The sequence below is a fragment of the Pyrgilauda ruficollis genome, unplaced genomic scaffold (genome assembly GCF_017590135.1).
Source record: "Pyrgilauda ruficollis isolate IOZ18807 unplaced genomic scaffold, ASM1759013v1 scaffold24, whole genome shotgun sequence".
Taxonomy (NCBI): domain Eukaryota; kingdom Metazoa; phylum Chordata; class Aves; order Passeriformes; family Passeridae; genus Pyrgilauda; species Pyrgilauda ruficollis.
The window spans coordinates 12,186,545-12,255,995 of NW_024523648.1; the positions used below are offsets into that span (position 1 = coordinate 12,186,545).

Below are 69,451 nucleotides of genomic sequence, written 5' to 3' on the forward strand. Positions count from 1 at the left end.
TCCTTTTCCTATTTGCATGGCCACATGTACTCCTTTTTCTTCTTGGGTGAAAAATGGAGAGGATTATCTCTTCAGAAAAGCACCTTCTCACTCCCTGTGTGCACCTCACTTGCTGCTCTTCTGAATTCAGCTCTAAAAAGCAAAACTGCAGGACTTTCCTGTGATTTTTAAACTTGACAATTCAGTAAGGTAAACATTATCCAGTAAATGAACAATGAAATGAAACAAAACCCAAAACTCAAAACACAACTAAAATCATATATGAGGCATCTGTGCACATTGTGATGTCATGTTCTCTGTAATGTGTTCTGCTCTTCTGAAAATGGTTCTTGAGAGGACGTTTCACACCACAGATTTCTGAAGCCAGCATCGAAACCTTCAAGTTTCATCTCACCTTGAAGAACAAACAGTTCTTGAAGCAGTTAACTTTGATAAGGCAAGTGCAAAAAAGGACAAAGATAGGATATCAGCTACACTGAAAATGTGTCTTTCTTTTCATAGCCTGTTCCTCCTGAGAAGCAGTGACAAAATAAAGACCTCTAGATCTGTTAGGCTGGGAGAATGATCCTCTCCTTTAAGCCTGCCAGAAAGAGCCTTGAAGTCTCAGCACATCTGTAACAAAATGTGCTTGAATCAGATATTTAACATTGGGATTTAAGACTGGATTGTGAGTGTTGTAATTTTGACCTTCTGGAAGGCATTCCTGTAGAAAACCCCTTCATTAACATATTGAACTGTCAGCAACTCTGTGTTTCCACAGATACAGTCACATACCAAATTCAATAATTTGGCCCACTCGGTGGCATGCCCAGTCCCTTCTCATACCTGTGGAGCTGTCTGTGTGCAGTCTTGATGGAAAGGCAGCATTGCAGAAGCCCGTGTCATGGAATAGATGGGGTGACATCAGGAAATGTCACTGGAGGCTTCCCAACGCCTGTGGTTGTGCTGTGGGACTTTCAAAGCACTCCCAGTCAGCCCCCCCACCTACTGTTCCTGAAGACCAAAACACAGTGGTGGTCTCCATGTGCCCGACCTCACCCCCAGCGGCTGTGAAGGCTCCATGTCAGTGCCTGTCCCACAGCACTGTGACCGTGTTAGCTGAGGCACTGCAGCCTCTGCCCTCTTCCTATCCTCTTCATTTTATAGGGCTGCCACCAGCAGCCCTGGACAAAATGGAGTGACTGGCAAGGGTGTCTTCCCATCCTCACCAGTTAGAGGCTCCTTGAGAGTATTACAAAATATTCAGACACGTAGATTAAGCAGAACACTGTGAGCCAGAAATTCATGAACCCAGGGGACAGGAACATGGAGAGGGATAGGGACATCCTCTTCAGAAAGCCTATGTGCTGCCACCACTAAGTCCAAAATCAAAAAGTCATTCAGACCCTCAAGATGCTTTAGAAAAAGAGACAGTGATGATGTGATCCATCACCCCAGAGCTGAGGAGACACAGAAATGCAGGTAGGTGGTTGGATGTAGGTCTCGGCTTCCAGAGGGGCTGCAGCACATTGGCCAGGCACACAGCCCTGACTGCACGTGGGGCTGCACAGCCAGGCATGGATGCTGCAGGATGCGTGGCTGCTGCAGAAGTTGTCAGCTGCAGGTTCTTTTGAGCATTGAGGAAAATTGCACTCCTGGATATGTCAGCTGGAAGGAAATAGTTTGGACTTTGTGTTTGATAAGAAGTCTGCCTCCTCTGTGGATTTGATAAGAAGCCTTTCACTTTCTCACAGGGCTTCTCCTCCAGTTTGGCTCTGCACTCATCATGGCACAGGGGAGGCCACGGGGGTTTCCAGTTGCTGTTCCCGGCTCAGAGCCGCAGCATCCTCCACTGAGTGAGTGAGCGTGTGTGCGGGGGAGCGGAGAGAGGCCAGAGGATGCGGGCGCTGCAGGCACTAGAGGGCAGGACTGCCCACGGCAATCCGGCTGGAGAAACGCCGGGAAGGACACCGCTGGTGTCACCTTTTCACATTGCACACCCTGCACTGGTGACACTCCTCTGAACTTCCCTCCTTTGCTGAACCCCAGTGGTGTCGACCCTTTGCAAAGTCTGATCATACTTTAATGTGAGGAACCAAAACTTAGGGCCACCCTACACTGTCCACAGTACAAGCACAGACTCAGAATGCTTTGGATTGGAAGGGACCTTTAAAGATCATCAAGTCCAATGCCCCTGACAAGTTCACATGTCCTCTACTCAGTCCACACCACAGTTGTGAGTTTCAGGACTTTTTAACTGTAGCTGCCGGATGTTTCCACACCACACCTCAGCTTTCAAAAAGTTCAGCAGAGTTGTTTCAGTCTGTCCTTTGAGATTGGAAGAAAAACACATTATCCGACCTATATTCAAGCATCTTTTTGGGTGTCCCGGTAAGTAGCTCTTGTCACCTTCTTGCCAGATTTTGGTGTTTTAGCCTTCTGCCACCATTATAAGGTGACTCAGCTGAAGGTGGGAGAAGTTGTGCGCCACAGTTGCAGCACACTTTGTGAGGGTGAAGCAGAGGCTTCAGCACACAGATTGGCAGGATGCTGAATTTCTGGGTTTTTGTTTGTGGTTGTCACAGAAATCTTCCTGCAATATTCATGAAGAAAAAGGATGTGGCTAAATTAAACCACTGAAAACCAGAAGTTGTTCTCTGGAGCAAATCTTTCAAAAAGTTTATATCCCACATGGGCTGCAAAAAAAAAAAAACTGGGGAAATTTTCAGAAGAGCTCAAGCTGCTGGGTGCTTTGAAAATGTGTCCAGGAACATTGTCCATGTGGAAATCTAGTCCCACAGTCCAGTGGAAATGTCAGGACACCCCCTTCTTTCTACTGCTTAACTTCTGAAATCAAATACACAGACTCAAACCCCAATTACATGTACAGCACGCTGTATAAAACCAAATTAAACACTCAACAGCCCCCTGAAAAATGCATGCTGTACCTCAAAAAGCACAGATTATCATGGGCTTATTACCAAACCCTGTGCAGGGACCAGCCTTGTTCTGTTTGCACACTGCATTAAACTCATTTAGTCTGCAGTCCCAGAGCTGCCACTGGTGATTCATTTCCTCCAGCATCTCTGGCTGCTTTCCCAAGAGCAGAGCTCCTGGCACAGACCCTTGACACGACTCCTACCCCAGTCCCCAGCTGCCTGCACTAAACACCAACATTTTCTCCTCATGGCGACCTGGAGGGAGAGCTCAGCAAGCATTATGCAATGTACTTATAGCAGTGTTTCCAGAAAGAATGCATTCCTGCTGTGCTTAGGATTCACCAGCAACTCCTCTGGTGCTCTTTGGCCTCAAGGGACAAATTCTGCTTCCTCCCATGCTCCCTGATGCCAGATTCCCTCCAGACCATGGGATTGCCTTTGCAAGCAGCTCTTGCCAGTCAGGGCTGGAAATACGAAAAGGATGCAGATGTGCCTCTTTTCCAGTGCAGATGTGCCTCTTTTCCTTCGAGATACAGCTCCCAAGCAGTGTTGTGGAACATCCTGGCATATGCAGATCCAAATCATTTGCAGTGCCTGATCTATGTGCAGCAATCCTGGGTATGATCCATGACACACCTCCACCTAGTTAGCTGACCTGAACAGGAAAGTCCATCTGGGGATGACATGACCTCTGGATTTGGACATAAACACCAGAAGAGTCCTTCAAGAGCAACTGGAGAGCTGAACAAACCAACCCAGGCACAGAGGTTGCCTCACCCACGCTACAAGGTGCCAGCCGCCAGCTCTGCAGGGAACATTTCCCCAGGTGTAAAGTATTCATGTGACCCCGTGCAAGAGTCAGGTACCCTCTGTTGCTAAATCTCCTTCCAGCAGAGACCTTCTGGGCTGCAGAGGTACGCCCCTGCCCCCAGCACACCCATGAAGTAAGATACTCCTTCAGTGCATGGTCCCTGCCAAGGGCTCAGCAGATCACACCGATCATGCCAGCCCTCTGATCCAACCCTCAGAGCAAACAGCACACAAAGGAGGAGCTGCACATCTCTTTTAATAGAGGCTCAGGGCAAGCAGGATTATGGTGTTCGTCTTCCCAAGCTACAATTACACAAGCTGAGGCTCTCCTTCCTGGGGTGTAGTTGGACATCTGCCTGCTGATGGGAAGCAGGGAATTAATTCTTTTTTTTGCTTTGGTCGCATGCACAGCTTTTGCTTTTCTTATTAAACTGTCTTTGACCCTTGAGGTGTTTTTTAACCTTATTTTCTACCCCTATCCAATTGAGGAGGGGGGTGAGGAAGCATCCAGGTGGATGTCTGGGAACCAGCCAAGATCATCTCACCAGTCCTTTTACTTAGGCAAGAGATAAAGCCAGTTTTGATCTCTGTGTACTATAGCTGTCCTAGCTGATAACTGGCAGGCTTCTGCGCGCCTCACAGGGCTCGCTTGATTTACAGTGTAACAGAGCCTCGGGCTCGGCGGTGGCTGCTTTCAGCTCCCCTTGCGGCAATGCTTATCTCTGTGTTTCGCCGTGCCTGGAAGCGTTCTGATAAAAGCAGCAGCCCTGCCTTGGCCCTGGCACGGGCACTGCTCCTGTGCCAGGAGGGCTGTCCTGTGGAGAGCTGAGAGATCGCTCCTCTCGATTCCCCTCCGGGACTGATGTGCCTGCCTTCCTCTCCAGAGGTCCTCACCACATCATTATCTAAGCTGCTTGGCTAATGTCATCTTCTTGTCATTTGCATAGAAACTGCTTATGGTGTTACGAGGAACCAGTTTGCCAGTGAAGTGACCAGGCTTTAGGCCGTTATCCCTGGGTGCCTGCATGGTGTGTGGGAGGACTTGGTGGCTGCCTGGCAGGGTTATCACCTCCCATAGTCTGTGATCTTGCACCTCTACAGGCATGTTGAACTGGCACTTGATGGAAGGGTGCCTTGCCCACTCCAGTGAAACTCAGCAGCTCTTGACACTACCTTGGAGCTTTCCTTGTGCTTCTTGAGCCTCCCTTCACCACCATCAGGGAAACATGGTCGAAGCAGGGATCTAAACCACGTGTGGCAACACCGTGGATAAGACAGGGACCCATGCATCAACTACAGTAATTACCTTAGCAGTCAAAAAGAATCACTGGATGCAGAGGTCAATGTGTCTGTACCAGCAATTAGTAGAGAAGCAGGAGGAGGAAGGATCTGATCAGGCAGCTAGTCCTTCAGCAAGGGAAAAAGAGGAGGAAGTGAGAGAAATGACCAGCCCTGGAACCTGGCCAGACTTCAAAATATGCTGAAACATTTCAGCCACCAGTCTGGCAAGCAGATTGCTGTCACTGCCACTGAAGAGGGCCGCCAGTATGTGAGACTACTAGCAGTGCTGGAAAGTCTTGTGACAGTGACCTGGATGACAATCATGTCTCCAAAGATGCTGATGGCCACTATACATAAGCAAGTGCAGAAGTGTTGTCTGAAATTCACCAGCGTTATATTCCATCTGCCTGGAGATGATGGACTGACCAGGCTTGAATATATCAGCTGTGGATAGAGCATCCCACTGACTCTGACTTTTGCAGAAAACCTGTCTCTCTCCCTGTCCCCACAGGTCAGGGCCTTGGCCATCAGGGGCACTCAGACACACTCTGTGTGCCACTCTGGATCCTCCTGAGTGACCTCTCAAGGAAGTGGGATGGTGACCCTCCTCTGAGTTAGGAGCCCATGTACACACATTGCCTGGGAAGAGAGATGATAAGGAGGGCCATCCACGACTGCTGTCAGTTCAGCTGCTTTGAGATGGTGGAAGGCAACCAGCAGTCTCGCTACTGTAGAAGAGGATTAAGAATGCCTCTCTTGATTTTTATAAAGGGACTTTTGGTCTGACACTGCAAAGGTCTCCAGCCTCTAACAGAGGGTCACTGCCTTTGATCAGGAGGAGGAGAAGGGTGACCAGCTTTACTGGGCTGTGTGGATTTGCTGGCCTGGCACACTGGATCCATGGAAGTCTAAAGTATTGCTAGACACTTGTGAACAGCGTACCCTAATGCCAATATGGCACGTCAGAGAGGAACCCATCTGGAATTCTGGATTGACAGGGAGATCCCAAAAGCTGTACTGGGGGCTGAGGTGAGCTTAGCAGGAGACAAATGGCAAAAGTACACTGTTGTGACCATCTCAGAAGCCCTGTGTGTCCTTGGCATAGGCTGTCTCAGGAGAGGTTACTTCAAGGACCCAAAAAGGCAGTGATGGGCTTTTGATGCAGTTGCCATCGATTCAGAGAAGTTAAAACATTTGCTTGCCTTGCCCAGCCTCCTGGAGGATCCCTGTGTCGTGGGATTGCTGCACGTCAAAGAGCAGCAGGTGCCCACGGCTGCCACGACGGCACAACATTGGCAATACACATCCCTGCTTCCCATCCATGATTCACCAGCTCGACAGCCAAGGAGTGATCAGGAAGACTCACAAAGTTTTCTTTTAAATCTGCTTTTGTTCCCCTGTCCTGCTCAGGGGGGAAAATGAGAAAGCATCTGGGTGGGCATCTGGCAGCCAGCAAAGGTTAACCCACCACACTCGCGTGCACATGCAAACTCACAGGCTGGTACATATGCTCATATGCCTGAACATACATTTGTTCTCCTCTGAGCTGATTCCCTTAGTAACAGCAGGCAGAGGAGACTGAGTCAGCTTCAGATGGTGCAAATAAATGTGGAAGAAACTTCAGGCTGGAGAATTTACATAAATTATTTGAACTAATTATTATTGTTATTATTGTCAATAATAAAAACAACAACAACAACAACAACAATAATATTGCTGCTGTATTACATAAAGCTTCCAGGAGGAAGAAAAAGCTGTGTTGAACAAATGTCAGTGAAATGCCGTCCCAGTCCCAAGGAAAACCCGGGAGCTGGCACAGGTCCTGCACCGTTCAGGTGGTCGGAGCAGTGCTGCTGGGGACACCTGAGGGGAACTGTCAGCACGAGAGATGGTGGCAGAGCCTGGGTCTCAGTACGTACAAGACGTGGCAGATGGAGTGCAAAGGCAAGCGGGCTGGCGAGCAGCAGGCCCTTTGGTAATGAAGCTCACAGGAGCTCGCAGACTCCTCTCTGATTTTACTGGGCTGCGTTCCAGAGTGCGTCTTCACCTTTTTTTTTCCCTTAAGTATCCGCAAATGAAAACCTGCTAAGCTCTTGGATAAGTGTCTCTTTAACTTCTTGGTCTCTTTCGAATTTCAAATAGCAGTTTTTTATTATCTTAATTGGTGAGTGCCTGTTTTAATTAGACATCCCAGTTAGTCTTACTCTGCTAAAACATATGAAGCTTTGTGCAGATCAACACGGTTTCTTTTTTTAGCACAAGCATCAAAAGAAATATGACTTGTAAGAAATAAGATGACCATGTTTGCAATTCTGATTTCTCTCACTGTAGCCTTCAGTTGTCACCTTTAAATTAGCCAATATTTTACATGCTGAAGGGTCCTGCCCAAGATATTGTGTGACCTTAGAGAAAATTTCTTCTCTTTGCATCAATACAGAAAACATTTCTGATCTATACACCAAAGCAATGTTTTTCTTGCTTCTCTGGAGGCCTCTTATCTGTCCAATTTGAGCTAATGTAAAACAATAAACACATTTGTAAATGCAGAAATCAATCACTGCTGATCATGCTGTCCGGGAACATATTGCAACTTCCTGAAAATCTGGCCTGCATTCATGTCCTGGAGGGCTTCACTGAGCCTTCACAATAGTTGCAATGATGATGCCAAATCTCATGTAACTTCCCTGTTGATTTTTTGCAGGCTGCCAGAGGATGTCACAGAGCGGACCCAGCAGCTTGAAATGAAGTTTTGTTAATATTTGATACAAGTGATGTTCTCAGTAATAAAGCTGAAAAAATACAAGACGAAAAAACCCAAACAAACCAAGAAGCCCTCTAGAAATCCCTGAATCACAAAGAGCCAGGAAAGGGAGGAAAATGCTGGCAGAACTAGGTGGCTGATTGGCAGCAGCTGGCTGTACACAAGCAGAGGAAGAGCGGCTGTCATTCGAAGCAACTTAATGCGGGGATCCTTATCTACCTGTCCTTTCAAGGGGTCTGAGTGGTTTTGAAAGGTGCTGTATTTTGCTTTTTTTTTTTTTTTTTTTTTTTTTTTTTCCTAAGAAGTTCCTTGTGGGCAGTCAGGGACAAGATAATTCATCCCTCCCCCTCCTCAAGGACAAACTGGAGCTCTTATTAACCAGCCCAGATTTGACAGGACATTTGTCCTACTCATGGGAAAGAGCAGGTCCTATGCTTTTTTCCTAGTGAAAATACCATAATCCAGACTGCAAGAGCGAGTGTCCCATCTGGAGACAATTCATCATTACTTGAAACAAATCCTGCAAATTTAGCTGCCAAGCAGCACAACTCAGTGAGAAAAGGTCACTTGTAAAATAAGATGGTTAAGTACAGGCAAGTCTGTAGAAGAAATAATCCACTTTGAAATGATAAAGCTCCCCAGTACTTGGGTCTCTTAGATTTAAATAAGAATATGGAGAACGCTGGGTAGTAGAAAGCCAATCTCAGTTTCTTAAAAGCTTTGTGCCATTCTTACCAGAATTAAAAGGGTGATTCCCCAAACCTGTGACCAGGACAATGAGAATGTCCTAAGACCTATGGATGACGAGGGCATTACAGAGTCTTTACATCCAAGCCGGTGGTGACACAGACCCCTCTCCCTTATGCCGCTTGGTCCCATCGCTCATTCCTGCATTCCTGATGGACTCAAATTTCGACTGCAAGTTGCCCAGCCCTGGTGCTCGCTATGTCTGACACCCTGCGGTGTTACATTCATACCTGCCACGCTGCCTCAGTAATAATCCTGCCAGGGAGGGCTTGGCTGTGAAAGGTTGGCCGTGAAGAACCCGTGAAGGGTTTTCTCTTTGTAAGCCACTTTTCCCTCATTTTCTCCCCGCGCCTATTGATTTTTGCCTCCCCTTTTCTGGCAAGCCCTTCCCGCGGCCCGCTCGGCGTGCCGGCGGACCCCCGGGGTTTGCTGCGGAGGGAGCGGCTCCTCCCTCGGCGGGGAGGGCCGGGGGCGGCCGGCGCCGGGGTCTCCGCTCACTCGCTCCGGCTCCGCGCCCGAGGCGGACCCGGAGCGGGACCCGGAGCGGGACCCGGGGCAGCCGCACTCCTTCCCGGTGTGAGAAGGGGATGCGGCTGCTGCCGCCGCGGGTGACTGGGGCATAGAGATAGCTTGGGATCTGCCGGGGATCTGAGCCTGGTCCTGAATCTGGTGACAAGCAAAACCCAAGACTTCCCGCGCACCAGAGATGCGCTCCCAGGGCACTGGGCCGGTGCCGGACTGCTGGGCTCAGAGGGGTTCGTGGTCCCTGCCCTGCAGCGCAGAGCTCTCCTCATCCCGAGAAAGGGGTCACGGGAGCCGGGAGGAGTCAGGGTCAGAGGAGCAGAGGCCAGGTCGGTACGTGCAGTTCCGCCCTTCTTGCCAGAAATAGAATTTAAAGAGATTGCTTGATGATATCACTGCATCAGACGTGATGATATCACGCTGTCAGACTGCTCTGGCAGCGTGTTAGGGCAGCAGTCTTGAAGAACGGAACAAACAAAATAAACATTTACTCAGCCACGAGTAAATGGACATTGGTTAAGACAAAGTTGGTGGGTTTCTTGGCTACATCAATGTGAGGGGAAGAGTTTAAGATGTTTTTTTATTGTTGTTCTTCTGGAGAGGTTTAACATCGTTGTAAGATGTTTCACTTTAGTGCATGCTGTGGACGCTGTCCCATAGCACCTGGTAGTGTGGTGTAAGCCCAGGACCAAAGCCTGGTCCCCGGGGGGGTCTCAGCTGCAGCGAACGCTGCTGTCAGCAGGGAGAGAAGCCCCGGCCACCAGCCCATCGATTGCGGGGCCAGAAAGGAGCGTTACATCATTTAGTCTGACCTCAGACAGGAGCGAGGTGCTGGCTGGAAAACAAAAAGAATATTGCTGAAGACTGAATCTCTGCATAGGAAAGTGCCATTTCTTCGTGACATTTTCACCTCTGACATATATGGACTTTTCTGCAAAAAATGGGGGTCTCTCTGCATGGTTCCCTTACACAGAGATGTGTGGATCTTAAGTGGTAGCTCCAGTGCTTCCAAATATAAAATTTGTCATTTTACATGACAACTGATCTGGTTTTGCATTGTTCCCCCTGCTCTTCAGAACAAGGGCCACTAGCAGAAATGGACATTTTTCCAATAAGAAAGAGTTTACATTAAAAAACTAAACCAAACCAAAAACGAGTTAAGAGGAAAAAAGAGAAACAAATAATAGTTACATTTTCTTCAAAGTTGTCTGTAGAAACATTGTAAAACAAAGGAAGTTTCAGATATGCACATTTTCCTCTCTCTTCTTCCCATTTCTTTCTCTTTAACTACTCTGTATTTTTCTGTTTCTAGTGAGAAACTAGACAAAATAAAGAAATAAAAAGAAAAGAGTAGGTGATTGTTTAGCAGAGAATGTTGGGATGCTGGTGGCACCAAGACAAATTTTTACTTAGCTTTATTAGAAAGTAACCTTTCAATATACATTGAAAAAAATGCTATTTCCTTTAGACATAGCACAGCCCCAGTAATTGCACCCATAGCATGGGCATAGATCCATTTTGCTGCACTTCGACACTTCACTTTGAGTTTTGTGGATCTATTTTTCTTAAGCCTGATGCTATTTCAGAATAACAGTGGCCTCTGACAATAAATAAGACAGTACCAAAAAAAGCTCTTCACCTTACCTCCTACTTTTTTTGATATTAACAACATCCACAAATCCCTTGCAATGGCACGGGAATGGAGAATCACAAGGAGGGCCAGGCTGTGCTGGGGCGTGATCCCAAGGGGCAAGGAGGGTGACTAGCTTCCCTAGCCCTGTGCATCCATCAGCCCAGTGCACCATCTGCCACAGACCTGTGGGTCCTCCTGGGAGCTCGAGAAATGCATATCTGCTGCCGATAGTCATGGATGTCTGGCTTGCATGGTGTGGCAGGAAAAGGGACGGCAGTGTTTGCGATTAATGAGGTCCAGTGCAAAGCTGCTTCCCGCAGTAATTTATTACCTTGGAAGGCAGGGGTGTGATGCCAGACAAATAACTGGCCCCATGGGGGGTCAGGACACCAGGAAGGCAGGATCAAGAGGGTGGGAGGATGAGGGGGAGGAACAAGGTCCCAGAACCACAGCCGCTGTCTCCAGCAGCAGTGCCCAGCAGAACTTGTGGGTGGGATTTGTCACAGCTGGGTCTTGGAGAGCCTTCGGCAAGGCCCCTGTGGAGACTCTAAATCACACTGATTGCACAGTCAATAAAGGAAATCTCATCAGGCCCCATAACAAGGCTGTCAGCTTTTAAACCTATTTAGACAAAAATCTGTTTATTGCTGTGTTGTTAGAAGTCCAGAGTAACTGTGCTGATTCGAGTGATGACAGTGGCACAAAGCAGCTTTGGAAAAGAGTTTTGCTGTAGACCAAATCAAGGCAAATTCCAGTCTGGTTTATTCTATGTAAGCCTGGACCCACACCTTGGGATGATTAGTTTAAATTGAGTGCTGCTGCTTATTTCAGAGGGACCACTCTGCCCACGCTGATATAACAAAGACCAGAAATCCTCCTCTTGCATGTATTTGTAAGTTCCTTCCCAGCCTGCTTGACTGAGTCAAACAAATTCCTAAGGGAACATCCACAGGGCAGCTTTTGTGGGTACTGGTGGGAGCAGTGAGGCAGCAGAGCACGCAGCAGATCCCAGGGGAATACAGAGGTGCCCTGGTCCATGAAGGACAAAGGAGCCAGACAATGCCACCCATCTGTGTGCCACTGGGAAATACTCACGGAGGGCTGCTCATCTGAAATGTCAGCTAGTGGGACTGGCTGCAGAAATGGCCAGTGCGTGCCCCATTCAGGGTTTGTCTGCATTAATAGATTAAGAAGCACTGGAGAGTGCTGCCTGGCACTGCAGCATAATGATCTAAAATCAGTATAAATTATAATATCACACATAAACTGTTAAAGCCAGCCCTGAACCCTCTTTGACCCATGACAAATAGCACTGCCATGCTCTACCCCTGCCCTCTTCAAGGCAGCAGCATCCAGGGATGTTCCCAGTGGGAGCAGAGCCCTGCCCCAAGATGAGAAGCACTGGCTCACACAAGCATATCCTGAGCCATGAAACCAGGAGCATCTGCAGGTGGTTTGGTTTGGCAGTGTAGCAAAACCAGTGCCTTGAAGAGTGTTTGGATGGCATCCCCACACTTCTTGTCATCTCCTTGCTAGTGACCTCAGGTGAGAGACAAAACTGGGAAGAGGTCTAGGAAAAAGCTCCTTTAAAGTACTCATTGCCCTCAGGAGCCCATTTTCCTCCCCTTTTTGGCATCCTGACCTACTGAGGTTGTCACATCTGCCCCTGCCCCTGTCCCAGTGTCTTCTGCATGTGCATGTACCTGTCATGACTGGGGAAAGTCCCTGGGAATTTAATTGTGTTCCCTGGGAAAGCTTGGTCGAGGAAGGGCAGGTTTACCTGCCACCACACCTCCTGGAAGTCCTCTGGGCTGTCCTCTCTTTTTCAGCATTAGGTGTCTTGTGGGCTTTGGTTTAAGTGATAACTTAAAGTGAACTGATGTTCACATTCAATGTTCCTGCCATTGATGGATTCTTTCAGGAGAAAAAGGACATGAGTTTGCTGTTTTCACAAGGACTCTCACCTATTGAGGTAGAAGAGGGTAAAGAGCCTTTTTGTATTTCCTTAAGGACTGTAGAAGTATGTTAGTAGATGTGGGAGCATTTCTGAAAGTCATGAAGAAACAGAAGTGCAAGGCTTTAGAAATGGCATTGGTTTTCAGCTAGCGCTGGCTGTTACTTGCTGAAGAATCTGGCCACCCAAAAACCTCTTCAGATGTCAAAATCATGTCCCTGTATACACACTTTGAAAAGCTTTCTGAATGAGTGAAGACAAGCAATGCATTTGCGCCTGTAAACCAGCAGGACATGGTTAGCTCATCTGAGGAAGGATGACTAACTCTGGATTTTCAGGGTTTTTGGTGGAGTGCTTTGAGATAATAAAGGAGATTTGATTTTTTTGTCAGTTGCAAAAAGGAAATAATTTGGTGCAAGGGTTGTTGAGCACCCTCAGTAATCTATATCCCACTGCAATGTGCAGAGCACTGGGATATTTTTCAGACTTTCCCTGCTGTTTTTCTGGTTACGGTCAAGTCTTGAAGCAGATCTCCTTGTGGTGCCTGGCGTGAAGCCCTTGCCTGGGGTGAAGCCCTTGCATGGTGCGTGTAGGTGATTTCCTGGAGCAAATGGCTCCCAGTGAGTGCTCCTGAAATTCTGCCATCTGCAGATGATATCCTTGCATTATTGACTGTATGTCTCAGAATGAGAACAGGTCACAGGCTGGAGTAAGAACGGCTGGAGCTAAACTTGTGGCAGAAACTGTGATATCCTCCATTAAGCAAAAAAGGATTTCTGTTAAGCGGAGGAAAACCCCTGAAGAGAGAAAGTATGATGGAATTGATAGTGAATACTTACATAACTTCAAATGTTCAAATTCTCCCAGGTCCTGGAACACAGGGCACAGTTTATTTGTCCTCTCTGCACCTGCTGCAGTGTTGAGTAAAAATCACATGTAGTTTTTTTCCTCCACAGTAGCAGCTACACTGGGGAATTTAGTTCTTATTCATGACATGACATTATCCTGTTCAATAAATCAAATAATAAGTCCCTTGTATTTGGAGTGAGGGGGGAACATCAGGTCTGATATTTTCACTCGTGTCAAAGTGTGCGTGTGTATACACACATCACTTGAAATACACAGCTTATTTAGTCTTGTCTATATGTACTTGGTAGATGAAACTGTGTCAACTCTAGAGTAGAGTTAACATAAGAATAGCAGTAACAGAAATAGTTTGCTTTATGATGATTTGGGGAGAGGAACAAACCCATTTTTCCCCACAGTGCAGTGCTCTTTCCTTGCTGTCCTCTGACACATCAATCCAGGCACCCTGAGCATCCTGCCGCCAGCAGCTGTAACCCCCATTCCCACTCTGGGTGGGTACCAGGAGAGTTGCACTTCCCTGAGCATTCCCTGTCTGCTCTGCACAGACAGTACCTTTTGGCTGGTCCTAGGTGGGCTCAGAAAAGAGTCCTGGCTGACCTCTCGGATGTTTCACCAGATTAAGAAAGTGGTGTCTGTCCTCCCAAGGGCATCTTGTTTGGGAGTCTGCACTGAGCAGTCCTTGTAGACTTAAATGGAGGCAGGATGACAGACAGCACTGATGATGTTATAAGCTGGTGTGGTCAGAGCTCAGGATACAAGGGACTAAGCTGGGGAGAAAATGGACCTCTGCCTGAGTCAGGATTCATCCTCACTTACCCTGGAGGGTGCAGTTAGTTCCATTGCTTTATCACTAGGCTGGTGTTTTATCTTGATACTGCAAAACCAATGATGAAGAGACCATGCCTTCCATGAATGTGGTACTTTAACTAGAGCTAGAGGACTTTCCCCAGCCAGAATCCCAGTGGGCTCAGGCATGAAGACAGCATGCTACAACATCTTAGGATTCTCCAAAACACATTTAACTCCATGAGCTCAGCAGTGACTGCTGTGAGAGCAACATAGGCTTTGTCATATACTGACCTTTTGTTGAGCAGCACCTGCAGAAGAGCTCCTGGTAATAATGAGTCAATACCTAGAAAAGACTTGCTGCTCTGATAACAGACATACGTATGTAATTAGCAATTTCAAAGTTCATTTCTTTGACTTCCGATTGCATATATTTAGGTATTTGTCATAGGTAGGCACCAAAAAGGGTCATGATAGTGCAGGCATGGGAACAAGCATTGCTTTCAGAAACCAGCTCCTCTGCAGGCATGAAGCAGTGTCACCTATTCCTGTCACACAAGGTCCCACATACAGAGAGGCCACTGGGATAAATATACCAGTGTCAAACTGGTATAAACCAGGAATAAATATACAAATCTCTCCTGTCTTTCACTGTTGCTAGGAGGAAGTGGTTTTCTAGTATCCCAATGCAGTGCTGTGTAGCATCATGGCCACGTGTGCCAGCACCTTTCCCTGCAGCCAGAGGTGACTTCTCCTGCTGCTGCTTTACTTGCTGATAATAATGGGGAACAGCACCCATCTCCTATGGGAAACTGCATTTGCTTGGCTTACGTGGGCCATGGCACCATGGGGTGGCCTCAGCTAGCTGGGCTCCTTGTCACCCTTCTCAGGGTCTCAGACACCTTCAGGGAGCACACGATGCCTCCAGCTCTGCTCCATGTGGTGCAGGTGCCTCCCCTTTGTGCTGGGCTGGTTTGCACTGACTTGGTGAGATGGTGGTAGAGGAGGTCTGCAGACACCACCAGCAGGGCTTATTTGCCATTTGTATACTGCATGGGGTGGTATGCTGCTAACATACTTTCAGGAGTAAAAATTGAGAGTCAAAGGTTAAAGCTGACGAAATTCTGATGAATTTGAAACAAAGTTCAATAAAAAGCAGATGGTGTTTTTAATCATTCCTTTTCTACTCAGTTAATAAGGCCAAATGTTCAGAAAGTTCCCTGTAAATATATCACCCTGCTTTCCAAGTATCTCAAAAAAATACTGTAACTACAACTTTAATAGGACAGGCATCCTCCCAAAAGGGCAGTAACCTGCCCTTTATTGGCCTCATGTCAACACTTGGCAGCAAGGAGCCATTTCTTGCCTCTGATGTTCCTCTGTTTTGTCACTTGTTCCTAAAATAGCCTCTTTCCTTAGCACTCATACTTGTGTTCAGATGGCAGGCAGCCACACAGAACCTGCTGTCCCGAAGCACAGATTGCAGGGATTTTAGATTTTCAAGAGACAGGGAGCTTCCTTGTGGATTTGAAGGAGGAAACTTACCCACTTCTAATTGAAACCAGCTTGGTTGCCTCTGCATGCTGGGCTCACCAAGTGCAGCCTCCTCTCACCCTGCATTTTACAGAGTATGGAGGTCTGTATCCAACCCTTTTGGTCCAAGGGCCTTTTACAGTCAGGACAGAGAAGTGGGCACTTCTGGGAAAGCACAAGGCTGCTGTTCTCCCAAGCCTGCTGCAGAAGTGGGGAGGGAAGAATGGTGCCCTGCAAGTGTCCATGTCTCCCCCCTCCCCATAAAAGGAGCTCGGGTTGAGCAGCCCCTGTGCAGACACTGGTGCCAAGGTTGCCCCAAGTGGGGCAGACACCTGCTGGGGTGCCTCAGCTGGTGACCCCAGGGCTTTGTCCACAGCGCTGTGGCTGTGCACCAGCCTTGGCCAGTGCCCTGGAGCTGAGCTGGCCCTGTGTGACAGCAGCTGGTGTGCTGACCACCGTGGGGCTTGGAGCCCTCACACTCGAGGGGAAATTTGGCAACATCCAGGAGTTAAGAGCACAAATATATATTCTCCTCCCATACACACTTTGTAGTAATGATTCCTATAAATGTTCAAATTCCTCACCTTTGTGGGACCTTTGCCGTAGGATAGAAACCAATAACAAACTCATTCTTGTTTTCAGCCTCTCAAGACTGTTCCTTCCCGCCGGTGTTCAGCACCATCGCTCTTATTCAGCAGAGGTTTGAGCAAGCCATGGTTTCCTTCAGCCAGGTACGTACATGGAGTGGCTGCACAGGTGTTTGATGCGCAGGAGCAAGGTGATGCACCTTGGCTTGCCCATGCATGTGTCACGTGGCTCTGCTGTCTGTCTTTAGTGTCCTGCACTAAAGGACCCCAGGCAACTTGCAGGCGTGGGAGTGTACCTGTGGAGCCTGGGTTGGCTGAGCTGGCAGAGTTGTGGCTGCAGTGGGGGTTTCTGGTGTAGATGGGATGGATGGGAGAGGTGGTGGGAACTGCACTTCCTGGGTTGTATCCACTCACTATTCTTGCCCTCCCACCAGGCCTGTGCAAGCCCAGCAGGAGATAAGCCTCTTCCCTCCATCTCTCCCACCCCATGCCAAGGGTTGCCAATGCTGGCTCCTTGTTCATATTACTATCACTAGTTTCTGCTAGTGCTGTTGAGAAGTCCCCATTGGCAGTTTCTCATTGATGCATCCTGATTCTTTGTTTTCCTCCTCTTTTTCTTTCTTTTGGATAGCAAAGCCTTCAAAATAGGCAGAAGAGTTGGTTGTGATAGCATTTATTGCCTCTTTTTAATACAGGTCACGACTTATCTACACAAACCAATCTGAAATACTTGGTGATGTTAGCGGCAGTGCCTCCTTCCTTGATTAAACTACTTCCAATAAACAGAACACTGTTATTTGAACTGCAGCTATTTCACCTCAATGCCCTGATTTCCCCTCGAATAAACCCAGTGCAGTTAGTCAAACAGCTCTGCTAATTGGACATGGTGCTGGCCATGTTGGCCATCAGCTCTGCTAATTGGTTGCATGGTTGCAAGTGGGCTCATTATGTGTTACAAAAAAATCTTCCAAGGGAAAGGCAGAAAAGGCACCAATATCTTGGGTTTTCATTTTTCAAAAATTCAAGGCCTTGAGCATTCCTTGCATGGGGAAGGGACAAGTTGTGCTGTGTGAGCTCTTATTAATTATTTGGCAGTTATGTCTCTCTTCAGAGAGAGCACATTTTTTTTGCATTAATTTCTTGACATGAACATCAGGAGCTGTCAGACTGTGAGAATGGCTGAGTTTAACACATTTTTCTTTTGCTGGAAACATTCCTGATTGAAGTCTGTGAAGTGGCTCTGTGTGACACCTCCTGGCTTGCCATATGGCTCCATCTCAAAGCCCAGAATCATCCTACAGCACAGGAGGACAGGAGGAACTCAAATACTGAACGAGTGCCTAGGAGCCACTGCTCTGTTTTTGTTGATGCCATAATTTGGTAGGTGTTACGAGTGAAAAATACTATCACACACCCCACCCTACCCTCCTCCCCACAATAGCTACAAACTCCAGACACCTGCAGGAAAAAGGGGCTGTTAATGTCACTGTAGGAAGGAGAGAGCAGCATCCCTGTGTTAGCTGGTGACAGGGGTGATCCCCTGAAGGGGCAGTTGTGCCTCTTGTCCAGCCCTGAGTTCCTCCATCCTTCAGCCTCTGGCTTTGGTTTTTGGACATCTGTCTATGAAAACTGAATGTTTTGGGCAGGAAAGTTGTCCCAGTGCCTCATCCCCACTTCATGCTTAGTATGGCCCCTCCCTCTCATTTCTGCAGGAGGCAGCATTTACCAAGAGCTCCTGCAGAGCATTCTCAGTGGTCGAATCCACATCGTTGCTGGTGCCATCAGCTAATTTGCAGCTCGTGCCAGGACCTAATTTTGCTCCTCCTAGCGTCAGTTCAGCAGTAGCTGCCACCTCCCTTTGTCCTGAGCCTTGCCTCCACATGGCTCTCCAGGCAGCGTGGGCAGGAGAGCTGTGACGGTTTTCACACTCTTTGCTCCTGTGGGTGGCTGCCTGCTTAGCCTGTCCCTCGAGCTGTGCTAATCCCAGTAGCCTGGACAGAGCCCCAGCTTAATCCTCATCACCTGCCTCACAGCACTAATGGCCACCAAGGCCTTGAATCAGCTCATCTTACAAAATGAAGTATCATTTCTACTGAATACATTGGAGTCAATGAATACACAAAACCTCTGAGGTGCAGAAGAAAGTTGTGAAAGTCAGGTCAGACCCAGCTTCCTTTGTGCTGCACACACAGTCCCTCCCCAAGACCTCACAGCCTCGTGACCAAGCCACTGGTGGCTTCACTGTGACGTGAAGCAATGGAAAAGGCCCACAAAGCCCTATGGGAAGTGATTTTTTGAGTGTCTGTGATCAGCACAATCTAATCAGCCTTGAAACAAAAAATGTCAGTTGTGTCTCAAAAAATGCTGCCATCTTGGGCAACACTCCAGACTTGCTGTCTGCAGACATGGTCTAAAGCCCCTGTATCTATAGAAGCATAAAAACAAGAGCCTCTATTACACTTCACAGCAGGAAGGTGGAATTGTTACAAGTAACCCACCTTCACGAAGCTGTCACCTTTCAGGATGGAAAGCAGTCAAAGATGAAATATTCCCCGATTTTTTTCTGTGTGGGCAGTAAGCTGCGCACATGCCACGGAGAACTGGAACACTGTCCTGCATAGCCACTGTACAGCGAGGATGAATTTCACATGGCAGCAATAGCTTTTGTGAGTTGGTTGCCAAAGTCTGAACCATCCAGTCCTGACTGTTCTCAGTTTAAATGTGATTTTTTCTTTTCCCTTCAGAATTTCACAAACAACTAGATTGGGCTAATGCAGGTGATTGTTGGGACTGAACCATTAGTAATTTCCAGAAAATTGATAAATTTATTCATCCTGCAGCTTCAATGATTTAGAAACTGGTATCATCCAGCCCTCAAACCAATTCCTTATTGCAACAGCATGCAGGTTATATTCTAAACAACCAGTGCAGACCCAGGCATTGCATGAAGATAAAAGTCACTGAAATGTGTGATTTCTGAACCTATTAAGAAATTGTCAGTAGCATCAGGAAAAGATAACATAAGCATAATCCTGTGCTTCCTTTCTGGTTATTAACCAACAGGCCAATCAGAAATCCTTTGGATTTATGTTGGAAAGCTACCGATGACAAACTTCAGGCAGTAAGTAAGGCAAACATTTTGCTTTAAAGGAAACAGCCTCCATAACAAACTGAGACCCTAAAGAAACTTATTCCTTGAAATGTCTATTTTCTGAGAATTGATGTTTAGTTTGTACCAGACATCTTGTGTACCTCTGAGGCTGAGTTTGCATATTGCTCATTTGGTGCTAACTTCGTTGCCCACTCCTGACAGGGAAGACATTAATTAATGTGCATCCTCTTCAAATATTCATGGAGACAGGATTCCTACCCCACAGGTTTTTCACTGAGATTTCCACAGATGTCATGTTGGAGATGTCAGTGGACCCAGACCAACCCTTGCCATAACTGCAGATGCTATTGCAGGAGCTGAGGGGAGCAGTGTACTGGAGACAACACTCAGCTGTCTTTCAGGAGAGTGCAAGTTTTATCTGCAGCCTTTAGTGTGACATTTGGGAAAGTCATTTAACTAATGACTCTCTTGATTTCCAACCTGATAATGAAGCTAACACTGCATTTCCTTGTGGAGGAAAACATCATTTTGGGGGGGTCCTTCATACTGAAAGAACAAGGGGTGGGGAAGCTTGGGCTCTGTGTGGTCTTTTTTCTGTTACCCTTGCTCCTTTTCCTGTCCAGGCAGCTAGGTCTAAGCAGGGAGGCACAGCATGTGATGAACTCTCCTACAGAGATTCTGGATCCTGTCCCAAAACTGAAGATCTGATTCCTGTCATCATGCAACCCCATTTATTTGCCTTTTTATTCTTGCCATGACAAGCATGACACTTGCTCAGGCAAGTGTCTGCAGAGATGCAGAGGGGGTGAGTCATGCAGAGCCTGGGGGCTGACAGCAGAGACCCTGATGTGGAAGGCTGTGGTTAAGGGAGGTAGGAAGGTTTCTGGCTGGCCACAGAACTGAAGTGGGCAGGTGTCAATGACTTAAGTGAAGGTTACTGCAAAACACAGTCTCTAAAGGTGAAATCAATGAGGTTGCTGGTAACACCACGGAGTTTTATGGGTCAGCTTGAAGCTTCGATTTCCTTTCCATACCCTCCCACGACTCCTTGGCAGCTATACTGCTCTTGCACTTCCCTTCTTCTCTTCATTCACTTTTACTAACTTCTATTTTTCACCCTTTGTGCACTTATAGTAGCTAAATGTTTTAGCTCCCTTGTGTAATCAGCTGATAAAATACTGTGAGTTTTCTTTCATAGACTGACCAATGGGAAATTAATGAACAAAAATGTAATATTATCACAGGACTAGCTGAATGGAAGCATAGCAGTCAGGGTGCTGCTTTTAGGGGAAGAGTGGGCATCCACCCCCTGCTCTGGTTCAGACAACCTTCAGTGTGACATTTCACCTCTGCACCACAAGTCCCCGTCTGTAACACAGGGTGAATAATGCTGCCTTTCCTCATAACGATAACGACATTGTGAGGAATGGAGAAGGTAAGAACTCAACAGAGGGATGGGAATGATTAATTTGAAGGCAGGTATAAGACAATCAAGGACTGCAGAGACCTGGAGCAAACCCAAAAGATGAGGTTTTTTCAGGGTAAGATTTGTCTTATTATTAACCCGTAGCATAACAGGACTCTGATCCATGCAGAATCCCTCTATTTTTATAATACAAGTAATAAGTGAAAGTACTTCACATTTATTAAGAGCAATTTCCTTGAGAAAGAGTTTTGTGAAAACAGACCTATTTATAAACACAGAATAATGTATCCAGCTTCTTGTGTGGGTTGGTTCAAAAGAATTAATAGAAATTGTACTGCTGAGAAACTCAAAGGCCAGCTGACATTATTATAGAAAGTGTCTGCTTTCTTTGGAAAAGTTACATTTGTGTTGAAAAAAAATAACACTGAAAATATCACCAAAACGAAAAGTTTCTCAGTGGGAAAAATATGTCACTGTTGTTGGTAGAGATCTTTAAACTTTTATTCTACCTATGACCTAACTTAAATGTGAGCTTTAGAAACTTGGCCTGTGATTCCTCATTGTGCTTTTGATAAATTACAATTTCATGAAAGCTGCAATCCAAATGTATTCAAAAAACTCCAAGAACTTGGGAAGTAAATATGATTTGAAACAATATTGCCCCGATGCTGGCTGATGCTGCCACAAACATGTCTGTGACTCCAGGAGCAGTGCCAGTGGGCTGTGATCGGATGAGTTCAGTGGGTGAATTGGGAGCCTGTCCCACCAGGGATCAGCCCGCAGCAGGATGGCCTGCAGAGCCCACGCAGCCGTGTGACCAGAGGTGTCCATAAAGGCATCCACACAGCTTTGAAAAGGCTGGAGGGTCTTCAGGTCTTACTGCCCTGTTCCCACTTAACACCGTTCCCTGTCTGGGGGTTATAAACAGCAGCAAAGGCTGCTGGGTGCTCTGGTAGCAGTTCTGCTATTTCTGTATTACAGTGCTGCATGATGGGGCTTGAAATAAGCTGGAGACTTCCCACTGGAGATGAACTTGGGAGCACTCGCTCTGTTTCACCTGCAGACTGGTGGGAGCAGAGTGCTCATGAGGTGGCCAGTGACAAGCCACACCCAGCTGCTGGACAGCAGCTGCTGCCCTCACAGATGCTGACCTGAACAGCTGCTCCTTGCTGGGCAGAATCTGTACTTCCACCAACACATCTTGTTTAAAACAGTAAAACTTTTATTATGTGTCCAAGCCTCAGTCATAACCAGCTTATCTCTAAACAGCTAATAATTTCATTTTACTTCTAAATGAAACTCTGAGGTTTTCATGACTTTTCTGCACACACACAGCTATTCCTATCTACATGCCACAAGGAACGTGCAGCAGCATGTGCAATGTTGCCTAGGACTTAGCTGAGTCCATCAGCACTGCAGACCTCTGGACAAACTCCATAAATGGCCAGTGGTGCTCATGGGATGCTTGTAGAATACAGGGTTCTTCATTACAATTTTTAAAAATTGCACCTAGAGATAACTTCAGAGGGATGGGGGCTTCAGTGCTGTGACCCTATTAAAAACTGGGTCTGAGAAGAGAGGCTCAAACCGAAAGATGCACTGATGGAAATCAGGAGCGTCGCTTTTCAGGCTAATTAACACCCATGACAGCTAACATCCTGTCTGCTGCTGGAAAGGAAACACGCTGTGGGCGTCCTGAGGCTGACACTCATGCCTGCCATCTCCCCCATGCTGCTGCTGCTGCAGGCTGGGCTGGGCAGCACAGCCAGCAGTGTGCCGGACATGCGGACCACTGGCACCATGGGCACTCCACAGCCTCCATCCAGGACCCTCCCATCCCCTGCAGCATGAGGCAGCCCCAGAAGTCTCCTGGAGCTCAGCAGGGCACCTGCTGTGCTAGCAAACATGTTGTTGTCAAGGGCTTTCCCCATCACTCAAACAGGATTGTCCTTCTCAGAAATTACTCAGGGGTTCCCAGCACAGCACAGCTCAGCCCAGGCCAGCCAGCCCTTGCCAGCAGCATCTTGACACCATCTGGAAACTGGCACAAGCTGGACAGCCCCAGCAGGCAGCTTAGATAAGGTCTCCTTTGCTTGGCAGGGTGATAGCCTTGGACAGCAAAAATGTGGACTGACCCATGCGAGGTCACCACAGAAGCAGGCTCATGTCAGTGTTTAGCATCTCCCCAGTCATCAGATGAGGACGCTGTGAAGAACCACCCTCTGCCATGAGCCCAGGGTGTGGGCAGGGCCCAGCTGTGCCAGCAGTGCAGCCCTGGTCTCTTTAGCTCCCTTCTCCACTTCCAGCCATGAAAAGACATTGCTAATCTGCATAGACCTGCTCCAGAGCCCCGAGCTGACCTAGGTGGGATTCCAAGCTAAAGCCAAAGCAAAGCCAGACTGAATGTTTCAGGCTTAGGAAAATTTGGAGTTTTCCTTTTCCACATTACATCCAGTCCCACATGATTTCCTGCATGCCCAGAGACAATCCACTTTGTTGTCCTCCTCAGCATCCTCCTAGGGAGGAATACTGAGATTTATGGGTGAATGAAGAGCAGATGAAAGCTGAGTCCTGTTGTTACCCCAGTGCAGTTGGCATGTCCTTGTGCAGCCCATTTATGACAGTGGCAATGGGCACCTTTCAGATCAGGAAAGACAATGGGCTGCAGGGCCATCTCAGCACTGTGAGAAGCCCCAGGGCTGAGTTCAGCCATGTGACACTCATCCTTCCCTTGCTCAGGTGTGCCTGAAGCAGTGCCCATTCCCTGACAGGGAGTCTTTGGTGTTTATTGAAGCTAGGAGAGCCAGGCAAGTCTCATCAGAGTGAGGTGTGTCCAAGTTTGTTTGGAGATCAACTTCAAATTGTGCCACGATGTCACCAGCAAGAGTGGAACTAGAGGGTTTCCTCCCACTCTCTGCCTGTGGTCTCACATTTGGCAGGGTTTTTAAGTTCAGTCACACAGTTATGCAATGCCTCTACTGCCAGGAAATCTCCTGCTAATCAGGCCTGGGAAGACTTAGCTCCCAGGTTTAGCCAAGCATGGGTGCCTGTAGCCTCACATGGCTGTGAGGGACCCAGAAGGGCTCTGTCCTTAAGACAGCCAAGATGTAAACGTGTAAACATGCTCAGGCAACTCTTACTGGATGGCATCTGCTACTCCCACTCTTTCTCCTTTCTACACATCACCTCCCACAAACAGCACCTTTCCCTTCAGTCTCCACAAAATTGGTTAATAGTTAAATGTCAACGAAGGCAGCAAACCCTTTGCAGTTCTTGGCAGTCCTGCTAGCACTCAGCTGGAGAGGAAGCAGTGTCTGTGTGGGTGTGCTCTTGTTGCACGAGAGCAGGGGATTAGTGGAGCATCATCCGTGTTTTTCATTCCACATGTCACCGTGTCACCTGCCCTGCAGAGGAAGAGCAAGCTAGGCAGGCAACACGCAGATTAAACTGCAGGTGGCTGCTGAAGGAGAACTTTCTTATGCCTTGGAGGCATGCTTCACACTGTCTCACTCTGACTCTGCTCTCTTTGAGGTCCCTGAAGATTTGAGTGTTACCTGGTGTGGGAACCAGGTGTCAATGAGATAGAAAATACGTCTGCACTTCTTAACCCTGTATGAGAGAGGGCAGGCTGGAAGGCACAAGATCCTGAGCTGGTCTCAGCCCAGTTCACTTGAGGATTTGCAGCCATGGAGGGACCCACAGCTTGCAGAGGTGAATGTCCTTTTGTCTGTTCAGGGCAAGCGCAGGTGTCTGTAGGCCACCCAAGCCAATGGAGAGCCCTGGTGTACTGCAGACAGGACCAGGTGTTTGGGGTTTATGTGGCAACACAGACCTGTTACACTCTCAAACCCCATCCTCTTCTCTCTCATCCCAGGCAGCAGCCACTTCCTATTGTCCCCTACTGGAAAACTAAGTAGCTGGCCCCCAGCCTACAATTAGACCTTTTAAAACCCAGGCACCAAAGGAACTGGGGCTGGGTGCAGCCACAGTAGTTCCACGGCTCCATATACATTGGTGGATTAATAAGAAGAGGCATGGGCATGGAAATTAATTAATCCCATGAAGGTGTGGTGTGGCATGAGGAAATGCTGCTGGTTTTGGCACATGAAAGAAATAACAGTTGCTTAGATTTCAAGCATCCAGTGAAAAGCAAGGGACTTGAGGAGCTCCCAGGGGAGGATAAAGTATCACTTGGTGCTTCCCATGCAACACTCATATATCAGTGGGTAGACTATTTTATTTTAAATCAGTTACAGCCATAAAAGCAAAATTCCACTTATTTTAATGTCAAAATGGAGTCTCACTGAGTTGCCCATCTCTGGCTAGGAGGAGGGGTTTTAGTCAAATTCATTGCATCTATTTCTGAGTAAACAGTATAATTTCCTAGTAAACAGTATAAACATTATATATATATATAGTCAACTATTGTATCTCTAAGCCTCTTGTACTGTCTGATCCCAAGAACTCATCCAGGAGGATGCCTTAATCCTGTCCTCAGTGTGCACCCATTGTGTGCAAGCCCTTAAAAATGTTCCCGGTCAAAAAGACTTGTCTACTCTGTGAGTCAATCTCTACACTCTGTATCTGTATACAGGAGTTATATCAACATTATTCTGCTAGGGTAGGAATTTGGGTTTCCTTGAGACTGCAGGTGTAAAGTTTCTGGGGGTCCTGGCATCTCCAGTGTCATGGGAAAGCTGTCCCCACCTCTCCTGTGGCCAAAGGTCCACAGTCTCTCTGGACAGTGTCTGCATGGCCCATGGCACCTGGCCTCAGCTTTCCTAAGGAATAGCATAGCTCTTTTATCCTCTGGGTGTCCATGGTCCATATCTTGCTTTAATTAAGGTGGATGATGGAAACTGGAACGGGTAACTTGTTTTAAATCATCTTTCAGGTATTTATTACCCAGACAACCACTTGTAAGGAAGCTTTTATATACTCAAAACTTGATGTGACCTTTGGGTATTTATTAAGCAATTAGCAGAAGTAAGGAGGTTAATTTTAAGTTAGAAAAGTGTTTGAATCAGTGGGACTGAAGGATGTCTGGCACATTGGTGTCTATTATTTTTTAAAGGATTTGAAAACTTGATGAAACTGCAGAAAGATCCCTTAAAAACTGTGGAAGGGTTTGAGAAAGCCCTGCAGAATAAATCTGAAGGATATCAGCCTGGGTAACATAGTAAAAGGAGGATCAGAAGGTGACTCAGGTTATGTGTGGGTGTGTTATTGTAGGGGAAACAACTGCAAGATGGGGCTCTTGGAAGTAGGTGAAATTGGTGCTAGGAGAAGAGGTAGCTCTGCAAACTGGGAAAAATAAAATGTGAGAATAACTATGCTGTTAATAAGCCATTATGAAAGTTTGAATCACAGCGAATCACACATTGCTGGCTGGGTTTGCTCCAAGACTAACCAGATGAAATTCCAGTGTGGACATGCAGCCAGACTAGACGATATTATGGACTATTCCCTGGCCTTGTGGATGAACCTATATGTTCATGTTACCTGCTTTCCTAAAGAAAAAGAAGAATGTGTTTCTTCTGACAGACATTTCCTCATCCTGCAGTCCTCACCTAAGCACAGTTTTCACTAACTTCTTAAAAGTATTGTTCACATAGTTCTGTAAGGCCCAGGCCAGATCTCACCCTTGGCTCTTTTTCCTGTTCAGAACATGACTCTGATGTGTCATTTCCAGAGCTTCATTGCAAAAATTAAGGCCCGGTTGCAGGATGGCAAAAGAATAAGCATCTAAAGGGACAAAACCCATTCAAGATGCATCTAGAGAGACAATTCCTCACTTTCTCGGGCAAGCAGAAGTATTTAACTACAGCCAGCCACACAGTTATAAGGTTTTCCACAGCTGTAAGTTTTGACCCATGGTGACCTTGGATCACAGCTTCTCAGAAACCCAGCAATGAGAAACCATCTCCCCTTTGCTAACAGCAGTAACCCTACTGATTATGTCTCACAAATATCAAGTAAAATGGATTTTCTTACATCTTATATTTATTTTTTTGAATATATCTAAAAATAATCCCTGAAACCCCCCGTTTTAAGTGTTTCTTGGGAAATAACAAAAAACCCCAAGACACCTTGTAGTCAGTTATAAACAGGCAATGGGAAAATCCTGCACTTGACTAATTGTAGTACTGTGGCTGGGCTTTGTGTTTGGGGATTTCTCAAAGTTTAGCTTCTGCACGAGTGAGCTCAGAGCCAAACTGAAAGTGAAAGTCAGTCTCTGCTTGGAGCCATGCTGAGCCAACCACCGGTGAGCTGGGTAAATCTGCAACTCTGTTTCTGGCCCACACCAAACCAATCAAACAAGTATTTTTGGACCAGGCTTGAAGAAGAAACTTGAAAGGAACTTGATTTCTTAAGAACAGCTGCTCAAAATCTTATTTTTGGCAGGCTGCTGGGAACTTTAGTCCTGAAATTGGAAGAAGTGTAAGAAGTTGTCTCACATTTTGAATAGCTGGTGTTCAGCTGAAGAAATGCTATTTTTTTCAGTGAAAGAATTTTATGTTCAGTTAAACGTTTCATGGTGCAGAAGTCCTTTTTAAAACAGTTTCAATCTTCCCTTCATTTTGTGGAGAGACAAACCTCACCTATTTTTCCTCAGCAGAGGTACCACTTTGGCCCTGCTGGAGGCTCACATAAGGATACGTGGCTGGGGGTAGCAGCACAGTCAAGTGGCTGCAGCTTTGTCTACAGCACCTGGCTCATCAACCTGGACCTGCTAATGGGCATGTCACTGCCCCAGGGGATCTGCCCACATCCAAACTTCAGAGAGCCTGCTTAGGGCACAACTCCCCAGGCTGTTATTCTTAGGTTATAAAAACATTTCCCAGGGAACCGGTAGCAGGTCCTTCATTTGAAAAGCTTGTAATCTTCTCCTTGCACAGACCTCAGGTACCTGCTGTGCCAGGAAGAAACCTGGTCCCTGTGACACCTGGGGTGCTCTGATTTGGCCAAGCCCCAGGCCCTGTGCTATAATAAGCAAGGTCAATAATAATCATGCTGATGGTGAGATCAACAAGAGCAGAGTCAATCAAGTGTGCCCACCCTCGGAGCATAAACCCAGCCTTTCCATATATACATAACATACTGACACAGTAACTCTTCCTTATCAAAGCAGTCAATTGACTCTTTGTAGAACCAAAGAATCACTGAGGTTGGAAAATACCTCAAAGATCATTGAGTCCAACCCTTAACCTGATACTGCCAAGCCCACCACAAAACCATGTCCCCAAGTGCCCCATCTACACATCTTTTAAATACCTCCAGGAATGGGGACTGCACCACCTCCCTGGGCAGCCTGTTCCAGTGCTTGACAACTTTTCAATGAATCTAGCACTTAAGCATTCATCAATGAGTTTCAAATCAGCCATTTGATGTTTCTTGATATACATGAAGGGCACAAGCTTTCACTTCAGGAGAGCAACTCGCATAAAATCTCTGCTCACCTTGAGGAAATCATTGATCTCCACTGCTCTTCCCCACTGGAGTTCAGCCATAAGCAGCTTTTACTTCTTCTCCAACTCTACTTTTCTTGTTGGATTACTCCACTTAGACCCTGGTAATACAGTCTCTGGTTCAGATGCTATCTGATGAGCAGATCCTTTGAAACAAATGGAAATGAGAGAGCCAGCACCTCTCTTTAATTTGAAGAAACTTTGAAATATAATCATTCAGGAAGACACTAAAGGCAGAAAGGGAATTTCCCTGGACAGTCTTAGGGTGATGGGGGCTGCTAGCATAACTCCAGGGAAGTCCACAGCACAAAAAAGATTAAGTCCAACATTTAAATGCATTTCATCTGCTTCACATATCATAAATGTTTCTCTAGCCCATTTGCTGGGTAAACTGCTAACTTCAGGGTCCCATCTCTTGGGTTTCTTTTGTAAGCTTCACAAGAAAGAGGAAAATGGAGGAGTTCAGACACCCCAAGGGGAGCAATGGTTTTAAAGTTCTTTATCCTTGCAAAAAAAAAGCATCAGGAATCTAGGGCATGGTAGACCATTAGTCAGAAAATGCTGCCACTGTAAACAGGTGCCAGCTGGATGCGTTGCAATCTACTGTGTAAATCAATCTGACTAGTGACTCTTAGCAAAGCTTTTGCCCAGTGGACCGGGACAGCTCCTTTGTAGCAACAGAAGGAAAAGTTTTCTGTACCCTAGCAGCTACAGAATAGGTTATGAAATATGATATTCCTGGCACCTGCTGTTTGTTTTTGGTCGGGTTTTGGGGTTGTTTTGGGGTTATTTTATTTTTTCCTCTAACTGTTCTGCATGCATGCATCTAAATTCTGTGTAGCTCATACATGTAGTAAAAATGATGGCACCCTCCTGCCCAGGTAATTGTGCTGCATGTTTAGAAAAGCACCACTACAAATCAGATCAATTATCCTTTTCCTGTCAGTATTGGAGAAAGGGACTTTGATTGTTCTCCAGCACCCAAAGAATTTGGTTTGGTTCTTAGAAGGACACTTTCCTTGGCTAAAATTGTCAGCCTAAGCTCTAAATTCTTGGGGAAGAAAATATACTAACTTTTCAGAAAGACTTGCTCCTACAGTCTTAAACTGCAAAGACCCCTGAACACCCTTTCTCTTCTCACAGGCAAAACATCCAGCCCACACACAGTCCAGTCAGGCCACTGCACTTCACTGACTTTTTACTTTCCTCCTACATTCGAACAAGTTGGTACTTCTTTGTAAAGCCCACATTTCTTAAGTTAGTCAGAGGATGAATTAATTTATCAGTCCGAAGGGGTGGGAAGTAGCAAAGGCTGCACCTACTGATTCAGCCTCAATTGCGGTATTTGTCATACTAATGGACAAAGAGCATCTGCTGCTTCCCATCAATGCTATTCATGTCTGCTGAGAAGTGACTTATCAGAGAGAGATGACTGAAAAAGAACAGAAAGACATAAATGCATTCTTATTAATTTCTTCTTAAAGCCAGTTCAGATGTAGTTTTTTATTTCCATTGTTTAGAGTAATTTAAAAAGTTTCAGTTATTGTTCAGTTATTGTATTACTGTATCAGATGCACTTCCCATGAGAAATTTCCCTAGAAGGCACCCAAAGGCAGAATTCCTAAAATCAATTTGCAATGCCACTTTTTTGATAATGTGGTATAGGCCTGTGTTTTGGGTGGGTTTTTTTTGCTGAGAAGCACAAGAAAGAGCAGCAGTCTTTCCTAGTTCTTTCCTAGTTCTTTGGAGTTTGTTTGGTGATGGGGTTTTTTCCCATTTATTTTTTTTCCTGATAGAGCTACTGGAAACTGGAAATCTTGTCTTCATTTTTCTTGGCTGCTTCTTGGGTGGCTGAGGAAAGTGAATGGCAACCCAGCTGACACGCAAAGAAGGGCTGTGCCTTTAATGGAAATGTTTTCATTTACCTTTGTTAGCAGACAGCACAAAAATATAATTTAAAGTGCCTTTGAGGGAGAAATAGAGTAATTAAACAAAGAATTTTGAGTGTAGGCTCATTCAAGCATTTTTCATCTTGCTTTTGTTGCATGAAAAGACTAATGCAATAAAAGAACACATTAATTCACTTAGTAAATCTCCTCATTCTTTAACATGACTATGCTGCTTTACAGAGAAGAACCAAGGTAAGGATCTTTCTGTGTATGGCTGAGAGAGCAGAGTGGTGTGAAAAGTACAGGCTCTGGCACAAAAAGGCTCTTCTCCCTTCCAGGGCAGCAAACTCACAGTCCCACTGCCAAGACATAATGCAAAAGGGCAGCATATGTGTGACAGCTTGCATGGATTAGACAAAAGTTTGTAAAGTGATTCTACTTTGGAGGGTAGAAGGTGCCCAGAAGAATGCTCTGACTCCCTACCAGCAATCTTTTTTTTTGAACTCTCTGCTTTTCTGCTCATAGGGATAGAAGCTGATGTACTGGTAAAACTGGAATTGTTACCAATGTACTATTATTCCAACTTTTTCTAGGAAAACAGTCTTTAATTAAATAAAAAACTAAATCAGCCTACTCGTATATGCTTTTCCAAAAATTAAAATTAAAATTAAAATTTATTAAAATTAATAAACTAGAGGCTTGGAAGAAAAACCTTCTTATAAAGGTATGAGATCTGCAACTATTTCTGAAACAAGTAGTATCATTTGCCATTAGAGATAGAAATCTGGATTAGGTGATTCAGGAGAATGATCCAGCCTGCTAATTTCCTACATTCTTATGTTTTATGTACACTAGTTTTCTCCAACACAATGGCCCAAGCTGAAAACTCAACTGTGTTCAAGGCTTCCATGAGTTGCTGAGTATTTGGGTGTGAAGGTTTGCTGTGGCCATCAGTAGGGGCTTACCACCACCACACATCTTCACAGGTCTTGGTTTCAATCACAACTACAAGCAGAAGTTCCAAAATAGCCCAAGAAAGGAAGTTCCCCAAGTTGTTTTTAAAATCAGGAAGTAGAAGGATGCTACTAAAGCCTCCAGAGCTAATACAAATGCTAGTCTCATTCACAGGGTATGCCACTTTTACTGAATGCTTCTGTAACTCAGACTTTTTGGGCTTCCCCATCCATGAGTATATTTTAAAGACAATGTAAGGAGACTGTGTTTGGCTGTTCAGAAAACCACAGCCCGGAGGACCAGACTGCAATGAAGAAGCCTTCAGATTAGGCGTTGCCTGGAGATTTGCTCTGTAGATACCTCAACGCAGTCAGCATGGAGAAAGGGCAGGGCAGTCCCCTTAAATGGACACTGTATGGCTCAAAACTGTTATTGATGTGAATTATAAATGTAGTTTGCAAATCTGCCTGGGATGTCCCTGGTTTATCTCCTCAAGTAAAAATCGTGTAAGCACACAAACGCTGCCTACCTGTGTAGATGGATGTCTGCATTTATTTGGATTGATCCTGTTAGTTTTTTCCTTACACAGTGCATTTCTATCAGGAAACAAAGGTAATAATACTCAGAGAGACTCTGGCCAGCCTCCTTAAAATGCAGGTTTTCTTGTTCAGTTTGGGACAATTTAAAATACCATCAGCTCAGAGCAGTGGCCAGGGGCTTGTCTCTTACAGTGGCTGTGCATTGTGTTGTCTGATGGCCATGGAAGGCCTTCCTAAGGCTGGGAACACTGTCTGCACTTCCTAGCACAGAGTCCACAGGCTGATGGCAGCTGGTGTCTTGAGAACCAGTTAGAGCTCCCTGACCTTCCTCCTTGCCCTGGGAGTTGGGGGTCTGGCTTCAACATCTTCCAGGTTAGAAAATATTTGCAAAGGTTAAGTTTCCTACTCTGAAAAGACAATTTGTTTGTTTGATTGCTTTTGCTCTGCCTCTGATGATGCCTCATACTGCCAAGTAAAGAAGAATCATGGAGAGGTCTGTGAGCTGGCTGGCAGTGGTCCTGGGGACCAACCAGGATCTGGGGAGATCTGGAGAAGAATGAAGCTACCTTGGGTCATGTCTTTCTCACCTTGCCTTGCAAACCCATCTTCTCCATCTGTCTTTTGTCCTGGAAGTGGGGAGGAAGACAGAGGTGCTGCTGTTCTAACATTGCTATCAAATGAGGCTCTCATCTGACGGGACACTGAGGCACCTCACGAACATGGCCAGACACAGAATGTGCCCCAGTGGCTTGGACTGATAAATGACGTTCAGCATATTTAAAGTGCAATCTAGATGTCTCAGGGTTATGTCACAGAAGAGTTATTTGTATTTATGCTGATGGATACAGGTGTTAGTGTGTGTGAGTGTTTGTGTGTTTTTGAGTTTCTGAAGGTCTACAAAGGAAGGAATCTGTGAGAACTTGAAATCCCCCAAGAGAAAAATGTGAAAAAAAATAGCTTGAAGTCACCCACAGGTGGTATTGACAAATAACTGTTTCCCAGGGGTCCAAGAGAATTTTTGCCTTGTTTTGGGCTGACTGAAGGCTAGTTAGTGAGGCATGATTGTAACAACTATTCTTCTCTGTGTTACCAAATATTCTGAAACCTTTCTTTGACTTTTTCAAGTGTATTGTGGTTTGTAATCACAAACCGAAGTCAGTCAGCTGCTGTGAGGCTGATAGAAGCAATGGTCATCTCAGCACTGGGGGAAGACCCAGTGGGGCAATGATGACCAGCATTTCCCAGAAAACAGAGCATTCTGGTCATGGGAATGATCAGTTCAGCAAATTTCTCAAACAACAAAATGCACACAGCTGCTTTCAAGAGAAAAACACAAGTCAAGCTGTGTTATTTGACTGGCAACAAAGTCAAGAGCTCATTAAAAAGAAGTTGAGTGTATCTGAGTTGTAGAAACTTTTCATGCTTGCATCTGAGTTGTAGAAAACTTTCATGCTTGCACAACAAGCCACCAGGCATTGAGGCAAGAGACCGAGCAGCTGTCACAGATCTTATGATGCTGTCTGTCACGTGAGCCAGGTTTGCAGAGAAAATCTCTCTGATGTGCCTTTGAGACAGTTACTCAGCAGATCAGCTGCCATAGCCCTGGTGGAAAGCTTTCTATGCCACTCACTTCGTATCATTCTGTGTGCTTATACCCTTGCTCTCAGGAGTCCCTAGCAGCCTTAATGAGAAAAATGGGCAAAAACCCCCAGTCTCAGCAAGGTGAACCTGGGCAAACTCTTACCTTTCTGTACTCTCTTGTAGATTGTTACAAGTCTAAAAGTTATTATAACTGGTCAGATTAAATGGACTGTTTTGCCCCTGCTTCCTTGTTAGTTCATTGCATGGAAGCAGATCCCACTTGCAGTTTTTATCAGCCTCCCACACGCAAACCTCTCAGAACCTGCCAGTTCCTCTCTGAGGAGGAGGATGGTCTGAAGAAATGTCACCAGTGATTAGGTTTTGAGCGCGCAGTGGGCTGGAACATCCTCTCACTGGCGCCTGCTATTATGTAGCCTTCACAGGAGGCCCTTGCTGACATGTGCAGTCCCATCTGCTGATCTGCCTCTGCTCTCACTCCTTTTTTTCCTGCTTTCTGCTTGGTTTGGAGGCATAAACCCAGCTCCTGTCCTGGGAGTGTTTTGCACCCTTTGCCCTGGGCAAGGCTGAGGATCTGGACCCAGCTTAGGGTATCTGCAATGGCAATGGCTATTTCAAAACCATCAGGAGACATGAGACACAGGAATCCCAGGCTTCTTTTGTCCAAAGGGAGGCACAAGAGTGGTATGGACTCATGCTGCTGAAGGGAATCTAGGCAGGTAAATGAGATGCTTTTCAGGGCATAAAAGAGCAACGTGAGAGCTTCTGCTGTGAAGAAGAGTTTAAGAGCAAGGTGCTACTGTTGAATACTGTGAGCAGCATGGGTGGAAGGAAAAAGCATGGTGGCATTATTTCCTAATCGTCTTTCACAACATTTGGTACTTTCTACCTCCTTAAGCTTAGTGGGCTTGAAGAAAAGAATGCAATGTATCACTCTCTCTTCAGGCCTCTTCTACAGAGAGCTGCAATCAGCAGGTACATCAAAGGTTTGTTACTAGCTGCTCTTCAACTGAGGGGCAACCATTCCTGGAGGTGTTCAAAGAATTGTGAGCTTACATGCACTCTCCATAGGATAGTAGGATTCAGGTTAGCCAGCATGAATGGGGTGAGGCTCAGTGACAATTGGGAAATCTGTAATACAAATCAGCCATGGCGTGTGCAAGTGCCACTATCCATAATCAGACAATACACTAGGATGGTTTCTTGGTTTTCCCTACCCTTCTGTTATTGTTGTGTATTATATGGGAAGATCCCAACATCTCCTGAATTTCTGCAAGATCTTAAGGGGTTTTGTATTTTACACTTTGCAGTTTAACACTGTTCATGAAAGAAAATTATATCGTCCTCATTTTCCTGGGGTCACGTATATCCTTTTTTTAAATGTAAGGTTTGTGGAGAAGGAATGGTTCCTGCCTGTGCACATGATTATTAGCATGCCAAAGTCCTGTTAAAGGCTTATACACATGGTACCATGGTGAGGATATGCCAAAGGAGATCAGTGATTCAGTGCCCGCTTACAGTAAAGGATATTGCACTGAAGGAACATCTCACTGTGGCCCCAAAAGTTAGTCCAAGGCAGAGTTCATTCAGAGCAGCTCCTCTAGGGACACAATGAAATCTCTTCATTCATCAGATTTTGGCTGGAAGTAGATCTTTGAATCATACTCATTTTTTAGAGACGAGTCATTGACTGAAAGCACAATTTAGAGCAATTCATCTCTGAATCCCAGCTTTGCAATGTTTTTGTGCCATATTTTGGCGACAACTCAAATCAAAACCTAGATGCGGAACCACATCCCTTTTCTCTCTGTGTCCACAGACCTAGAATTCCAGGCAAGCACCCTGATATTAAATCCATCTTCTGTATTATCTGGTGCAGTCTAGGTCATGGTTATATATTGGTAATATATTTTGGTTATATATGGTTATATATTTTTACTATCTATTTTCTATAGAGGTGCTTTGGGGGCTGCATCAGGTAGATTCCCTGTACTTTTCATTGGTACTGAAAAAAAAAAAAAAGATCAAATGGAAAGCACTGCCTAAATGCAGGATAATTTTATCTCAGCCATGCTTAGTGCATAATAGTCATGAAGAAGAGCAAACTGCAAGGAGTAATATTTCATGTTACTGGAGCCTGCCTGACCTCTCCCTGACACTAACCTCATTCAAAATTTGCCAAGGCAGTTAGATTTTCAGCTCCTTTTTAAATTCAGGCTGAGTGGGTGATTAAAAAGGCAATAGGTCCCTAAGTATCTTTGAGGATTTGGCTCCACTTCCTCACCAGAGCCCTCAATGGTAACTTCCCAGCACAAGGATGCCCACAGTTGCCAAGGCCAGCTCCAGCCTGCTCCCACTGAGATGGTGCAGAAGCTGAGGCAAAGGAGATAAAATCCAACCAGTGGGCATGTGCTGTTTCCATACCCTTTTCTCTTCCAAGGAATAGGGACTAGGATGATACCCATACCATACAAAGCAGAGTGCTCAGACGTGTATCATTGTGAAACCCCCATTCTGTGGTTCCTAATGGAAATTCCCCATTTTGAGAACAGAAGTTTTACTAAAAGTGATAGACTATTTCATGACAGCAGGCTTTTATAAGTGCTCTCTCATACAGCCACAATCCAAAAACAGAGGCCTGGGATTTTGTCCCATTTTCTGTGGAAACTTATCCCTGTTTAATTTTGAACACCACCTAAGCAGAATGGTGGTATTTTATACCTGGGATGCCTGGAGAGCCAGGCTGTAGGAATGGGGCCTTATTTGGTCATTCCTACATGGGTGCAGAAACAGCCACACAAACCACTGTGGGAGAAGGCAATTTTGGCGGGAAAATTCATTCTGCAAGACTGGTGGCATCTTGCACATTGAGAAAAAGAGAACAAACAAAAACTGAATTTTGAGGAACTGAAACTTGGATCTGCTAAGCAATTGTAAAGAATAAAAAAAGAGAAGGAAGAGAGGAGAACAACCAGTGTCTGACTGTAATTTCCTTTTAATGAATTATCTCTTTATAAGAAATTAGGCAGCTACTTTCAAGCTGATGAAAATTTTTGATTTTTTTTTCAGTAAGTACAACATCATCCAGCATTTAGAAACTAAACTGGAAAATACAGGCATGGGGTTTTTTTTCTTCTTTTCATTAAAATCACCTTATCTACACAGAACACTGGTCAAACCACAAATTTCTTTAAGGTAAACTAAGAAAAAAAAACACTGGTTGACGAAAGAGAGGATATTGTTCCCATTTGTTATTGGATTCTTCCCCTGCTCTTAAAAATAAGTAATCTGTGGGGTATAAAATGGGCCTTTGTCTCTTGCCCAGGTACTCCAGTGTACTGAAAATGAAAGAGCAGAATTTCAAGCTCTGAAGTGATACATTAGCCCAAATGCAATGATTTTCATTGGCTCATGATAAGAGTAGAGGAAAGGGACAAACCTACTAATTACAAGAATAAAGCAGTGATTTCTGCCTTGGTCCCAAAAGTATTCAGTTCATCCTCCAGCCCAGCATGTTCAGCTAAGCACTTGTCTGTGCACTTTTCAGCAAAGTGATGAACTGAATCAAATACTTTGGTATACTGAACATCTCAACATTCACACAGATGGTGTCACAGTGGCGGGAAGGAGTGTTCACTGCCTTGTCATTGGGATATAGAGCAAGTAGTCAACCTCTATACATACATCCATCCAGTGGTTGTATGGTTTTCACCATCCCAGTGATTTTTTTGAAGATTAGATACAAAGTCCATGAAGTTGTCAGCTACTTCTTACCTTCAGGACTTCTTCTATGGTGAATATACAAGGCAAGGACCTTCTTAGGAGCTTGAAGATACAAAGTAGTTGCAATTACTTCAGTGCCATGCAGGTCTTCCAAGCTGACATTGAAGGAAGCAACTCCTCGTAGAGCATGTAGACATCAGGTGACACCATTTCCACTATCAACCTGATGGTGAAAGCATAGCCTCTGCTGTGACCATGCTGCAGCCCCCATGTCAGATCCCTTGCCAGAGGCCAGGCAAAGGGAGGGGAGTTCATGCTCAGAAATGTTTCTAATTACACAATCTAGATAAAATGGCCGGTTCAGTCACCATATTGAATGTTTATTTCATTGGCACATGATAACATGTTGTCATATTTTCATATATTATGCTGATGATAAGCTGAATGCTTAAAATAAATGTGTGTGTGACATGGCCAGAAGGTGACTGCTGCATTCTGATGTGGCAAGTAGAACTGCAAAGACCTTGGATGGACAAGCTCTTGTCCCAGCAAATAATGCCCAGAAAAAAAATGTATTTTTCTCATGGGTGATGCACTTCAAAACATGCTTTCATTCATCAAAAGGTTTAGCCAGGAGAGCTAAAATTAAGGTCTTCTCTTTGCTGTGTAGTGCATAGGAGACAGGAGAGGCAATAGCTGCTGAACTATTGACAGGGTTCTCCTGTATGTACCAGTTTTTACCAAAATATATCAAAGCACCTTATGCAGTGCAGTGACCTTTTATTTTCAGCACATTATTGATAAGAAACCGAGGCAGCAAGAAGGCAGGCTACTTTTCAGATGTTGCATGGAAAATCAAAGGGCAAACTGAAGCAGCTTCCAGAGTTCACCCACAAAATCCCAGCATGAAGATGCAATTACAGTCTTTGGTTAGTCTGAAAATTTCCTAGTAGGGGGATTACTGTGTTGTAGCTTGTTTACATTTACGGGTTGATGACTGAGTGCTGAGTAAGCATGTTCCATTGTTAAAGTAATGATTTTTTTCCATGCTTGTGACGTTCATTAGGACTGTTCCTTTAAGGCCAGAATGAAAATATTATCTGCGTTGTTTATTCATGTCAGTCTCACACTTATGACAGGTTTATGTTGCAGCACACTCTCATCCAAAGAAAACTGTGGGAATATTTGGTTTTGGAAGCAAATAAAATCAGGGAGGAGGGAGGAGGAACAACCACTGGGACATAAGAAAGGCCTTGCAAACTCCTCTTCCAGCAATCTGGCTCTCCTAAAACAGCCCAGACAGGTGTCAATTACTATGATATGTTCTATCTTCAAACATTGTTTTGCTGAGTATAGTACTGGAGGTGTTAATGTAATGATTCCAAGAGGTTAAATTTGAAAGATAAACTCTGGAGATTTTTGTATAATGCAATGATAGCCACTTTGCCCTGCCACATACTAAATGGAAGAAGAACTCCCTGACACATGTACCATAATCTTCAGTTTGGCATAACTTACAGGATAATAAGTGTTCATGTTTATTCTCTGAATATTAAATTTAATTAAGTTACACAAGGAAAAGATCAGTTCACAGTGTTGCACTAGCAGAACTAAGACTCTGTAGAAAATATGGTCTTTGGCTTACACAAATGTTACAGCAGTTGCTGAACTGTACATCTTTTGGCTTAGCATTTGGAGATATTTTGGTACCTAAAGGAAAGGGGATTCCATCTCTCTTTGAAAAGACCCTTCTTGAGGTACTTCTGGAGTATCTGACATTTTCTTAACAAGTAACTGATCAATAGAACTAGTAAAATTCAGAGCATTTCTTCCCAACTTGTCTTGAGAGTGAAGGCAGACATTTATTTTCAGACCTGAGGAATGGTTTTGTAGCTGTATCATTTGGCCTGGTTAAAGATATATCTTCCCCTCACAAAATTTCTTGCTATTTCTCAGTAAGGCAGCTTGTGACTGTAAGAACACACACAGGTACTGTTTTCAGAAAAAAAAAAATCCCAAAGAAACATCCTCTGCTAAGTGGCAGAAAAAGTAAAGCTCAAATGAAGCACAAACAAACCTTTAAAAGGAAGTGGAAACGGAGAACAAATTCTTTCAAGTCTCCACCATCACTGAACAGGGAAATGGACTTTTTGGCATGCAGGGTACCTTCTCTACATACTCCTTAGTGTCATCTCTGTGCAGTGACTGCAGTGAAAGCAAATGCAGGGTCCAGAGCAAGCACAGAGAGGCATAGTGAGAAAAGGCACTGTAACAGCACCTGGTTTGCATGTCAGCAGCATAAATTAATGGCCAACTTTGCAGGAATGCAGGCCTGAAGGGAACAGCCTGACCTTCAAGCTGGGCCCTCTCCAGCAATGGATCAAACAGCTGACTGAACACAAAAGCTTTTTTTCTTCCTCTGACCCCACTCTCCCAAGGGGGAGATCCCAGCTCCCAGATCCCAGCTTGCCCTGCAGGGTGGGAATTTCTCCCTTTTTTCTGTCCTGGAATTGTCACTGTGCTTTTGCAAACATGAAGGTGAGGACCTGGCTGCCCTGGCTCTGGGTGTGGCAGCCCTCAGTGCCCTCCAGTTGTGCTGGTTGGAGCTGGTGCCAGGGGCCGCACAGCCTGCCCTGTGCACCTCCACTCCTTGCACGTCCCTTTCTCCCAGAGCCTCGTGATGCTCTGCAGCAGGAGGCAGAGCCCGTGCCATGAGAAGCATTTGCTCTCAGAAATCCTCATAAGGTAGTCATGCTTTAAAATGGGATAGCAGTACAGAAGTGGAGTGTTTATTTAAAACACTAACGGGGCAGCTGTTGCTAGTAGCAACAATATGGCAATCACCAGCTAATATGGAGATGTTTGTTTCGAATTTATCATCTTGATTTTGATGGGTGGCCAAAACTTCACAGGACATTTTATTTTGCAGTGTGTGGATGTGCAAGGACACTGACAGCACATGACAACAAATAATCCTCTCAAAGCATGGGGTCAAATGTGCTCAGGGGAGTTCAGCTGTAGTTAGCAGAGTTGTCCCTGGAAAGATTTGCTTTGCCTGACACTGCTTGTGCCTGGAGAATGGAATCTAGACGTATGCTCATAAAAGTTCCTATTCTTAGTGAATTTAGTGGTGTTGAGGACCTGGTTACTGGCAGTTGTACCTATTACTTAGGAAGCAGGTGACAACACAGGAATGACAAACTCACAAGGGCAAAACAATGATGAAGAGTTTGAGGATGTTCCCGTCAAACTCCTGTGGCTCAGAGGAAGCCAGCTGGAGAGCAATGATGGGCAAAATCCAACTACTTCTGGTTGGTTCTCCTGGGCACCTATGGTAACAGCTGTGTTCATGGCACTTGCAATGCCTGGAGCAGCTCCCATGCCATCAGGGCAGTGGTAAGGTCTTGCATTGCCGAGTCTGCCTTTCTTTTCTAGTTTTTGTGTCAACGGGACACACGTACAATGAAACCTCAAATTACACTTCGGCCAGGTTTTCTTGGTCTTATTCCAGATTGGCTCCTAGGCCAGTGCCAATCTGCAGATCATATTTAATGTGAAAGTGAAGGTGTCTTATGCCTGAAAAATCACATGCAAGTTAGAATTCGATGTCAAATCCATGTTCTTTTTTGTTTTCCCTAATTCACATTTTGAGATCTGAGATAATTTTGGTGCTGAAATTCAATGCAAAACAGAAGGTGCAGAAACAAGAGATATGCAAGCCTACATTAAAAAAAATCTAAAAGAAAACATTCGTGTTAATCTAATTTTCTAATTTGCAAATGAAGAACATGAAGCAAATTAAGTGAAAAACCTGGTGGAGTAACAAAAAAAAGTAAGCATATCACTTTTCAATATTGTTTGAGTACCTTCAACCAGGAGTTTTGAAAAGAACAGATTTCAGACTGAATTACACATGTTCTCTACTACTTTCATGTAAGTAAGCAAAAGTTTAGATCTGCATCCGCTCAGTCAGAAATGACAGGCAACTTCAGTTCCCTGATTCCTTTGGGCTAGTCACCTCAGGGAACAAAAGGAATGAGTAATTCCCAAGTGCCACAGAGATACAATAGCAAGCTGAATGCAGACACAGTCAAACAGCAGCACAGACCCTTTGGAAAAATGGCCCATATGCACCTGCCTTCCACAAGTAAAAAAGCATCCAATGGACCCAGTCACCTGAGGATGAGTAAAAATCTTTAGAGCTGCCAATTGAGTCTTGGAGGAAGCACCCATGAAAGAATAAACAAACATACTGCAAAGCAAGTGCAACCGAAATGGTGTCACAAGAAGGGCACAGAATACATCCTCTGCTGTATTTATAGAGTTATTTTTGATTTGTAACTTTTTCCCATGCAATAGTGTAAAACAGTGTGTAAAAAGGTGGTGCAATCTAACCCACACTACAATCTAACCTTGATATCTTAATCAGGATAGAAATCAGCTGAACAGAGCTGGGAAAAACTGGCAGTGCATTTCACTTTCCAAAGGCAGGTTTAGCATGAGCCCAGACTCTACCTGATTAAACCTGTAGGAGTTCAACTCTGGCTGGGTTGATGGTTCTTGTTCTGGAAGCAGAGACTGTGATCAAACCCTGAACCATGCCTGTGCATCCCACAATAGGCTCTGGAGAGTGGCAGGAAATCAGAGATGCCTTCAGAAGGCATCTATAAATGTGGCCTGTTTCCAGGAACCCACTTGCCACCTTGTTCTTTGAGTTCGTGGACAGATTGTACAGAGATTTCCCTTCCAAAAAACGACCAACCCAAGAGCTTTCTGAGTTTGGCACAACTGCTTTCCTTATTTTGGTAAATGTTCCTATTGTTCCCTGGGGAGACTGCAGCTGTGGCACTGAAGACAAAACTGGAATACAATCCCTTTTCCACATGGAGAGGCACTGATGAAGGCTCTTTCTGCTCTATATGGGCTTGAAAGGATCCCTGCTCCAGGCTCATTCCGCTGTACCCTTCTCACAGCTATGCTCCTGCTGCCTCCTTGCTGGTATGATTAAAGGGCAAAGGAGAGTTTCAGGATTCATTCTCACACTCCCTCCTTCCTAAAAGCCATGCTGTCAAACATTTGCAAAAGTAATAGAAATAAACAAAAGTGAGCTGTGGCTGGGGTTTTCCCATTTGTGGCTTGATAAGGAGAGAAGGAAACAGACAGTCTCCAGTCACAGCAGATTTATCCTTTATTTCTCTTTTTCACTGTCAACTCCCGACTTCTTTCTCATTCCAATTGATGTTGCTTTTTCATTGCTATGGTCTAAAGTCCCTCACATAGCCACAGTGTAAAAGAAGAAAAGAGGAGAAAATGCTTAGCTTGACTGGAGCTCACACAGAGGGGAAAATTGCCAAAAATCACCATTGGTCCATGTTTGCAGCAAGTGCTATATAAGCCCTCCCTCCAAACACTGGTTGGGCAGAGGGCTTGGGAGTGAACCACAAAAGCAGCCATGGTCTGGGTGGGAGAAAAGGGGCTGGCTGGGACCACCGGAAGCAGAAGCATCAAACTGATGTCCTGGCTTCTATAATGAAAATGCTTCACATCTCAAGGGGTAAATCTAGTCCTTAAGAGGGCTAAATCCACCCAGGCTTGGCTGCTCTGCAGGACCTCTCTGCTCCTGCTTTCTTTCCAGTGAATGTAAAACACTTCAGCAGAACTGAGGGAAGCATCTTGGTGTCCAGCAGGGTATGAACTTTTACACAGGCTAGTCCTACAAAACCCTTGCAATTCCACTGCCTCTCCCAAGCCCTGATCTTTGTGTAAACATCCAGTGTTTTTGGAGGACAGTGCATTCACTTAGTCAGGGATTGACTGGGAGAAACACATTGACTGCAAACAACTCCAGGTGTACCCAAGCCACCTGCCATCTGTTCTTCTTGCCCCAGGCAATGGCTGTGGTACAACAAACACGTTGCTCTGATCATTGTGGTGTAAGATCTGTACCAAACTGCGGGAGGAGTGGACCACAGCAAAAGTTTCAAGTCTGCAAAACAGAACTGGGAGGTAGAGATGGAATCAACCTCCTCAGGGAGAGAAGTTGTTCATATAAGGGAACTTAACTTGTAAACATCACATATGACAGGCCTTTTCTGTTAATATTCAGGGTGGAGACTGGCTTTGGGGCCTACACCTTTTCCATGCTGATGGGGAAGCTGTGAAGCTGCTCTGGCAAGTAGGTGTAAGAGCAGCTCTTCTGACCCTGGAAGCCTGCACACAGCTCTGCGATGTTTGGCAGGAATCAGCATGTGCTTGCTTACTGCTTTTCACAAAACCAGCAAAGATTCCCTCTGTGTTGCCATACAATTACTCTGCCAAACTGTAGCATTTTAGGATTCCTGCTTATTTGTAATAAAATAGGCTGCTTTAAAGTAATTTTGGCATGATTTAAGTGTTTGTGATACACACCATAAAAGAGCTATTAAATAAAGAATGATATCAGGAGGGTAAAAAAATCAAATTGTTTTTCTTATGGGCAGGCAGACAGGCCTATACACACACCTTCCACATACAACAGCCATTATATCCCCACAACTGTTAAGGGATAAGAAATAATTGTATAGAGATACAGCATTATGTGCCAGTGGACAGTCTGGTGATGTGCTATCAATTACTGTATTATCTTCCCCTGGGAAACTCAAAGCCCTGTGTACAGCCAGTGCCAGAACAGTAATCTAAGCTTCTGGCCTGGCTAAGCACCACCCATTACACTCACATTTTCTTCACAAATCACACATTTTCCAGATCAGCCCCGTGTCTTAATCATGAAACAGACTGAGCTCAGAAATACACCTCTGCAGAGTGCTGGAAGTGAGGGGAAGGCAGAATTGAACTGCATGGGTCCCCTCTGAGATGCTTAACAAACAGATATGTTTGGATATATATTTAACAGATGTAATGAAAAATAGATGTTTCTTGTTGAGGAATACTGAAACTATCAGCAGTGGTGCTGCAGCTGCCAAGGAGCCCCAAAAGAAATTCTCAGGAAAAAGTAATGTAGAATGACAATACTTCTGCAAGTATGTACAGCAGCTCATGGAATTTAGCTGGGAAATTAAAAATGCCATGGGACTGATAATTAACAAAAAATCAGCTACAGCAGTGAGTAAAAGATCAGTGGTAAATGCACAGGGCTGCAGACTAATTGATTGAAATTGCTGTAAGTTTCAGCCCTAAACAAGTCACCAGACCAGTGCCACTACAGTAGCATGGAAATGATTGGCCTCAGGAGGACTTAAAAGGTGACCTACAGCAACTCCTCCCACAAAAACAGAGCAAGTCTCCATTTGCTCTTCTGGACACATCTCTATCCAACCAAAAGTGAATTTTGTACTTTGGATTTCTGCCAGAGTCAAACAGAGATCACCTTTCTGTCCCTTTTCTGTTCTGCATGAAACAGGGCTAGTGCTACACTGGCTGGGTCTGATGTGGTTACACAAAGAACAGCTTTGAAGGTGAATTCAGCAGCAGATGTAGCCATTACGTGCATCTGCAAAGTGCTGTACTAAGACAGCCCCATCCTCTGCACATCTGAAATACAGCATCTACAAGGGAAGCAGCAGAAAGGCCACAGTTTCACAAGTGTGCTTTCCACCTAAATCCACTACTGAAGAATTCCCAATCCTGACTCTCAGCCTTAACTCCTCCTTTTCACAAGATCAGCAGACTGGCACCCAGAACAGGGTTGTAATTTGCCTCAGTCAATAAATCAATAGAAATAATATCATATATTTAACATCAAATTTTAATGAATTTTCATAATGGCCTGGTAGAGTGAGTGCTGTATTCCTGATATGCCCAAATTGGCAGGCAGTCACCAACAGAATGACACAGGTCAAGAAGAGGTAGATTTTTCCTAGATTTTTTAAATCTCTTTGAATCAAATTTTAATATGTGCACACAAATATGTCTTATTATGATTTATTTTAAACAAGACTTTTAAATTACGTACTGTCATACATTACTAAATTACTACATTACACCACTTTGTCTATAGATGTCCAGTACCTAGATTCTCAAGAACTACTTAGTACTGACAAAATGTGTGCCTACATCTGCTTGTAGACAGTAAACTGTTGCAATTAGCTTTTAAAAAATTATAAAGAAACATTTCTCTGAATCTTGTCTATTCCACCGCCCTGTTGTTTTCACTGCTCTTAGTGTAGCTTGACCTGGCAGTGCTTTTTTAAACTGCCAAATCTAATATCTCTGAGCAAAGGACAGACCGTACCCACTGCCCTTTAATGGTAAAGAGAAGCTGCCTACACTGCAGCCCCCTCTGCACATCTCACCTCATGCTGGTGATGATAGCTGGAACCTTTACCTGGCAAGTGTCTCATCTTTTCCATCCATAACAGCTACCAGAGTTTGTTTTTTTTCTTTAAGGGGGGGAAAACCCAAAAAAAGTATCTCCTCTAAAAGGAAACAGGAAGCCAGAAATTTGGTACTGTCTTGGTCCTCCCCCATGATGCTTCTTCCTGCCTGTGAATTTCCACCTGCCCCTTCTGCATATATAAGGCAGCACACGTGGTATACACTGTTTAGTCACCTGCCTCTGTCCAAAGGATTAGTAGCAGTGGGGAGTGATGCTGTTTCTCCTTTCCTCTGCAGTTCACGGGAGGTGAGGGAGCTCTGGCTGGATTCGCTTCTTGGGTAAGTACTGCCTTTGAAAAAATCTGTGGCATCATGGTTGAAATCCGTGGAGAGCTTCAGATGCAGCTGCACAGAGATGTACAAAAAAGTACATGGGGGAGAGGTGCACCCGCTAAGCATAGCTCATGGGCAGAGCTGACAGAGTTGCTCAGCCTCGGGTGTGCAGATTAATGACCATACATAGCTGTCACCACTTGCTCACTTTTTGCATGGATTAAAAATGGAAAGCTGCTTTTATTTTGTTTGAATCAGGAGGCAGATAGAGCAGCAGGGCTGAATGCCCTTCCAGAGAAGGGCTTTAGAGTTTACTTGTGTGGGAGATCTTGCTGGTTCAGGATCATACATGCTAGATTGGCTTGCAGAGGAGAAAGCCAAGAAGGGTGCAGTTTTACAAGACTCTTTGTCCATTCCCTGTTCAACAAACAGGCAAACAAAAGGACTGAAGGAAACCAGACTGTCCAGAGCTCCTCCAATCAAACTCCTAATGAAAGTGTTAAGCAGCTGTAATACTGTGAGTATCTTAATTATTTCAGCTCTGTCAGCATAGCGACTTTGAAAAGCTCTGATTTCCAAACCATAGGATTCAGTTACTCACACAGTCTTTGTTTTCTTGCCTAGTCAAAGACACTAAATGCTGGGAACATGGAGAGTCTGATTGAGTGCCAGACAGAGGTAAGCAGCCCTTACATTTTCCTGGATCCTTCTTGGGTACTGGTGTGAGATACCTTAGCAAAGTAGGGGTGACTCCGCCAGTAGCTGCCGGCTGCCCACCCTCACCCAGGAGCGGTCAGAGCTCTTCAAACACAGCTCTCTGCTCTGAGCAGAGGGAGCAGGGCATTGCTGTGGGCAGTCTGTGCATTCCCCTGGCTCACCAGGAGCTTTGCTCAGGGATCTTGAAGGCTTCAAAGCCATCGAGGCTCCCCAGAGGAGTTTGGGAGGAAATTTCCAATGCTGGGGAGGACACAAAAAAGGAGGCTGTGTCCGGCTATGGCTTCTCTGGATCAAAAGCGCAGCTTGAAAGAGCGCAGGGTTGTGACCTGCTGGCATGCCTGGGGTGTCTGGCTGCAGAGTTTAACACAGACGCCTTTACCAGGCAGTGAGGCAGTGTCAATCCTGGGCTGAGGCACCTCTTTAGCAGGTGTTGGGCTTGTCTGGTTATTCCCCAGAGCCTCCCCAGATTTCTGAGGAGCTGCAGCAACTTGCTGGTGGCTCTCACTACTGTTCCGGCAGTTCTGTAACCGTAACATACTTTTTGCAGGCTGATGCCAAGAAATGTCCCATGTCAGTCCCAGCAGATACTGAAGACAGACTTTGCCTCTCAAACGGTGAGTTTCAAAAAGAAACTGAGGAACTGCCTTCTTATATAATGCTTGCAAGCTGGCACTTGTGCAAAACCACCCGAAACTGCCTGCTCCCCCTCCCGGAGAGCAAGCCACAGTTCCCACCCAGGAGAGGGCTTAAGCTCTGGAGTGCCACTCATTTGCAAGTTACTTCTTTCCTATATGCTCAGTGGCAGAGGTGACAGTGCTGAGTGCCCGAGGTCTTGTATTCCCATTCCCTGGTCCTTACAGCCAGGTTTCATTGTGTTCCCTGGTAGCAATGGGAAGTAAATGTGTTTCTTTCTCACTCAAGCATTGCCTTTGAGGTGTGGCATTGTAAGTGAGTACCGAGTACTGTACCAGATGTTGCACACCAGAGCAAATAAAACCTCTTGGCAGCAGAACTAGCGCTTGTTTTTTCTCACCATGCAAAACCTCAGCAGCTATAAACAACCCAGAGGAGACCATAAACAAGGCAGGGTCAGATTTGGAGCAGACAACCATATCAGACCAGTTTTCAGGAGTATCAGAAGCTAATATTTTAAATTACACTATAATGTTGAGTGACTTTCTCTATTTTTTTAAACCCCTACCTACCAAGAGCTTATGCTAAGTCACAAAGAGAGGTCCTGAGAATTTCTCATCGGGGTAAGACAACTTCATTTTGGAGTAGAAGGCATGACATTTATTGCAAATTTGCAGAAGGCAAATCCTTTAGAAATCTTTCTTGCAAAAGGTTCCTTCTCTCACTGTTTGTCAAAGGGGAAAAAAAGGCGCACCACACTGCAATACAATTATCCTCTTCAAATTCCTGGCCCTCCTCTTTATGGAGCAGATGCAAAACCCATGCTAAGGGATTTCTAACCATGAAGCCAGTAAGCGCTTACTCTGATGCTCCCATCCTCTGGAGCAGGTATCATGTTCCACTGGCTGGGGGACAAGCACTCGCTCTAGGAGCATTGTCATTAGAGCTGGCTCCAGAGCTGGAGCCATATGTTTTCATTTCAGGCTGTGAAAGAGGTCAAAAACTAGGAGCCCCTACTTCTACTCTTGCCCTAAGGCAGGGGCACAACCAGACCATGTAGTGAAAATTGTTGTCATTGCCAGCTGCCAAAGTAGTATATCTGCCTCAGAGTTATCAGAGAAACTACTGCAATATCAAAAATCTCTATAAATGTTGTTATTTCTGTACCTTGTATGTTCCCACTCTCTAAGAAGAAGCAGTGACTAGAATATAAAAAACACCCAACCCAAAACAGGAAAGGTGGTGGCCTTAGGGGTATGGCCACAGTTTTACAGTTTAGGCAGTTGTTTCCCTAGTAACCACTTAGTTGTCTCTCAGTTTCTCCCAGTTTGGTTTGTTTCAACATACATCTCTGCACTGCACACAGATGAAAGGCACATAGTGCTCTGTTTTTTGGTTTTTAATTTTAAATTGATCTTTTGTTTCCCTTTTACTTGCAGCAGATGGAACAAAGAAAAGAAAGAAGGTGATATCACAGTCATTTACTCTGAGACAAAGCCTTACCAAAAGAAATTCCTCAGGACAGCTAGACTTGGGTACCAAAATCACTCTGTTTGGCCATCCTCTGGCACTTATCTGTGGGGAAGATGACACACTGCCCCAGCCAGTCCAGGTAAGGAGGTACAGTTATAGTGGAACTTTTTACAAAGGCCTGGAGGGAAATGGCTTCAAACTGACAGAGAGCAGGGTTAGATTGGACATTGGGAAGAAATTCTTGACTGTGAGGGTAATGAGGTCACCCAGAGAAGCTGTGTCTGCCCCATCCCTGGAAGTGTTCCAGGCCAGGTTGGATGGGACATGGAGCAACCAGGTCTAGTGGAAGATGCCTATGGCAGGGGATTGGAATGAGATGATCTTTAAGGTCCCTTTCAGCCCAAACCATCCTATGATTCTGTGATACCTCTGACTTAAGTGTGAGGCAGGATACCCAATACTTCTGCTGCATCATCCAGGAGATGATTCTGGTGTTTCCCAACACACATGCCCTTTATAATCTCAGGGCCTATCCCAGATGTAGGAGTCAGGTCTGAGGGTTTTGTTCAGCTCACCCAACTTTCACTGGAAGTAACTTGGAGTGTAGAGAACCCAGGACCAGGAATTAAAGATCTGCTTCTTAATATAATAATCTGTGATTTTAAATAAGTAATTTAAATAAATCTTTCAGTGGCATAAACTTCCAAGGATTTCTGTATTTCCATGAAAAACAAGTGTTTAGCTATGGACTGTCACAAAAAATAACTAAACAATAACTTCTGAATAAAAATGGTCTTGTAACAGTTCTACCATTGAATTAGCTTTCCCAATAGACATGAATTTGTCTCTAGTAAGTAATATTTGCCTGGCTTGTGAGAGAGGGGATGTGAACTAAGATTTAAGCCATCCCTTGCTTCCTTCTAGAAGTAAGCAAGGATGACTCCACTGAAGTTAGTGGAATTCATCAGTTCAAAAAGAAGGTGGATTAAGGGAAAATCAAGACTACTTCCCACGTAATGTACTTGGAGCAAGAACTAGATATGGAACTAATCAGTGTACCTCCTGACAATTTTTCTTCTATTTCTAAAGAAATGTTCACCTTCCGTCATCCAAGTAACCGTCCTTCCATTCCTGTCTGACTTTTTCCCTGCAGGATCTCCTGGCCATATTGTATATGAAAGGACCTTCTACTGAAGGGATATTCAGGAAAACTGCCAATGAGAAAGCACGAAAGGAATTGAAGGAGGACCTAAACAAAGGCGGGAATGTTGATCTGAAAAGCAAATCTGTGCACCTGCTGGCAGTGGTTTTGAAGGTGAGTAATTCTGAGCTGTACTGCTGGGGGGACATTGCTAATATGCACAGGACTAATCCAGTGCTCCGAGCTGATCTAGGTGGGACTTTTGGCTAAGGCCAGAACTAAGACAGACTGAATTCTTCAAGCTTAGGAAAGTTTGGCCTTTTCTACCTGATTGTCAGTTCTACTTGTCGGGCTGCTGATTTCCTGAGGAAACTCACTTTGTCCTCAGCATCTTCTCAGGGAGCAATAGTGAGATTTGTGAGTGAAGGAAAAGCAACTGAAAGCTGGATCCTGTTACTGCACTAGTGCAAGTGCACTTGTGCATTGCACTGCTCTGTCAGTGCTGATGGTCAGGTAGCTCAAGTCAACCTGCCTCTTAGAGAGCCCAGGTGACAGTAATATTCTCTCTGTGCTCAGGGATAGTGTCAACATTTCATCTAAATCTCTTGGCCTTGCAGGACTTTCTCCGAAATATTCCCTCCAAACTCCTATCAGCTGACCTCTATGAGAAATGGATGCAAGCTCTAGAGAAGCCAAGCAAGCAAGAAAAAATTGAAGAATTGAAAGAGTAAGTTTTTCAACCAGGAAATTTTGCAACCAGTGCCAATGTAATGGAGCGGCTGGTAGAGGCCAACAGTGTCTTTCGAAATCAAGACACTCATTTAAAAGCCTGTCCGTCGTATCAGGTTGCTATTGCTCCATGGGGTTTGCTTTAGAGGGCTCCAGCAGCAGCACTTCCTGAAGTTACTTCAGACTGCTTTATGAAACCACCAATGGAGGAAGAGGGCAGAGGCTGCAGTGCCTCAGCTAACACGGTCACAGTGCTGTGGGACAGGCACTGACATGGAGCCTTCACAGCCGCTGGGGGTGAGGTCGGGCACATGGAGACCACCACTGTGTTTTGGTCTTCAGGAACAGTAGGTGGGGGGGCTGACTGGGAGTGCTTTGAAAGTCCCACAGCACAACCACAGGCGTTGGGAAGCCTCCAGTGACACCTCTTGGCATCATTCTATTCCAGGACATGTGTTGTTCAGTGTTGCCTTTCCATCAAGACCTTGTAATTCAAGGTGTCATAATTAACCCCACACTCAACTGCAGATGGGGATCGCCAAGTGGGCCAAATTACTGAATTTGATATGTGAATATATCTGTGGAAACACAGAGAGTTCAAGGTTGTTGAAGCCCTCTTCTGAAATCTCTGTGTAGTTCTCTTTCATCCTCAGCTGGTCAGTGAAAACTAATGTCTGCTTTCTCCCCACAGAACAACTCTGTGCAGCTCATCAGAATGACTCTGCCTATGACAGCCCAGATCCTGAAGCAGAATGCAGTCCCTGTGCCTCTGAGATGAAGCAGACCAAAGGGAGAAGTGCTACTGTGAGCAGAAAACATCCAACAAATATCTCTGCCCCTTCCCTGACTAATTTCAGAAATGACATCAGCACAATGGACAGGAGGTACTCAGAGTCAGACTTGTCCTTCCAGAACTGCCTTGATGACACAATAAGGAAACAAAGGCTAAACAAAAGTGAGGACAATTTTCCCGTTCAGCAGAAACTGCTATGGATGGAGGCACTGGAGGAACGTCTTGCAGGCTTACCTTCACAATTGTCAACTGACTCTCTACCAAAAACATCCTCCAGTTGCTCCCTGGAGAGCTCTGATGGCTCAGTTTTCACCAGCTCCCCATTAGTTTCACCCTCTAGTCCCAAAAAAACCTTTTTAAATAGGCCTCAGTCCTTTTCCACCAAGGCCACCGAAGACTGCAGTACGCCTAGCAGAGAGATCAAAAAACATTCCATGTCATTCTCTTTTGCAAACCGCAGGAAAACACTAATAAAAACCCAAAGCTGGGGGCCTGGAAAACCCATGTTTTTTCAGAGGGACAGTTTCACAAAGAAAGAAGATCACTTCTCCTGCAGAATTGTCCAGGAGGGCAGCCGTAACGATGACAAACTACTGCCTGTGGAGTATCAGCAAAGGCCCCGTCTCAGGTCAGTTGATGAAGTGTTCAGAGAGGTAGACCAGGAAAACCCTAGAAGACCACCCTCTTATGAAGAGGCTGTTAAAAACTGCCCGGCCACTACAGTTCCCTCCCAAAATCTCACGGTTCAGACTCTGAGATTAGCAGCGTCAAACCAGGATGTTTTGCTGCCTCATCCATGCAGCCACAGTGCACAGGACACAGCATATATGGATCTGAGGGATCTACGCAAGGCCAGAGTTTCTGCAACAAAGGATTCTGACATGGAAACTGAAACCTTCAGCATCTCTGTAGGAGTAAACTCCCGTGTGAATTTACCCGTGACCCCAGGAGTCTACCGGATGAGAGCCATGTCTGAGTCCTGTCAAAAGAACAAACTCGAATATGTGGCTCGGAGGTGCAGCCAGCCGGTTTTTGAGGTAGAGCAGATCCAGTATGCTAAGGAGTCCTACGTTTAAAAAGCCTGTCCTTCCTCTTTGCATTGTACAGAGTAAATATTGTAAAAATAGACATCTTACTAATCATTTGTAGGATTTTACATTCAAGAGACAAAGAATAAGCTAGCTCTTCATGAACTTTTTTTCTGAAGTGTCAGTCAGCTTGACATGTCACATCCTTTCACCACAAGCATTGGTGGTGAAGACCTGTGTATCATTATGTGCAAATGTAAGTTAGTATGCTGTACATAACCTGTTGTGTGGGAAGAGTAGTTAGCAGATGATAAACAGTGTTGTTTTTGTTTTCCTCAAATGACAATTACAAGGTTGGCAGGTCCAAAATCTGTCTCACCTTCTTTATGTTTTCTGTATAGTCACAGACCCTGTACCATTTTTCGTGTCTGTATGTGTGCCAGGCTGATGCAGTGCTTTGTTGATTTTCTGCATTAAATGTGGGCTGGCAGTTACTTTAATGGGGGAAGAGTTATTCTGTCACCTAGGTCACTTCAACACTCTTCCATAAACACCCTGTATGTGCTGCCATTCCATCTTCCTGCTTGCTGGTGATAAGAATGATATGACCACTGAGCAGCATAGTGTTGTACACTGAGCCTGGGGTTAGAGCCCTATGAGGTCATTATGGGAAAGTATGAAGTAACCCTCAAGTGTCCTGAGGTGCTTTTAGACTAAATAAACTGGACAGGCAAAGAAAGGAAAAACAAGAAAGGAAAAGTAAGAAAGAAAGCAAGAAAGAAAAAAAGAAAAAACAAACAAAAACTACAAGGAAATATTCTGGATTCCAGCTTTATATAGTTATAGTTAATAGAAAAAAAAAGACAAAAAAGAAAATAGTATGTGGTATTCTTATAAACTTGTAAATATGACTGGAAGTGCAATGTGCTTTTATGGGTCAGCATAGCCTTAAACCAGAAGCAGGGAGACATTTTTCTCCTGTGTAACTTCACTACAATAAAACATTTTTCTGCATGAATGCTTAAGTGTCCATTGTCTGATTTTAAAATATCCAGGCCCTACTTGTACTGTACCTACTTTTCTACAGGTACTGCAGGTCTGCTTGAATGATGTAGCACAGCTGAGTAGCAGCAAGCAAAGTAAATGACCAGCAGTATCACTGCTATTGTTGTAAGAGGCTGCAGGCTACAAATCCCTCTCTTACAGGAAAACAACTTATACTACCACGTAACAGCAGTTAAGCTGCAAAGAGGTGATGCTGCTCCAAAAGTGAAACACATGAAAAATGGCATGCCATCTTCTCAGGAATCATGTTTTCCAGGTGTAGGGGTTCCCAGGACACAGAGAAAAGGGAAGGTAGGTGCCTGACCTGATAGAAGAAATTATGAGAAGGACCATATTGGTAAGCTTTAACTAGAGAAAACATTTCTGTCAGCCACCCAAACAGTGGCACTCTGCTTCCAAGCAAGCTGAATGAGAGGGCTATGACAATCCCACTCAGAAAGCTTACCTGGGCTTAAATATTCAGTATAGATGAGTCTAAATCTTCCAACTCCTGGATAAGAAGGACCATTTGGAAAAGATCACCTTCAATTGGTGGAGGAAAAAGAAGAGAGAGAAGCTCTATAAATTGTAAACCAAAAAGGGCTGAGGTGGAGTTGTATAGAAGAGTGGCCTAGTCCCCCTTATCCTGCTCTTGCATTTCTTGAAGTCCAGGGAACACCATGATTAAAGAAAATGTGAATACAAACAGACCCCACAAGACACTTACCTCCTCCTTGACAGATAACTTTTGACTTCCTTCTCCCTTGAGACTTGACTGTTTAGTCAGCATTATTTTCACACCATATCTCTCCACAGAAGTGATTTTTCTTCTATACAGGCAGATAAGAGACCTCAAAAGACCAGAATGACACAGGAAGTAGAGAACTTTGCTTTAGCACTTACTTATCTGCCTTTGGTTCAGAAAACCATTTCATCATGCTACCACTCCACCCTACCGCATCCTAGGATCCAGACTAACTATCCGGGACTCCAAGAGTAAGGTCTTTTAACTCCTACATCCAACAAGTGGATTATCTATTTTACAAGTGCCATGCCAAAGCTGCCTTTGACTCCTCAGCCAGAAAGACCAAACACCCATTTACAAATGGGTCAGCTGGAGATGGATTTTGGTAGAAGAGTTGAATGATGACACTCAGCCTTCCACTCTTCACAAGTTTCTCCATCATCAGTATTGCACCACTTGCTTCACATACACAGAATTTTCTAATTAAATTTCATAAAGACATTCCAAACATGAATTTGGAGGTAGGACTGGAAGAGGGAAAAAAGCAATATTAAAGCAGAAAATCCAAGCCACTGCCTTGTAAGGCAATGCTGGAATTAAGGCTGGTGATGCAGCTTCAATTCAGTCCCTTGTGTTTGCATCCTACTGTTGTCTTCAAACACATGGTGCACTCTGTTCTTCCCCTGCACTGGTAAGGAAAAAAGGTTGTGCAGCAAAGGAGAAAATTTTAATTCTGGTACAGTACAGTTTGCCTAGCAGACATCCAGGTTTTGGACATATAGCTATGTCTCGTTCGCTAGGATTCAAAAGAACAAACAGAAGAACAAAGGAGATCCTCATGGAGTACCTCTTTCCAGGCTGTACACCAGGAAGTTGCAAACTTGTTCCCTGCCACTTGAATTAGGATGGCAACTTACAGAAAAGGGATGATGGTATCAACTCTATGTCCAAACATTAGTGAAGATTGAGAGAAACATTATGCCTGCAGGTTTCACAAACATTCAGACTGCAGGCATTCAAACACTCAGGTGCAGACTGCAGATATAGACACGTACATTTATTTATCTGTATGAAAGGCTTATATTTACGTAAGCTTGTGCTTCATCTTCTGCACAGTCTGCAGAAAATGAGGCATAGGCTCTTTGTGTCTTATTTCTCTGGATTCCTGGAACTGAATTGAGTGCAGGTAGAACACAGTTGTCTGAAATAAGGTGCCCCTTCAAGTCATTTGGATATCTTACAATCATAGGAATCTCCTAAGGCACCAAAAGTGGATACAATTCCAGATACTTAGGTTGTAAAATCCTTTCCCAGTCTTCTCTGTCTGTAATGCAAGCTTAGATTCCCACCTCACACATACATGATACATTTAGATACCTTGAATGTAGAGCTCTATCATCTAGGGCTGACATTTTTACTGCCATCAGAGAAACAGTAACATTCGGGATTTTAGGCACCATCTAAGCCTTTGAAAGAAGCCTTCTTGAGCTTAAGCTCTCATGCTTACCCCCCATCCCAGAGTTTGGTGCTTTCTGCTCCATCCCACCACAGAAAACTCTGATTCAGACCTTTATCTTTTCCATCCCTAGCCCTCATCTCTGCCTCATTTTCATTCCCTCTCCATTCCCAGCCTCCATTCCTGACCTCATCCAGCTATTTCTGTTATAATTGAACAAGCCCCAACCTTTGACTTGCTCTCAAAGTCCCAATTTCATTTCCTCTCCATCCCTCAAACCACTTCTCTCAGTCAGCTAGTTTCAGTTTACCCCTTCCAATTCTTACACATTTTCCTGTCTCACCTGCACTGATTGTTATTGCAATAAGCCCCATCATAACTCATCTAGCCTCAGTCCCACCCACATGCCTTGTGTTGTTTTTGGCTCTGTAAATACAGAGAATCAGAATGAGAGAGGGAAACTCCCAGTAAGCTACAAGAAAAAAACTACAGAATTCATAAAGTCTGTTGATGACCTCAATTCACAGCTGTAACCATGGAAAACCTCAGGATGAACCTTCCATGGCCAGAGGGCCTTGAATTTTTGGGATTTCAGCAAGCAATCTGCACATCTCTTGTTGTATGGAAATACGGGCTGTCAGCTGTGATGGAAGGACATTTGGAACTAGGTTAAGGTGAAATAAGGAGTCAAAATAAGCCATTGCACCTGTGCTTCATGAAACCAATGCACCAACTATGGTGTAAGGGATATTTTCAGTAATTTGCTCGGTCCTTTGAGAACAGGCATTGTGAGTAATTTTTTTTTCTGCCTCTGTGTGGTATTCACGTGCCCTCTGAACAGGGAAAAGCTGTGAGACAAGCAGAGAAGCAGATAAACAAAATTCTTATCTCTCTTGCTGTGCCTGTGTTGTGCTAGAGTAGAGTGCAAATGGAGATTGTTTACCTAAAGTGAGGAAGTTTTGTTCCCTTGGCCTATCAGGGCCAAGAGTGTGTGTGTGTCAGACTGTCTGCTGACAGTCACGGAACAGTCAGGAGATGAGAGCAGTTCTGTGCAGTTGTGAGCAAGGGTGAGTACAAGGCAGATTCAGTTTAGCTGCAATGTATATAGTACAGCATAATAAAGTGATTATTTAACCTTCTGATGATGGAGTCAGATGCATCATTTTCTCTCCCTCCACAATGTCAGAATCACCATTGATTTACAATGCCTCTGCAAGCAAGATCTTGAGGAAGAAGCCTTCTCATCTGTCTGATCTCTTCTCAGAGCTATTATCTGAAGGGCACTCATTTCTGGGAACTGTGAAAACTAAAGAGATAATGGATTCACACCTGAGGAAGAACAACTTCTAGCCACTTAGCAATGATGCACAACAGAATTGTTACTGCCATGGTCATTTTCTGTGAGAGCTGCCTTAACGTAACACAAGTGGTTCTGCTCTGGACACAGTCACAGAACAGAACCACTGCTCTACGTAAAATCTTTCTTCTGTATATTCCCCCCATGATTGCTACCTGTGTACCCCAGGCACAAGATGCCACACTGATGTAATGTTTGCTGGTACAAACCCATGGCAAAAATATTAGTGGGCAGCATTACACCCACCTTGTGGCCCACACTTTGTATTTCATATTTACCTCTTTACAACAGGGACAGCTGGGTTTTCCTTTTGGTGTGTGCATTTGGCTATTCAGAGTTCCTTATACTATATGAAGCTTGATGAAATAGGATTTGAAATCTTCTTTGGACATCATGTAACTGATTGACAAGACTGCATATCCTGCATTGACAGGTAGTATTAGGGAATGTAGAGCATCCTGTTGATCGCCCAGAACTCTGTTGTTTTTGAAACGGAACCACTCTGTAGGACATGACTGTGGTCCACTTATAATAAAGCCAAGAACTTTGGAGTCTGTTTTGTTTTGGTGTGGGTTTTTTTTTTTTTTTTTTTTTTTGGTTTTTTTTTTTTTTTTGTTTTTTTTTTTTTTTTTTCTCTTCAGCTTTTTGCTTAGAACTAGATCTCTAATTTCTTCTAATACTAAAGCCAAAACAGATAGTTTGGGGATTCTGCTTGGGTTATGTATACTTTAATGTCAAAAAGTTAATACTGATGTTAAAAGCTAATAATAAAATTATTGGTTCACAGCTCAGTTCACACAGGCAGTTTTTATGTATGGTTCCTCTTGTAATATTGTTATCAAATGTCTCTAATTACTGCATGAAGAAGTATCACAGCTGATAAAAACCCCATCTGTGTTGTTTTTTGTCAGGCAATAGGAGTTTTTATTTCTGTACTGACTGTTCTGGTTTTGGTGCTGATACATCACGGGAGACCAGGTGGTTTGCTGCAGCACCACACCAGCTTATTCCCAAGTTGTCTCATTCCTTGCCCATAAACTGCAAGTGACAATTTCAGCTTCCCATCATACCCAGGAAGGTCTCTCAACCTGAGAAGAGAATATTACTCTTTACTACAGTGAGGCCACTTGGCTATCACAGGGGTGACCTCTGAACAAATAAGAACATGATGCTACTCTGGTAGCAGTGTGGCAGACCACAGTTAGTGTGGCTATTGTGTGTTTCCAGGAGGACAATTTCTGACTACAGGAAAAGGAAACCCACCTTCAGTAGGCTTTCTGGTTACATTTTTCTCTGAATTTTGTTAGCAGTCAGTCCTTATCAACATGTGTCATCAGAACAGAGTGAAACCTTCAGAAAGCTAGAAATTCAGAAGATGGAGCAATTTTTAAATAAAAAGTCTGACAATGATAGAGAAAAAGATCCATGGGAAAAGGGCAACCACTGTTGGAGAAGTGATGTAATCCTCATATGGATAGCTGACAATCGTATAGGTAGCTGTCTGCAAGTCTTTGTGGATGCTAGGTAAAAAATTGCTTTTTATGCCTGTCAGTTATTCAGAAATACTAATTATCTTATAATGTTTTTTCTATAAATACTTTTTTTATTGCTTTAATTGGTCTTTACCATTCACTGTGATAAATACAACAATTTAAATCTCACTTCTGAGTGAAACCCATTTCAAGTTCTAGCTGTTCTTCTACACAGGGAGAGGAAAACAGATTTTCTTTTTCTAACCTGAGGTGGCAGCACATAAGTCTGAACAAATGGCTCACAAAATCTAAACACGGCTGACTCCATTGAGCTCTGCTTCCTCTGCTAGGTAATAATATGAAAAGGTTTCTATGAAGGGTTTCACACTTTCTAAACAAAACATGCTCTTCAGCCAACAAGTCTATTTACAGAACTGATCCAACGGCTGCTCAAAACTCTTCCTTCCTACAACCCACAAACCTCCCACCAACTTCCTTGACAAATGCAACAGTTCATGTTCAAGCCCTGCACCTTAAGTATCCCACAGGTTATGCTGAAAATTCTAAAACTATATTAAAAAAATTTTAAAGCCAAATCCAAGCAGTTTCCAAGTCAGGTGATCAGAGAAGATGCTCTTACAACACAGATTACGGATTTTTCTGTTCTTCCACATGCTTGCTGCACAGTCTTGGGCCCTGCAAGTCTCTCCACCATAAAGATTTAGCAAGTGCACCTGTGCAGCTGTGCCTGTGACTCACCTACCAGATTTCTTCAGCACAACTGGTGAGAAAGCAACCACAGCATCATTCAACAAATTTGCAGGGCTGTGCTCCGAGGTGTACACAATGTTACACAGTACAATACAGAGATGCACACCCCTCTTGTAAGCTACAGACACCAGAAGACATGGCACTTGAGAAGTCCTTGGGTGTGAGAAAGAGCAGAGCAGCCCCTATTTCTCCACAGGTCATTTTGAGATAAAGAGCAGAGACTTGTAGTTAGGGTGTTCAACATCTGGGTCTGCTTTTTCCAAAAGGCCTCCTACGCCGTGCAGTTTTCGGACTGTGCAGTTTATCTCAAATTAAGCATGGGTGATACTGGTCTGCCTCCCAGAGATGTTATAAAGGGCAACTTATATCAAGATGAAAAAACACCAAGACTACAGTGAAGGAGCAACAGAAGCAGACCTGTCTTGTTTTTTACTCTGCAAGTTTAGTGCAGTTGTACAATTGCCCTCAATACAGGGAGATGCAAAATAAGGAGGCAGAGCTTCCTGAGGTGAAAAGATGGAGTGGGAGAGCCCTGTTCAAGACAGGGGGAGGTAAGAAGGGGCTGGAGCAGGATAGCAGCACACAGTCTATTTGAGCTTAAATAGGAAGGTCACCAACAATTGATTTTCCATTTGATAGTCTAATGAATGACAGTTTAAAATTCAGTGCGCTCCACTCTCTAAGGTGTTTTATCACCCTTTCAGAATTTTTTCTAGTCACTCTCTCTGAAAGCACATGGTGGCAAGAGTGAAGAATGCAGCCCAAAGAGCAGACACACTGAAAAACGAAGCTTGTGGGGAACATGGAGGAAAGGCAACCTAGGGAAGATGGCACTGAGAGTCAGAGGGTGAAGTGTAGGGGGAAACAGCATTGTAAATTTTGTCTGGAAACCGTTATTAATAAGTTCTGTTTTTTCACTAGTGTTGGAGAAATTAAGGTCTTGAGAACCAAAACTTTCCAGTCCTGCCCAACCCCACAGACTCAGAACTGGAGTCAAGAGGAAGCTGTGCTGCTACACAGAAAAGGAAGCTTAATAATTTGGGTTGAAGAAATGAGTGATAGGATCTCCTTTTCTATTAATGGTTATGAATCATCATTAACAATCCTTATTAAAAAAAATATTGATGTCACCAGCAGAACTCAAGCTTAGCTCTGGTATTTATTTTTCCTTCTGTGTCTTTCATCTGTCAAAACTCCCACGTTGGCACATGATAATTTTTTAGAGCTGAGTATCTCCCTGTTGGGACCAGGCCTGTTTATCTCTGATGCTCTGAGCCCAGCACCTCTGAACAGCAGCAAAGACACCGTCAGCAGGCTGGCAGACACCAGTGATACAATACTGACAGAGGATTTGCTAATTCACTCTAATCATGTCACTGCAGCAAGTTGAAACAGGTTTCAGGGCACTTCTATCAATTGTTCTCTCACAGCATCAGGACAAATAGTACATATACACCTCACTTGGGCTCTGTGATTTTTTCATCTTTGCAGTCACACTGATGACTGTCCATGTTTGTGCTCTTTGGATTTCCATCAGACACCTCAGGGCATTGATTACCAGTGGCATGATGACTTCTGGAATTTTCAAGGCTATTTCAAGCATCTCCATCCCTGGAGATTTTCAAAAATCTCCTTGCAGAAGAAGGCCCTAACCAATCTGATCTATCTTTGAATATGTCCTGGCTTAGGCAAGAGGGTTACACTAAAGACCTCCAGAGTCCTTTGCAGTCTAGATTGCTCTGTGATTCTTTGATGTCTACTTGAAAGCAATGGCATTTTGGCCTCAGAGTTGCTTTCAAGACTGGGAGATCCATGCCCTTAACTGCAGGCTCAAGGGCGTAAGAATCACAGATTAAAATTCCATCTCAGGACCACAGAGAACCAAATCTAACCCAAATTTTATATAATTACACAGTTCTACAACAGGGAAGCATTCCTGTGATTTTATAAGCAGCCATGGTCCTCCTCCAGACAGAAGACAATGCTCTAGTAAGGCATTATGCCCCTCCCTGTCCTTTTTGACAATTAAGCATTATGCTTAGATCCATCAACCGCCTTCCTTTCTTAATTATGAAATGCTTCAGAAAGTTAAGATGGTGGAAACTGGACTTAGCTAGTCTGCTCAGCATTGTATTGTGTAATGAACTGTGCCAGAAGGTCTCCCAGTCTAGCAACATCCAAGCTAGGGCCCCAGGAAGACCCAGGCTCAGCACTGCAGATCCCTCATATTGTATTTCAAGGTGTCATTCACTAGTTACAGATGCATCCCAAGTGCTGCAGGAAATAGTGGGTGTATATCTTCTGTTACTACACACTGACAGCTTCACCTTTGCTTTGCTGTGAATAAACTTGTTTCACATCCAAAAAAAGAAAGCCAAGGGCATGCCATAAGGTATGGTAGAATGCCAGGAAATTCTTATGAAAACAAACAAAAAACCAAGTATGGTTCAAGGCTTTTTAACAGACCCACAGCAAACCTGGAAGGTGATAAAGCCCTTGTTCTGCAGCTTTCAAGTCAGCTGAAAGCACTTCAAAAGACCTTTCTTAGCTGCCATATGGGAGATGGGCTGATTCATTCCTTGCTAGCTAGGCCCATTTCCCAGGCAGTACCTCTGGCACTGCGACTGTGCAGGGCCAAGAAAGTCCTCCAAAGAATATGTGAAAAAACCATTGCTACTGTGAGATCCAGAAAGCAACTAATGGCAGGAATCTGATTGCGATCAAAGTGGTTTTAGATCCTGCTCTGCTCAGTCTTGTGATGACACAAAGTGTTCCAGAACTCACCAGGTATTTTTAGAAAAAAAACAACAACCGAAAAACCAAACCAAAAAAAAACAAAAAAAAACCCCAAAAAACCCCAAAACAAAACAAAAAACCCAAACAAAACAAAAAACCAACCAACCAACCAACCCCCAAAAACAAAAATTCCCCCCCCCCCAAAAAACCAAACAAAAAAACAACAGCATAAAAGGGGGCAAGGGAGAAAAGCTGCCTTTTTTTTCTGGGCATGGCTTTGTCACTTATAAACCTGCAGAGACCTTTGCACTGAACTGGTAACTCAGGAGATAGCAGTGTTTCACAGAGGTAAAGAAGAGAGTCGCTGCCATTCAACCAGTGAACGCATCAGGTGAATGAGAAGTTGTCCCGAAAAGTGAGACACCAGCTGGGGCCAGCTTAACAAAATGAACTTGTGATGCAACACCTTCATCTTCATAAGATTTGTGGTCAATAAAGAACAGGCAACTCCTCAGGAATCCTTGCTCCAGTGGTTACAGGCTGTCTTCTTGTTGTTTTCCTATCCAGTCCATTCCAGCCAAATTTCTAGGGTTATTCAGCAAGCACGCTCTGGACAGCTTTAGACTAACATTTTTTAGGATATGCTGCAGCTGTTTTTCACATGAAGAGAAACAGCAGATATGTAGAAACCCTGGAAAGGTCTATCCATATTTCAAGTCCCCAGTCTAAAAGCAGTATAGCCAACTATATAGGCAAACTTAAATTTTCAGAAAATATGAGTCAGGTCTCCAAAATCAAAGGATTGTATGGGTTCAGGTCAAATTTAAGGACTATAGTGCTCTGACTTGGCTGGACTGAGAACCCATTCATTAACTTTTCTTGCCCAGACACAAGCAAATATTGAAGGACTGCTTCAATAGGGTTTTGTTTGTTTGTTTGTTGTTTTTTGAGTTTTTCTGATTTTGTTTGTTTGTTTTTTAGTTCAGGGTGCGTTTCTCATACTTGTTTTTCAAATAGTTTTTCCTGCTCCACAGCTTTCCCCATGCCTTTGAGGTCTCCTGTGAAGTACTCAGGGCTGCAGTGGAGCACAGATGTCTGCAGCACTAACATAACTGAGCTGAAATAACTAGAATTCAACAGAATTACATTTAAACCAAAGGTTTCAGAAACAAAGGGTATGGGCTATCTTATATGCTAAGTCTTGCTAAAAGAATCAAGGCATATCCCTACTCACACAAGTTAAAAAAAAAAAAAAAAAAAAGGCTGTCACTGGATCATTAACCCTTCAAAGGTTTTATGTTTCTCTTAATGGAAATTTTTCACAGAGGCTGAAAACACGTGCTCATGATTTGCCCTGGCAGGCAGTGCAGCTCACCACGGGTGGCACAGCTTACTGAGGGCTCACCTCATCTTCCCTCTGTCATCACAGCACACCTTTACAGAATCCAAATCTCCGGCTGACGTGGAAATCACAAATTCGGGGTGCAGCTGTTCGAGCCGGTACCTCCAGGACAGCGGTACTGAAGCCATCCAACAGGGTTTCGCCACCCCCCGCCAACCCCTGCACGCCGGTGCCAGCGCACCTCGCGTTTCCCTGGGAAGCGGCGAGTCCCTGAGGAGTTATCCGGCGGCGGCGGGAGGACGGTGACACCTCGCGGTCCGACGCCCTCATTGCCTCGGCCGGGACGGACCCGCTGTGGGTTACGGCGGTGCTTTCCCAGCGCCCGGCGGCCGGCACGGCACGGCACGGCACGGCCCGAGGCAGGGACGGCTCCGTGAGGGGAAGGGCCCCCACAGCAAAGGGAAGGCTCCGGGGTGACCGGGCCGCGGCATTCCAGTACCGGAGAGCCGACAACACAGCTGGAGGGTGGCTTATTGCAAGGGCATTCAGTGACAGGGCAAGGGGAGTGGATTCAAACTGGAAGAGAGCAGAGTTGGATTAGGTATTAGGAAGGCATTGTTTGCTGGGACGGTGGTGAGGCACTGTAGCAGGTTGCCCGGAGAGGCTGGGAATTCCCCGCCCTGAAAGTGTTCGAGGTCGGGCTGGACGGGGCTTTGAGCACCCTGGTCTGGTGGGACGTGTCCCTACCCATGGATGATCCTTAAGGAGCCTCCAGCCTGAGCCATTCCGGGCCCCCTCGCGCCGCCCGCTGCCGCCGGCCCGCGCACGCGCGGCGCGTTGCCCGGGAGACGGACGCCGTTACCGCTCCCTCAGGCGCGCCCGCCCCGCGCGGAGCCGGAGCCGCAGCATGGAGCCCACCGTGGTGCCCGTCCGAGCGACCGAGCTCACCGCGCCCGCCGACGGGCCCTACAGCTTCTCTAGCCAGCCCCGCTCCCTGCCCTCCCGCCCCAAGTACCGAGAGCAGTCCAATGCCGCCGAGACGTGAGTGCCGGTGTCCGGCGGGCCGCTGCCCCGCTGCCTTTCCGCGCCTTTCCCCTCGGCCCAGCTCCCTCCCCGAGGAGCGCAGCCTCCGCTGCCTTGCCTTTCTCCCGCCGGCCGGGGGGAAGCCGCAAGCGGCGCTGTCTGTCTGTGCTGTGCCGCAGGGAGAAGGCCCCGGTGCGCTACGGCAACATCATGATCGACCCGAGGGTGGTGCGCGGAAACGTTCTGTCCTTCCGTCCTCCCCCACCGCAGGTACTGGGGTTCCTTAAGTGCATCATGCTGCAGTTTTGTTGGAAAGCCATAGGTAGGGCAGCAAAGCTGTTCCTCATCTATAATTTTAACTACCGAAGCTGTAATTCTACTTGCAATGTTTCACGCAGTCACAGGCTCTCCGGTTAAACCAGCCTGTGTCTGCTTCCAGCTCTTCTTTAAAGCACTCAGTTTCATATGAACTTCTGCAGTTCTGATTTTTTTACCCCCCATTAAGTACTTGATGCCTTTATTTTCTTTCTCTGTTTCTTTAGGGTACTGGTCCTGAGCACAAGTCATTACTCGATAATCTGTTGTCATATGCAAGGTGTCCTCAGGGGGAATTGCAGCTCTTGGGAAGTTGAGTCGTGGGGTAGACTTTGATTTATCCTACCACAGAAGCAGAGCTAAATGGTCCAGCTGTATGCAAAAGCTGCTTGTGAGGATGCCAAAGCATTTTGTTTGTATTACTGCTATATCCTGATATAATAGTAAATCATAGAATCTTAGAGTGGTTTGGGTTGAAAGGGACCCTAAAGATCATCTAGTTCCAACCCCATGCCATGTCCCATGGGCAGGGACATCTTCCACTGGTCCAGGTTGCTTGGAGTCCCATCCAAATGTGATACTTTGTTTTCAGAGAATATTTCTACGTAGATAATTTGATCACATATGAATTTAAAGCAGTATTTTAAAAAGCTACTGTTTGAAAATAGCTTTGTGTTTTCCAGTAGCCATTTCTAAGAGTGAATTTTATGTAAGTTTTTTTTTATGAAGTTCAGTGATATTTATCTGATGTTTTCTGACGTTTATCTCAATCTATAAGTAGAATATTGAATTTAAACATTATTATGAGTTTCTTTTGTTTCATCAGCAATAATTGGACTATAATTTTTATATAGCAAGCAATTATGTTCATAATATGATAACTGGACTTAAGTCTGTTTGGCCTCTCAAAATTTGAAAACATACCATTTTAATATACTTTATCTAACAAAGTTCTGTATACAATATTCACTTTCAATTAAGAAACTAATTAATTATTACTCTGAGCATTAGGTGCCATTATTATGTACTTGTAGGCAGCTAGCATAACTTATTAATTTCATGCTATATATATTTCACTCTTTAAGTCTGTGAAAATTTTGGGCCAGGACCCAGGAAAGTAAATCCAAAATACTAGATAGCTAGCATTAAAATCAAAGAGCAGCCTTCATTTTTCTGTAGAGGCAATTGAATATAATTTTCAAGTACAAAGTGTATTCTGTTTTGTGGGTATCTTTCTTCTTCACCCCTGCTCAGAGTACCGAGTCCCATACCCTTGAGGTTAAAAGGCAGAGGAGAGCACAGAAACAGCTACTGGCCAGAAAGTTTACACAAGAGCAAGTTCAGCCAGGAACGCCGGAGCCTGTGGAGGGCAGAGAACATGTTTACGTGCAGACAGGTAAAAGGCTGCATTTTTTTATATCTGTCTGAAAACAAAAGCTTGTTGATCTATATTCACTTGCTAAATTGGTGATGAAATTGGTAGAATCACACAGTTTAAAATCATAGAATGCTGGAATTAGAGGTTCTAAACTTGTTTAATTAGTGACATTTTCCCAGGAGGTCTATTTTAGAGAAATTCCATATATGCATAAAATGGAAGGTTTTAAAACTTTTGCTTAAGGTGAACTACTGTTTTTGGAGCACTTCCATGAAGTGCACCTGACATTACAGAGAACACAGCATCAGGTGGCCTTTGCAGCAGACTGACCTATGTTTTGAGAAGCCTTTTTTCTAACTTTCTAGAAAGCATTTTATTGCACTCTTTGGATGTAATTCAGAATATAGAGTCATCAAAACCAGTTGAAAGCTAAAATGAAAGGAATCCCACTTTAACTATTCATTGTGCTTTTGTTTCTAGAACTGTATTTGGAAGAGATTAGTGATCGGATAATAGAGGTTGATGGAGAGTGTCAAACAGATGAATTTTTGGACAGACCACCCACTCCACTCTTCATACCAGCCAAATCAGGAAAAGATGTGGCCACTCAAATCAAGGAAGGAGAGGTATGAAATCAGGTCCACAAGTGCTGTCAAAATATCTCTCCTATCCAAAACACATTTCTGATGCAAAATTGAAGTAGAAACAGAAAAGAGCTAATCCTCACAGAACATGCCAAAAAAAAAAAACCAAACCAAACCAAACCAAACCCACCCAAACCCAACTCACCAATGTCTGCTTTGAGGTTAAGGGCAAAATTAAGGAAGATGTGTTGCCACATGCACTGGTTCTGCTGCTGTCAGCTAAGCGATAGTGTTGAGAAATGCTCTCTTCTGTAAAACGTCCAGCCCAAGAAGTGACTGGGAACACAGAAATACAGTCTAGGCAAATGCTTAGCTTCTCCCTGGCAGTCCCCACAGGGGCTGTGGGAGGCTGTGTGGTGTCTCAGGCCAGCCCACTCACCACTTAACCCCCAGCAGCACTCGTGATTCTCTCTGCCTTAGCTGACACTGGTCCCCCACCTGCACTTCTCCATCCTGGCTTCGGTACAAGGGCTTTGTTCATCCTCCTTTTCTCCTTGCCAATCCTTGTTAAGAGTAATTGTGATCAAGGGACATTTATCTCTTGTTTCTCTGACTCCCATCCTCAGCTGTTTGACTTTGATATTGAAGTTAAGCCAATCCTGGAAGTGTTGGTTGGAAAAACAGTTGAGCAGGCTTTGCTGGAAGTCATGGAAGAAGAAGAGCTGGCCCAGCTGTGGTCACATCAGCGTGCCTTCGCAGAGCTGCGTAATGCAGAGTTTGCTGAATTACAGCGCTTGGAAGAGCAGGACAGGCGAATCAGAGAGGAGAAGGTAGGACTTCCTAAGGAACTTCCTGTCAGAAGGGAGAAAAACATTTCCAGTGCTGAACAACAGCCTGTGATATAAGTTGGGTTTGCCCAAGAGGGTACTGTCAGCTTTGACATACCTTAAAGCATTTTGATGACATACAGCTGCACTCTGCCACTTTCTCTCATACAACAGCACCACAATGTTGTGTTTATTTGGAGCAGTCATGCTTGAGTGACTTGGTGTAGTTGACCTGCTCAAAAGGTCAAAACCAAGAGCATTTTCTTGTGTACTTGGTACAGCTGTTTCTTAAGCCTTTTTGTTATAATAAGTGCTAAACAAATAGTCAGAATGCTTGGAAGTAAGAGAGACACCTCCTGGTCTTTCACACACAATGCATGCTCTACTCTGTGTGTACGCATACATCTCAAGATAGCAAAGTATTGTGACATATTAGTAATATTTAGTAAATAGGAATAAACAGAGAAGGCAAGTGTTAATTACTTACTAATTTTCAGCCCTGTATAATTGTGTTTTCTAATGGTTTCCTGAACCAACTTGAGTTTTAATCTTTTTGTATGTGCGATAGGATCTAGTATTGGAAGATAAAAAGTTTGGGAAATACTTATCCAAACTACATTGTATTCCAAGGCAAATAACCAGCTTGATCTGCAATAATAAAGCAAAAAGTTGTGAGATTAATGTATACTAAGGCATCATATAAGGGTCTTTTGGCCAGCTCTGATGCCCTTATTTTGCAGACTTGTCAAATTCAGAAAAGGAATACTACAGAAATGTGTTTCTCTGTAATTTGGGATATTTTAAGACTCCATAGGTTAAGTACAGACTTGCTTTGAAGCACTCTTTCATGTGAGGAATTTCAGTAGAAGTTAGAGGCAGCAAATACCAGGTAGTGATCATAATTATCTGTACTTTTTACTATCTTTGATATTTATGGGACACACACTGTGATAATTCTTCAAAATCTAGATCAAAGGAGTCACAGCTAAAGGCCTCTAAGTTTTACATGCATAATTGCCTTGACAGGAACGTCGCAGGCTGGAGCACCTGGAAAAGCTGCGGAAACAGAAAGAGACTGCAGAGAAAATTGCAGCTCGGGCATTCGCTCAGCGTTACCTGGCTGATCTCATTCCTTCAGTCTTCAACAATCTTCATGACAGTGGATTTTTTTATGACCCTATAGAAAGAGGTTTGTTTTGTTTTTTCTTTTTAAATATGTGAGCAAAGTCATATAATGCTCAAAACAACTGTGAAACATAGCATACTATCCTATTATTTAGAATAATATCATAAGACTATTCATTTACATTTGTGGCTGAACACAAAATCCATTATTGCTCATCTGTACAAATAGTGAAGAATAAGCAAGAGCTGACAGTGTGACAATGAGAAGAGCTACTTTGGAGCTGGACAGAAATAAATGGATGGTTAGGATTGGGAGAGAGATTCAAACAGAAGTACATGTATTTTTATAGATCAGACAAATCAGTATGTCATTCTGAATATTTTTTAATGATTATCAGAGCAAGTGACTAATTAGTCACTTCTAATTAGTCAATTAGAATTAGGCCCTGAAAATAATTTTGGAATTGTATATCAGTGACTTCCAAGCCCTTAGAATCAGCAGCATTTCTTATGAGCTACCTTGCTGCACCCCACTTCACCAGTCTCCACACTGGCACAGACACAGCTTGGGAATGGTTACACTCTCTCCAGGGTAAATCATGAGGTCAATGCAGAAAGGGAGTGTGTTTTGCAACCAGGGCAGGCTTTGGGATCACAGTGTACAAAAAGTATCATTTGAGAAATACATAAGTAAGCAAGAGCTCCTTAGTCAGACAGAGCAAATGCATTCAGCAGACCAGAAGCCAAATGTCTTTGGAAAGAAAGGCAGGAAATGTTATTCTTCTGACTTGCTCAGGATAGTTATTTTGATCCCACTAGAACATGACTGTGTATGGGGGGGTGGGGGGCGTATCATCCCTTAATTGTTGTAGCAAATAAAAAACAACCACCAAGTCCTGTTGGTCATCCTTTATAAAGTGACATTTCCCCTTTGTTTCTTCCTGCTGAATTCTGACAGATATTGAGACAGAATTCCTTCCATGGCTGATGTCAGAAGTGGAAGAAA

At 44.6% G+C, this 69,451-nt stretch overlaps 2 protein-coding genes across 2 annotated transcripts in view; both read left to right on the top strand.

The window, feature by feature from the left end:
- Positions 1-45,663: 45,663 nt before the first annotated feature.
- LOC121354879 (T cell activation RhoGTPase activating protein) lies at positions 45,664-53,267 on the top strand. Its single transcript, XM_041469908.1, is given in 8 exon segments — positions 45,664-45,762; positions 46,189-46,273; positions 46,381-46,434; positions 47,021-47,087; positions 48,546-48,718; positions 49,733-49,894; positions 50,338-50,622; positions 51,062-53,267. Coding segments are annotated over 7 exon segments (2,025 nt in total). The 5' UTR covers positions 45,664-45,762; positions 46,189-46,246; the 3' UTR covers positions 52,319-53,267.
- A 10,818-nt stretch (positions 53,268-64,085) lies between these two features.
- Positions 64,086-69,451, top strand: part of RSPH3 (radial spoke head 3) — a 7,493-nt gene continuing 2,127 nt past the window's right edge. Inside the window, exons 1-7 of the mRNA XM_041469938.1 lie at positions 64,086-64,234; positions 64,396-64,486; positions 65,786-65,927; positions 66,390-66,535; positions 67,120-67,323; positions 68,347-68,509; positions 69,404-69,451. The exon at positions 69,404-69,451 is cut by the window's right edge and continues 39 nt beyond it. Of these exons, the coding sequence (XP_041325872.1) occupies positions 64,101-64,234; positions 64,396-64,486; positions 65,786-65,927; positions 66,390-66,535; positions 67,120-67,323; positions 68,347-68,509; positions 69,404-69,451 (928 nt within the window). The 5' untranslated portion in view covers positions 64,086-64,100. The remainder of the gene's footprint in view (positions 64,235-64,395; positions 64,487-65,785; positions 65,928-66,389; positions 66,536-67,119; positions 67,324-68,346; positions 68,510-69,403) is intronic.